Source organism: Vipera ursinii (assembly GCF_947247035.1).
Source record: "Vipera ursinii genome assembly, chromosome: 3".
NCBI lineage: Eukaryota > Metazoa > Chordata > Lepidosauria > Squamata > Viperidae > Vipera > Vipera ursinii.
In genome coordinates, this window is record NC_139516.1 from 180625227 (window position 1) to 180697315 (window position 72089).

The following is a 72089-nucleotide window of genomic DNA, read 5'->3' on the forward strand; positions in this document are numbered from 1 at the left end:
TATAGCTATAATAACATTCTTGGCAACTCTTATATTTTCATTTAAAATATATTTATATGATTGTTATCCTCATATCATAGCCAAAGAATTGGGGCTAAGGATGAATGTTTGCCTAAGGACATTAATGAAATTACCTCTAAGAGTATATTTGTACTGGTGACTTCCCAAGTCACGATTCATTTATAGTACATGCATTGTATGAAGTCACAATTCATATACCTGAAGGCTCTTCTGCTAGTCTCCCATGTGAAACTGGAAATGAAGCTGGCTTTAAAAAAACCGTTTCTAGATTTCAATCCTTTACTTCATTTTGACTATAATAACGGCCCAGGATTGTGTCTGGAGCACCATACATACTTCCATAATAATAATAATAATAATAATAATAATAATAATAATAATAATAATAATAATAATAATAATAATAATAATAATAATAATAATAATAATAATAATTTTATTTATATAAAATTCCCCTGCATTTTTCTGACTCATCTGTATCTGCCAGTCAAACCACTTGCTGCTTTTTCTTCTCTAGGGTGAGTCTTCTATTATATATATAAAACTTATTATGAAAAACATAATGCTGTTCACAATGTTAGACCATTAAAATACTCACGTGCATTCTTAGCTTTAGAAAAAAATACTGTTTGCGTTGCTCAAAAGTCGTCTTCCTGTTGCAGCTATACAGCTACAGAACTGTTTCAGTAATATTTTATTTTATTTATTTATTTTAATTCCATTTATATCCCGCCCTTCTCCGAAGACTCAGGGCGGCTTACAAACTTAGTTATTAAGTTTACTTCATGTGTGAAAGGTTGCCAGTTTAAAAAACACCTTTTTAATTGCTATTTTTCCCCTTGAGCTACCAACTTTCTTTCTTTGGTGTTGTTTTGACTGTTCACCAGTGGACCGTTTCATCACCCTTGCTGTCACTTCAGATAGAAGGGTTTGCTTCCAGCTGCCAAACTGCCCAAATAGATAACTGCTACCAAGAACTTATCACAGTATCTACCTGAGGCCAGATAAAAATTAAAGAAAACAAGCAGCAATATTTCAACCATCTCCCTGCAGATTTTTTTAAAAAAAGAAAGCCCAGTGGAAATGTGAATAGCTAGGAGAAATATTATTTGCTGTTTCTTCTTGGTTGTGAAAGACAAAAGAATATTTTATTTTGAAGCTGTTTTTGTGTGTGCATATGTGTGCGTTTAATAAACCAAAGCAAATCATTATTTTGACAATGAGGACCCACCACTATGAATATCAGGCTGTATTCATGCCCACAAATACCCAGGCCAGTTAAAGATCTAGCAGTTTATATACATTTGTCTTATTTGGGGAAGTTAGTGGTTCTATAGTTCAGTGAAACCCCCAAACCCTAAGAAGGTTCATTCTGAGCAGAACATTCAGTTCAGTGGCCTAACCTGAAAAAGGATGTGGAGCTAGAGAAGGATTAGTGGAGGGCAGTTAATATGATCAAGGGGCTAGATAAACCTTCCTTTTAAGAAAAGCTGTGACATTTGAGGGTTTTTTTTAAAAAAAAATCTAGAAAGAAAGAAATTGAAAGCAAAGATGACTGAGATATACAGAATTCTGCATGGTATGGAAAAAGTGGACAAGAAGAAGTTATTTTCCTTTCCAAAATGCTAGAACCATAGTTCAGCCAATGAAGTGGAATTCTGGAAGAATCATGGGGTACAAAGGAAATAATATTTATGCAACATGTAATTCTTTGGAATTCACTACCATGAAATATGATGCTGACCACCAGCTTGGCTGGCTTCAGAAAAAACCAATCCTCAGTCCTGGGTATCAATAGTTATTAGACTTGATGGCAGCATGACTGCCACTGAAGACCACCTACTAGGACACTAATGGCCTCCTTGTGCAGTTGGTTGGCCACTGTGAGAAAAGATTGCTGGGCTAAATGGGCAGAGATCTAATCCAGCAAAATATTGCTCGTGGTTGTACATTGAAATGGACATGGAGAACACTGCCTAGGGAATGGAGAAGGTTATCACTGCACATAACAGTATAGCCAATCACTGGAAGCATTTCACTAAAATTACGTGAAGTGCAGCAGAAAAAATAGCTATTCTTCTATTAGCAAGAGGAAAATGCTAGTTTTAAAACAATAAAAGTTGTAATGGGAGTAGGTGGCATTTGCTGCAGGATGTGTTAGGTTTGGGATGATATCACGCATTTCTGTCCTCCTAAAAGGCAAGGGGCTCATGCTCCCCATAGTTTCTTTAGCAAACTTTTCTTTCTCTCCAGTTCTCCCGAACTCAAACCAAGTGCTAATGTGTTTAACAGAACTGTTAATGTGTTTAATGGATCTGATTTCCACCCAGTTTTAAAGGTTTTTTTAACCTTTAACCAGTACAAAAAGACTATATTATTAACTTAACCCAGATTTCAATATCCAGCCAGTGTAAATAACCGCAACTCTTGCCCTGCTATTATGACATTTCTTTGTACAGTTGGGCTTCCTGTGTGGTTCAGGAATGCACTGCAGGGTTGTTCCTAAGAATGTCTCTAGGCATGCTACTAATTATACACAAATGGCCTGCATAGTACATATCTTCCAATTTCCTCCCCCCACTGTTTGTGCAATCAGTTGAAGGTCACAAAGGTGACTTACATGATATGATCTTCATCCAATTATGACTGAGACCATTAGCTAGCTCTGCATGGCCTACAGTGTATAGATCAGTATTTCTCATCTTGTAATGCATACACCAAAAGTGGGACTCTAGGTCTAGAGTAAATCTAGAGTATAAGTCACTGAAACCTGTAAATCTTTGAAATGCATAGTAAATTTTAAATATAATAACAGAATATCTGTCTTGCAATCATATAGATAAAAAAGTTCACTTTTTTCCTATCATGGAAGGACTCAGACAGAGGTAATTTAAGGGACTGAAGAATATGCAGCTGCACTGGGCCCCAGAAATGTGGTGACTGCTAAGCAAGTGCTGACTATCAGCTCCCAATTCCCCATATATTCATGAACCCTATCTGCTTCAGTCATCCTCTGCTTGCTGTCCCTGCCAATCTTCTGCACTGTTTTTGCACCTGCATCTACATCCTTTTTTGTAAAGCCTAAATGCATGAGATCAAGCAGGCAATGGAGGAGGAACACAGTAGCAATGTCACTTTTGTGGAGGACAGTGAAAGAAAAACATTCTGTTGTGGCATACGTCACTAAAGGAAGCACACTATCCTGCCAGCCTACTGTACTCTGTGTCCAAAATCCAAGTCAGTTTGTCCTAGTCAATGTCTACAACATCTCAGCTACCCAACCAGTGTCTGCCCACTGTTCAACTTTTCCAGCAGTATGCTGTCAACACTAAACTTATACAACAGTAACAGGCACTGCTGACTTCACTTTTATAAATCTTCTACTCCATCTTTGTTGTACATACAGTGAAGCACGGAATCCCTCCCAAATATTAATGGAAAGCATTTAAATAGGCGTACGTGAGAAATACTCACAACGAGTAGGAGTTAATTGAAAAGTGTAAGAACGTCTTGGTTTGCTACCTTTTTTTCCAATGTTTAAAGTTGTTTCAGTATATTCTTGCAGGTTTATTTATGAATCTGTTCAGCAAAGTAATCAACTTTTTGCTTACATATAATGCATTTAGTAATTTGAAGTAGCATGTTTTCAGTGTGGGAGTTCTCATGAGGAAAGTGAATGTTTTATGTATGCAGGTTTTGTGGTTGTGCCACTGTGGGACTGTGGTTTTGGTGGTGATTACTAGTTCTCTTCATTGCCTAACATGCCTCTTTTACCACTTAAACAAGCAAGCTGATGTTGTGGTGAGGCTAACAGCCAAAGGATAACGAGTCAAGTCCTATCAATATACAGAAAGCAATTCTGTATATATTTTTTTCTTACCATATCAAGCTATAAATAGTTAGTACTTTGGAGAAAGGAAACTTTGTCCAGACGTATGATTCTAGTGGAAAAGAATATGAAAATAAATAATCTTGATTAGCAGTAATAATGCTAAATGATAAAGGACATTTTTTTCTGTTTGTATTTTGTACAGTAAGTTAATTTATCCAATTTACTCTTAAAACTATTCAATTATATCAGAGGCATAAAATAATCTGTTTTTCTATCTTAAAGATGCTTACCACCATATATTAGAAACATAAATAGAAAAAATATACTACATTGAAAATTACTTTGCAAAAAGAATATTTAGAAAGAATATGCACAAAATATACATATTAGAAAAATGTGGCCACAAAATATTATAAGAACTTATAATTAAAATTCAATATGGAATTGAATGAATGTAAATCTTAACAAAATCAGATCTGATGATTTTGCTTATTTCTATAACTTCTGTTGTTCTCTGGTTGTTGAACTATGGTGCTGGAGAAGACTCCTGTGAGTCCCTTGGACTTCAAGGTGATTAAACCAGTCAGTGCTAGAGGAGATCAACCCTGACTGCTCTTTACAAGGCCAGATCCTGAAGTTGAAACTCAAATACTTTGGCCACCTAATGAGAAGTAAGGACTCACTGGAGAAGAGCCTAATGCTGGGGAAGATTGAGGGTAAGAGAAGAAGGGGATGACAGAGAATGAGGTGGCTGAATGAAGTCACTGAAGCAGTAGGCGGGAGCTTAAATGGACTCCAAAAGATGGTAGAGGACAGGAAGGCCTGGAGGAACGTTGTCCATGGGGTTCCGATGGGTCAGACACAACTTCGCAACTAACAACAACAGCATAAGTTCTGTTACTGTATCATAATAATTAAATTTATTTTTAGCACAATAGGGTGTTTTTGTTACTTTTTATTTCTTGATTATATATTTCCTTTTAAAAGTCATGAATAGTAACACCGAAGCACTGAGCTTCTAGTGGGGCCTAACTGTGATCTTACTGTCTCTCCAGGAATGGAAATAGCATCATGGTGGAGATCAGTGACCAGTGGGTCAAAGCTAGATCTTCAGGTAAAGGAGAGATTGTGTAATAACGTACTTGTTTTCCAGACAGTACTACCTGTAAATAAACCACAAGAAATGGAAATTTTGTGGTTCACTTGCAACTTCTCTGTCTGGGAAATGTGAAATTCCATCTATGTTCATATCCATGATGAAGCCTCTATGAACAATTACCCCAACTAAAACTAATTTCTTAGGCGTATTTGTGATCATTTTACAGGTTGAGACAGAGTCTCCTTTGTTGTAGATAGGATTTTTCTTGGCAAGTTTCTTTTTTCCCCCTAGATTACAAAATTAAAAGAGAATTTAAAAATTTAATAATATTTGCAAAAACCTTAACAAGTTATGATTCAAGAAAGCTTGAACTGGACAGGTATTTTTAAAATATGTTTTTTTCTACAAAAATCAGGGCTTTTTTTCTCATAGAATGCTCAGAACGGAGTTCCGGCACCTTTTTTGGATGGAACCTTGTAGGGTAGGCAAGGCGGGTTGTATGACATGTGTGAGTTCCGGCACCTTTTTCTTTTACAAAAAAAGCACTGACAAAAATTCATTGGAATATCTGTAACTGAATTAGGCAGTTGACTTTGACATTTCATGGGGAAGTTTTTTACTTATTACTTGTTGTGACTCAGGGCCAGCCTGTGGGTCCGGCAGCCGGCTCAGATGTCTCGGATGACTCAGATGAGGGGGAGGAGGAGGGTGTGGAAGACGAACTGGCTGATGATGGCTTGGAGGCTTTGCAGAGCCCCCAGCCGGGGCCCTCTTCTCAGCTGCGTGAGCCCGATAGTGCGGAGGATGATGACCCACAGCTGGCCCTGTTTAAGGATGCCCGACGCAGGAGGCAGTCGAGCAGGAACAAACAGAGAAAGGCTGTGGGACTCCTCGGGAGGAGGCAGAGGGAGACCACGCCCTGAACTCTAAATAAAAGGAGTGTTTGGGGAAGGGCTGGTTGCTGAAAGCAACCCTTCCGTTTGAGGATTCAAGTTCCAGTGTTTTGTTTCTTGTTCTGTTGCTTGTGTAATAAATCTTGGCAGACGCTTTTCAGCCTCAGACGCTCTCCAGTCTCTACTGTTTGAACAGGGGTTTGCCTTATTGCAAGGCCGGTAGCAGGCTGGTTCAGAACATTACTAAACAATGCAGACAATTGGAGAGTTGCAGACAGTTTGGTTTACAAAACAAAAATTACTAGTAACATGAGCAGACTGCATCTGACTGAAACCATAGAGATGTGGATGTGATTACAGCATTAAATGTGCAGGAGGATAAAAGAAGAAGTGGAAATGTGCCTTTCCTTTTTTTCTTTGAGACTTTCACTTTTGGATTGTAACATAATGGCTGTTTAAGACTGCAAACCCTGCTTGGTTCACACTCATGTGCTTCCCAAGGTATGCCACAGGGGGTGAGCTACTTCACACCAGAAAGAAAGACGAGTGGCTTTTCCACAGCATCATCCAGGGCCCTCTCCCTCCTCTGAGGGAGGGAAAGGCATTGCAATTGTGAGGTTCCAGTGCCAGCAAGATTCTAACTGTCCACACAAAGTACTGGCTCATCTCCCACTGAAGTGGTATCTATTTATCTGCTCGGATATAACATGCTTTCAAATTGTTAGGTGGGCAGAAGCTGAGGCAAGTGATGGGAACTCACCCCACTAGGTGGTGCTAGGACTTGACCACTTGAGCAAAGACCATCTCCAGCATCATTAAGCAACTGAGTCACTATGCCTCTTAATATAATGGTGACTCAAAAGGGAAAAAAGGATCATTAGAGTAGCCTATGGAGAAGGCTACCCTTGGATATCTTCAGAAAATGTTAATTAACTTGGCAGCAAATTGGCTCAGTCACTTGAGAATAAATTTTAGTTTTTGGGGAAAAAAATAGGTGAAAGAAATATAGAGATGAAAGAGGGAGGTGAAAGAACTTTAAAAAATGAAAAGCTCAGTAAAACAGATGTCTGAAGATATAAAACAAGTCAATGACAAAAGTGGGAATTTTGGAGAGTAAGAAATAAATTATAGCTAGAGAGCTAGAGAGAGAGTTGGGTAATTTAAATAAAACAGATTTAATATGTAAAAAGTAAAAATGGACAACAGATATGTTCATTTGTGATATTTTATTGAATTATGTAATACAGAACAGCTTATTCCCAATTATTCTAAATAATATGTTATACCTTTACTCTTTCTCAATCTATAGATTTCCAAAGCATTGTTGATTTCTCAAGTATGACTGATAAATTTTCAGTATCTTTAAACCTTTAAAATGTCCTGAATGTAATGTTGAGCTATTTACATGGAATTTGCTTGTTCCATAATGAAATTATATCCATGTAAACTTATTGGCATTCAAGGCATCACTAAAAAAGGAAAAGCTGCTATGCAACTGAGAATGTGGAGGTCATTTTACATAGGAAAGAAAAATATTTATTTTGCATGGCTTCTACCAGCACTGAGATGGCTAAATTCAGTTCCAAGCAAAGTCTGTAGCAGAATACCTCTATGTTGAATACAATGACAGGATTTGCTAGTTCTCACCTTTCTGTTCCTCCTCAGTGCTCACTTTCTGATCTTTACCTGCTTATCTATTGGATTCCCGTTTTGTCTGCATTCTGTTTATTCCTCTTGAATTCTCACTAATCTTGTCTAGTCTTTTTCTTTTGTGAAAGTATAAAGTGGTCTGGCAAAGATTTTAGTGTACCTGAAAGACTATTTGCAACAGAGAGATACTGTGGAGTAAATATGGGACTAAAAAGTATTATCCAGCATTTGAATAATTATTGATGTGATATTTATACTGTTTGGAGTTAATTTATATGAGTTAAAGTGTGATAGTTTTAATAGTTTATGATTGTTTGCATAAGGTAGATTATGATTGTTTGTATTCTTATACCCTGTACTTAGCTCTGGGAAGTCGGGGAGGGGGGAGGGGGAAGGGAGGGAGGGGTTGGGGAGGGTTGGAGAGTGGGAAGGGGGTGGGGTGGGGTTGTGTTTTGTTTGTTAAAAATAAAATGTATTGTAAAACTTTTTAAATAAAAAAGAAAGAAAGTATAAAGTGGTCATACTTTCCAAGCTTCATCAAAGCCCAGAAAAACTGATGAAAAAGTATGTATAACAAGTCTGTATTAGCTATATTCCAAGAAAGTAGTAAACAAGAATACACTCTGATAAGATAGTTCATTTCATTTAGTCCTCATGTTTCCTTTTCCTAAGCTACCTGTTCATTTACTTAACACAGTTTGTTCCCTGCACTTTTATCATGCTCCTGTCAAGTATACATTAAAAGAAATTGCTTTTCTAAATTAAAAAAGATAACATTATTAAACTTTGGAATTAATGCTTTGAATGACATTTTAAAATAATAAATCTTTATTGTCAAAGTACAACATGTGTACATTGAGATTAGCTGAGCCCTCCCCCCGTGCTCCTTCCCCCCAACACACAGTGACAACAAACCCGCCATCCTACCACACCAACTACACCACACTCTTTCACATATTGCTGAACACAAAAAGTTAAGATCTTTTATCCAGATTGCTAACAGGCCATTAAAAATATTATTGCCTATGTGATTAGGTTAGTGATCTCTTTAGCATCTGTAAGGGGGGGGGAGTAGAATTCTCTAATTTTACAGTATAAAGCTTCTGTGCATAGATAATATGGTAGCTTTTTATATGTATAACATTTGAGGATCTCAAAATGAACAGCATGGAAAAACTAAGCCAACATTAGAGACTTAACATTATTTTTAATGCAAATGTACAAACATAGCTGTACAGGGAGAGCCAATTCCATAAATATTGAGACCTGCCTTGTGACTAATTTCTGATTCCTGAGAAATACTTACGAGAACTAGAACTTTACAATTCTTTTACCTGTCATGATAAAATGCCTAAAAAGTATCTATACATTTTTGTGGCTTTTAAAAATCTGAATCAGATACAAGTTGCAGCAGTTACATCATTATAACAGGATAGTATATATCATATTTAATACCATTTGGAACATGATTTTAAGTTACTTTATTAATGTGCCCATCTTTTCCATCAGAAGAAATGAAACCTACAGACCAAGATTAAGGTGTTATGAAGCAAACCAAAGTAATGAAAATTAATGTAGGAATTTTCAGTTCATGGTACAAAACCTTTTGATTTGAGTAACTGCTTGCTCAGACCACTTGCCCAGTAATTCTTTCCTAGAACAATTCAATGGTTCCCTGCTACTTCCAATTTTTGATTAGTGATTCTGTCTAGTAAATGCAATATGGTTAAAACAAAATGGAAACAAAATAAAAAGCAAAAATAGGAAGATTAACAAATGCAACTATAGTGTCTGTGTGTGTGCGCGCGCATGTGTGTGTGTGTGTGTGTGTGAGAGAGAGAGAGAGAGAGAGAGAGAGAGAGAGAAATACAAGCAAGCTAAGGAATTTGTGGGAGGAATAATGAACAAGAAAGGTGACTAGGAAAAAAACTTGTAGAAATGAAATGTAAAATCATGAATGTAGATCTATAAATGGTTTGGTGATTCATAATTCTATTTCATATTTATATTACTTTAAGTATCTTTGACCACCATCATTATTGGATAGTAATGAAAATAGCTTTAAAAATCTGAGATAATTTTAATTGCATGACAAAATCTTAAGCAGTAATGGTTGAGAAATTCAATCCATTTTCAGAGACAACAAAACAATTGTTATGAATGATTCAAACTACTGTATAATTGAGTCTAAACAATATAGAATTAATACTTGTTCATAAACATTCAGTTCCAGATATTGCTCAGAGATAGCACCTTTCTGATATAGCAAGTCCATGACACACAGCTCTTGTTAGGTAGAAGCTATAGCCAAGGGGGTTTTGCCCTTCTACTTAGACAATTGCAACTCTTTTGGATTGGTAAGCCTGGGTGATAATGACTCATGCAGCTACCACATGTTTTGGCTACTGTAATATATTCTTTGTGGATCTGCTTTTGCAAATAACTCAGAAACTACAGCTGGTACAGAATGTAACAGCTTGTTTGCTGGGAAAAGAAGCTACTGCAGCTATTATACCATATACACTTGTTATTGTACTGGTTGCTAATAGCTTTCTTAACCCAATTCAAAGTGCTCATTTAAACCTATAAATAACCTCACAGCATGAGTTAACTTGGGAATCATTTCATCCCATTCTTCTCATCTTATGAACTCATCAAGAGAAGAGACTTAGGATGCCAGCTCCACAGAGTTGAAGAAACTGGACCTGATGACAGACCTTCTCTATGGTGATCCCAACATTTTGGAAATCCTTTGCTGTCAGAGATGAACGTGGCCCTTCACTATAGTGCTTCCACAAGGCACTTAAAATTATACATTGCTCAGGTGAGTTGTTGAATTTTTAGTAAAGATGTCAATCCTTGGGTTTGCTATTTTTGATCTGGGAGTGATAATACTGATAATATTGTTTGTGTGTTCTGTTTTTCATGGGATGTATTCTGTTATGTAAGTGGTAATGTATAAAATTTAATACATGATTCAGTGACATGATACTTATTAATCAATGAGTCATACTTACTAATTACTGTTTTTCACCATCCAATAAAACTATATTGCATTTGCTATAGGAACAATGTACATAGGAAAATATAACATTGTCATTTACCAAATTAGATGTCATATATTAAGGTAGACTTTAACCAAGGATTGTTATTATGTCATACTGTTTAAATGGGAGCCAGGGCAATTCATTACATTTTTATATTTAATTTTACTGTAAAGACAAATAATATAACAGAATCCTGTGAACATATCTTGAAGATCATTAGGTGGCTTTCAGTTAGTCGGTCTAACCTACCTGAGTGGTAGGTTGTTGTGAGTATAAGATGGGCGAGATGCATGTTCTGTAAAATCAGACTATACATGTAATCGATAATCAACACATGGGAAAGCAACAGTATCCATCAAGTGACCTTGGCTCCATTTCTGTGCCATAACATTTCGGTTGAAACCACTTCAAGATTCTCCACCATCCTTTCAGCCTGAATAATTGCCCATTGACCTGTCTCTGAGAGGATTCTGAGTGACATTGGACCAGCCTCTCACCGAACACCCTGGCGTGCGGGGGAGGGGGGAAATGAGGATGGTGGGTGGCTACGGACCATTCCCCGCCTGGGGTACTGGGGAGGAGTGAAGAGTCCGGGCGCGTCACGGTGGGTGGGCGCGCCTCGGAGCTTGGGATAAAGGGCTGGCAGCGAGAGGCGCTCCGCTCCCCAGCAGCCGGCTTCCCTAGAGGCGCGAAGTTCTCCCGTGCTGTCGAGGGAGAAGAAAGACTAAGAGACACCACGTAGTCAAAGCGCGGATAAAGGGGCTGCGGAGAACTCCCACTTGGGCACAAACGTGGGAGCGCACAAGGTGGCAGCAGGCGCTTACGGGCTCCTAGCAGAGCCGGAGGTAGCTCGTCCTTTTCTGCGACTTTGCTGCAAACTTCGACGACCTTCAAAACTGTGTAGCTCCACCGCCAGCCGCTCTCGAAAGAGGACCGAGGTAAGGCGCTTCCTTCTTTGCTGCAAACGTGCGCGTGCGCACACTGGCCAGAGTCCCACTTTCCAGCGCGATTCCTTTTCTGCCGGCTGTTTGCATCCCTGGGAAAAAGAAAGCAGTCCTTTGAACCGAGGGGCAAAACTGCCTGTGAATTTTTAGCTTCTCTCCTACCCGGTGGCCTCCCTGGAGTTCGGCGTCGTTCCCAGAAACAGGAAAGAAGAGTCATTGTCCCAGGCAGTAGGAACTCGTTGGCTCTTGCGAACAAGGATAAAAGAGAATTGAGGGGTGGTGGGGTGGTGGGGGTGGTGGTATGGAGGGACTTTGATCCTTCTATCAGAGTTGTTGAAACCTACCGATTTTTAAAAGTATCTTATAATAGGGATGTGATTATGGAAGGAAAGGGAAAAGGCATTAGTCAAAAGGCACATAAAACCTGCCTCTTTTATTTTTCACCGGTTTGTATGATTGTGCCCACTTTCCATTTATTAATGAAATGGTTGTAGGTTCCATTGATTTCTGAGAGAATTGTATCTTCCTTATTGCAGGTACACGAAACAATTCTTATTATTTTTCTACTACAGTTTAGAAAGAACTCTAAGTAACTGATCATTTTTTTGGTGGGGGGTAAGGAAGGGGTTTGCTTGTTTGCTTTGTCAAACCCCTTGAATGTGAATTGTGACTAAAGGTTTGAAAATATTCATGAATGTTGTTATACAGAAAATATTAATTCTAAAAATAGAAGGCTTTTGTTCAAGCTTACATAAAGTTGAGATTAGTGTTAAATACTTTTGTATCTCAATGAAACTCCCAAACCTTTTCCTTATTACCCAAAACCTGTTACCAGAAAGTCCTCTTTATTCAATGTAGATAAAAATTTAAGTCAATTTAAATGTCCCTGAGTAATGGGTTCATGTATCATTAAAGAAAACCAAATTTGGGATAATTTAACCAGATTTTGAAACCACTGAGTTAGAGAGTTTATCACAAGTTTAAACGTCTTCTGAATGACTGAAAGGTAGAAATACGACCTGTAATGTTTTGTAAATAAATATGTTTGGCTTGCAACATAAAATGATTATTTTTTTATAAAATTATTTTTCTGCAGACCTCCTTAGATAAGGTATTTTCCTTTTTTATGCTTTAAATTCATAGTACATTTTAAGTTACAAAACTTATTCAGAAGAGATCCTTGGAAGACAGTAGAACTGTCAGTTAATTATATAGTGTTTTTTTCTTTTTAAAGTGTTTTTGTAGGAAATATTAGTTTCTGTCAAATAGAGGCACAATTATGCATTTAAATGGTCCAACATAATGCTAGTGAATAGAGATGAAGAGGTTGCCATTCAGAATCAATGCAAATATGGTCTCTTTCCTCTTTGGTTATGACACTGAAACAGCTGTACTTCCACTGCCGCGAAATAGCTTAACTCTCTTTTGCCATTTTAGCCAAAAGACCTGAAAGAAGCCTTTGGTTTGGAATTAACCCAGAAGAGTTTTGACATCATTCATCATGAACAGTGAAGAATGGTTTAGAGTAACTGCTTTGCTTGTCATAACTCAAGCAGTTTCTACTATGGTGCTTCCCAACGCAACAGTATTTGAGGACATGCTGGAAAAATACATGGATGAAGATGGTGAATGGTGGATTGCAAAGCAAAGAGGAAAAAGAGCTATCACTGATAATGATATGCGAAGTATCTTGGATATTCATAATAAATTACGGGGTCAAGTTTATCCACAAGCTTCCAATATGGAATACATGGTAAGGGTGTATTGTTCTTCGTCTTCGGAAATTGTATGGAGGGAATGGGCACGGAGAAGAACAAAATGATAGAATGATTTCTACCTTTTGATAAACATAGAAATATTATCTACTTGATCTTATAATATGCTTTACAGTGTTTTCTATTTATCTTTCATGAAGTTATAAAAGCAAAGTAGCACTTCCTTTTCATATCAATTTCGTGGTTTCTTCCATGAAACGTTAAAATGTTTTCTAAAATTCACATTTTTAAAGTTATACTAGGCAATTGGGTCGTCCTTTCAGAGATACTTTTACTTATCTAAACACAGAATGACCATGGGTGGGCATAAAAGGCAGTGGGAGTAAGAGTGATTTTCATCTTCCTGTTGTCTTCCCCATTTACTTTAATTTGGGGAAGCTGGCAGGGAGGGTGGGAAATTATTTATTTATTTATTTTTATTTATTTTATTATATTTATATACCGCCCTTTCCCGAAGGACTCAGGGCGGTTTACAGGGTGATTAAAACAAAAAAATACAAAAGTTAAAAACAGATTTTAAAAAATTATATCCGTCCCTGAACAAATAGAACCCCAGTTAAAATTAAAATTAAGATTAAAATTCTCAGCCTGGGCCAGAGAGCTCGAAGAGCCAGGTCTTCAGGTCCCGGCGGAACGAACGGAGGTCGGGGGCGGTCCTAAGCTCCACTGGCAGCTGGTTCCAAAGGGCAGGCGCACCCACTGAGAAGGCCCTATCCCTGGGTGTTGTCCGCCGGCAGTCTCTTACCGGCGGTACCCTGAGAAGACCCTCCCTGTGCGAGCGCACTGGACGAAGGGAGCTTGATGCTGGCAGCAGGTGTTCCCTCAGATATCCCGGACCCAAGCCATTTAGGGCTTTATAGGTCATCACCAGCACCTTGAATCTCACCCAAAGGGCAACCGGGAGCCAATGCAGCTCGCGGAGTAGAGGTGTTACATGGGAGTATCGGGAAACCCCCATCACAACTCACGTGGCCGCATTCTGCACCAGCTGAAGCCTCCGAGTGGTCCTCAAGGGCAGCCCCATGTAGAGAGCGTTGCAGTATAAACATGACCATGGCTGACTGGTGCGCTGCAGTGGCCACAACTTTGTGCAACTATGAGGAAAAAGACAGTTGATAATTAGACCAAGAACAGGAAAAGGAGAGAATTAGTATATGTGGACAAGAAGGAAGGGAGGGAAGGAAAATGGGTAGAAAGGAATGAAAGAAATGAGGTGGAGAGAGATTGTTAGCATTTGTGACATAGTAAAATTTTTGAATAAAGGGTAAAAAGGATGAAGTATTGAATGGAATGAATGAAACTAAGGTGTGTTTCTAAGAGAAAGGAGAAGGATGTAATAGATTGAATAGGTTTGACCTTATAGAGTGGAACTGATGAACAAATTCATGGAAATGAAAGTGAAATATGCATAAGAGTTAAACTATATTCCAGGAAAAACCAATTGGTTATTATTTAGATGGTAGTATAGGAACCAGTAGGATTGAGTATGTTGGTGATAAGGTTGTATACATTAATCTATGCATGCATTACTCTATGCACAGAACAGACAGGTTTTCCCAGGTCCAAACTTTGTTATGTTCCTGTGTTGACCCAGAAATTCTGTTGATCTGGGAAGATCAGTAGCTGAGCTGGCAGGAAAAAGCATAAAGGAAAAAGGGAAACCAACTTAATTTCTGAGCCATAATATCTTTAAGAGCCATGGTGGTTCAGTGGTTAGAATGCAGTATTGCAGGCTAACTCATCTCAGTGCCAGGAGTTTGATTCTGATCTGCTCAAGGTAGACTCAGCCTTTCATTCTTCCTTGATTGGTAAAATGAGGATTCAGATTGTTGGGAGCAATATGCCGACTCTTTAAACCGCTTAGAGAAGGCTGTAAAGCACTATAAGTGTAAGTGCTATTACTATTGCTATTTAATATATGGAACAAAACATATTTACTGTTTTGTGCATACCTCTAAGTTGGTTATAATTGCATGTTGCACTCTACTGAATGGTGATAATAAATGGGTGAATCACAGGTTTTGGGAAAAATGGCTTAAGGAAAATATTCTGAAGGAAAAATAATTCAGTTAGATGACATAACCAGATATGTCAGACTGAAATGAGAGAGTATATAAAAATGATTGGAAATCCTAGAATGAATAAGAATGGTGACTGGTGAGTATTTATTTAAAATATTGTTTTTAATAGAAAATTTAACTTTGCATATTGTAAATAATTTAACATAAATCTAAAAGTGTTATTAATTTGCCTGTTTCCAATGAAACACCAAGAGAACCAATGAAGAATACAAAGGAGATGAGAGTTTCTAAATATGGGACAGACCATTATTTGGTAAAAGTGGATAGTAAACATATGTAAGAAAAGGAAAGTGAAAGAAATAAGTGGTAGAATGACTGTAGGAAAAGCAAGATAAGTCATGGTTATGAAGTTTTTGAAGATAGATAAATCTTCCAGTATAATGAACAGAAAATGCATAGAAGGAAAAAGTATATATATGGCAGCTGCATGAAAAGAATTACATTACCAAATGCCACAGAAGTGAGTGAAGTTTTGCAAACAAAATATTCTTTGTGAAGTTCCTTGTTAAACAAAGTTCTTTCAAGTTCTTGTGAAATTTACAAAGTTCTTTGTAAATTTATGTGTAAGAAGCTGGGATGAGAAAAATACATAAGAATTTGCTGCAGAAATGAAGATCGTATAATATGTAGGAATAGAAAAATACTGCTGGAAAGAATATTGTCAAAGAACAAGGAATGGGTAAGATTGAAAGAAGCAACAACAACAAAAAAGACAGTGTGATCTTCAGGGTCTTAAATAATTGCTTTGAAAATTAGTGAAGAGGGTTAAACAAGAGACCTCCAGCAGAGTGAATAGAATTAAAAATAAATGTGGTAAAATAATGTGGGATATAACTGAAGTAAGGAAAGGGTTATTTCATAGATACCTATGGGAAATTCAGTGATATGTTGAAAAGTGCAATTCAAACAAACCCCCAAAAAGAATTGATAAAAACAAAGTCATAAATGCTCTGAGAATGTTGAGAAATGGAAAGGCTGCATGTGTTGATGGTATAAGTGAGAAATGTTGAAATAAAGATGCATTTGGAGTTGCTATGAGACTTAATATATATGTGAAGATAGTGTTTGTTTCTCATGATTGGAAGAATGCTACTATTGTTCTATAGAAGTGACACTGAAAGTGTGATTCAAAAATCATTAGTAGTAGTTTGCAGATGTCTACAAGACATCCAATGCACTTTCCCCACATTCTTGGGCCAGACCCGGTTTCACTGACTCACCTGGTGAGTGCTCATTGCTGCATTGCTTTCTGGCTCCATAGGCCAACACTAGAATAAATTTGTGACTGGAAATTGTCACTGATGCATTAACATTATAGTACAGATAGCTGTGTGAATACATTCAGAAATCAGACAAGAGTGGATCAGTCAATAACAAGTACAATAGCAAGAACAATAACTGAATGACACAATCAACTCAAGAATAAAAGAATATCTAAAAATAGGCTTTATTGAACTGAAGATCCATTCATCCTTGATAGCTAAATAATCATATTTTGGAACAGGAAACATGTAGTCAGAATTATTGACTATATGGAATATATGAGTTAATATATATAGTTAATTTTGGTTTAAAGTTTTAGCACAAAATTTAATTTAAAAAAGCACTTAAAATGGCACAAAATTGGAAGGGCAATATAATAACCTGCCTGCTCTTAAAGATAAAAAAGGAGAAAATATTTTGGGGAATAGTCTCTTAATGTTATGCATTTTAGTTAGTCCACAATTGCATAAAATGTAAGATATTCTTTATACCAATCCCATTGATAGTTTAGAATATGTAGGCTGATGATGTGTCTTTTGTATGCAGAATAAGTTGTGGTGTTGACTGAAAGCACAAATTGTTTTCAGACAATTTTAGATAGACTGTTTCATGCAAGGAAAATGAATAGAAAGGAAATGTATCAAGGTAGTTGTGTTTGGAAGAAAAAAAACAGACTGAAGGCTTACATTTACATTTAAATATTAGAGCAAGCAAGTGAATTTCATTAGAAGAAACAACAATGATTGTGTATAAGCATTATTCTGTCTACTTGATCAAATGGAAATGAACGATGAGCATGTGAGGAGAAAGACAAAAATAGGTTGAATGTGGTGGGATTGTGTACTTGAAAAGTATTGAAATAAAAAATGTAGGGGTTCAAAAAAGAAGAGGAGATGAATGAATGTGCATAGTATACAAAAGTGAGTGACCAATATAGAGAAGAAATGTTGAGATGGCTTGGTGATATAGATGAAACAAATGGGTACTGAATCACAAAACAAATATAGGAGGATGAGTGGGTATGTTGAAAGAAAGTAGAATGGATCATAACATATGTAGGTACAGTGAATGGATTGAGAAGAAGTTACAGATAAAAAATCATGCTTGGATGTAATTGATGACATCCTCAAAAAAGTTATATGAGAAATTTAAAGAATGAACAGCACTCTCTGAAGCAGTATAAAGTCTTGACAGAAATGGACATTTTTGCAGGAATAGAAAGGTTTTACAGTAAATGGTGCTGCAGTAAACTAGAGATAGATTTTCCTTTCTTATATCATTTGCCTTCAGGATTAGCACCTATCATGAACATAGCAAGTATATGTTGCATATGACCCTGTACTATATATACAGCTGAACAGTCTCCTGTCTTACATATTCCTTTTCAGCCTTACATAATGTTGGTTTCATTCTTTGATAAAGCGACTAAATTAGTAGACCAGCAAAATGCTGTGGACATAGTATATTTAGATTTCAGTAAGGCATTTGACAAAGTAGACCACAACCTTCTGCTTAGTAAGCTAGAAAAAGGTGGGATAGTTAACAACACTATCAGATGAATTTGTAGCTGACTGACAAACCATACCCAGGGAGTAGTCCTCAAGCAGTGGAGTACCACAAGGCTCCGTTTTAGGCCCAGTACTCTTCAATATCTTCATTAATGATTTAGAAGAGGAAATAGAAGGCAAACTCATCAAATTTGCAGATGACACTAAACTGGCAGGAATAGCCAACACCCCAGAAGACAAGCTCAGGATCCAAAAAGATCTTGACAAACTTGAACAATGGGCCCTATCGAACAAAATGAATTTTGATGTGGAGAAAAGCAAAGTTTTACACTTAGGCAGGAAAAATCAAAGGTACAAGTTCAGATTAGGTGAGACCTAGCTTAAAAAAAAGTAACTGTGAGAGGGACCTTGGAGTCCTAGTGGACGATCACTTAAACCATGAACCAGCAGTGTGCAGCCGCCGCCAAAAAAGCTAATACAATCCTGGGTTGTATAAACAGATGCATAGAATCAAGATCACATGAAGTATTAGTACCGCTTTATAAAACCCTAGTACAGGGGTGTCAAACTCAATTTCATTGAGGGCCGCATCAGCATTGCGGTTGCCCTCAGGGGGCCGGGTGGGTATGGCCAGGGTGGGCGTGCCCTACTGGGTGGGTGTGGCTAGAGTGGGTGTGGCCTACTGGGTGGGTGTGGCCAGCTCTACATCGTTCGCATCAAGGGTGCCTATGGGGGCCTGGGCAGGAGTGGGACAGATCTGAGGGCCTCTGGGCCAGGGCCAAGGCAGTGGGGGCCCATTCCCTCACTGTTTCCAGGATGGCTTCGCGGGCCGCATGAAACCACTTCGCGGGCCGGATCTGGCCCCCGGGCCTTGTGTTTGACATGTCTGCCCTAGTAAGTCCACACCTGGAATACTGCAACCAATTTTGGTCACCATGCTAAAAAAAAGATGTTGAGATCTTGGAAAAAGTTCAGAGAAGAGCAACTAAGATGATCAAAGGAGACTAAAACATATGACGAATGGCTAGACTTGGGTTTGGCTAGTCTAAAGAAAAGAAGAAAGGAGACAACATGATAGCAGTGTTCCAGTAATTGAGGGGCTGCCACAAAGAAGAGGGGGGGTCATGTTATTCTCCAAAGCACCAGAGGGCAGGACAAGAAAGAATGGTTGGAAAATAAAAGAGAGAAGCAACCTAGAATTAAGGAGAAACTTCATAACAGTGAGGACAATTAACCAGTGGAACAGCTTGTCTCCAGAAATCGTGGGTGCTCCAGCACTAGAAGTTTTTAAGAAGAGACTAGACAGTCACTTGTCTGAAATAGTATAGGTTCTCCTGCTCGAGAAGGGGGCTGGACTAGAAGACCTCCAAGGTTCCTTCCAGATTCTATTCTATTCTATTCTATTCTATTCTATTCTATTCTATTCTATTCTATTCTATTCTATTCTATTCTATTCTATTCTATTCTATTCTATTCTATTCTATTCTATTCTATTCTATTCTAGTTTCTTCTCCAAATGGAAAAGAGTATCCATGCAGAGAAAATGAAGTTAGAATTGAGGAAGAATGACTGCAATTGACACAGTTATTGAAAACAAGAGTTTTATTGACAGTGTCATAACTCAGATAAGATTGAAGTATTGTTTATCAATAGAGTTGAAAATAAGCTATAGATACCAGTCCAGTTGATTTCTGCTCAGAAGCAGTGGTGGCACATGCTTCACTCAGACAAATTGTCTTGGGCTAGCCTTATGTCCTTCTTAGAATGATTTTGAAGTGTTTGCTTCATTTCATAATTGGATACTATATATTTTGACACAGCTATTAAGAAGCATATATGTCAACCATGTTTAATCATCATGAGCTGATTAACTTTCACTTTCACCCTACATTGGTTTAAGGGGGTGTGGTGGCCTAGCAGTTAAGATGCTGGGGTTCTCGGTCAGAAGGTCAGCAGTTCTGGACCCAAGCATCACGTGATGGCTTGAGCTTCTGTTCTTGTCCTAGCTCTTACCAACCTAGCAGTTTGAAAGCATGCAGATGCAAAGATAAATAGGTACCACTCCAGTACGAAGGTAACAGCATTCCATGCTCCTCGGCATGTAGTCATGCTGGCCAGATGGAAGGGTCTTTGGACAACTCTGGTTCCCATGGCTACGAATTGGAGATGAGTACCTATCCCCTAGAGTCAAACTCAATTAGACAGGGGAACCTTTACTTTTTAAATATTGGTTTACTTTCAGAACTTTCGGTGGATGTGTGTGAGTCAGAATAATAGCTATAATTACATAATTAAAGCCTCTTCCCTTTTTTGTCTGTATTATGGATGGTGCCTGCTTTGTGTTCTCTTCTATGTGTATAAAATGGTACAAATCATACTGAATACTGCTATTCCAAAACGTAACTGGTTGCATGGATTACACCAGTTGACATGCAAAAAATATGTTTTGTCTCTGAGGTAGTTTCTGTTTTGCTTCTTTATTTGTAACTCCATCACTGAAGAACCTGATATCTGGAAAAAATCGCTTTTCAAACAAGCTTCAAAATAGTTTCTTGTTTATCCCAGTTAAATCTGGATTAATGCAGCTGAACATTGTATCTCAAATAAATTATTTAGAGATATTGCCCTACATATTATGAAGCACTGACATAACATTTTGAGAAGTAAAGAATCTAAGAATTGGTGTTTTAGGGCATACTTTGCTATAATTTTCAATCTGGCTATTTCCTAAAGGATCACAAATCAAGGTAGTCCTTGATTTCCAACCATTTGTTTAGTGACCATTCAGATTTGCAAAAGCACTGAAAAAAGTGCTCCATCACTGGAGGCTTTTAAGAAGAGCCATATGTCTGGAATGGCATAGAACAGGGGTAAGCAACCTTGGCTCTTTTATGACTCGTGGACTTCAACTCCCAGAATTCCTGAGCCAATGGCTGGCTCAGGAATTCTGGGAGTTGAAGTCCACGAGTCATAAAAGAGCCAAGGTTGCCTACCCTGGCATAAAGTCTCCTGCTTGAGTTGGGGCTGGACTGGAAGACCTCCAAGGTCCTTTTCAGCTCTGTTATTCTGTGGTGTTGAGTGATTTCTCACATTTACGACTGTTGCAGAATCCACAGGGTCACATGATCAAAATTCAGATACTGGGCAATTGGCATATATTTATGATGGATGCAGTGTTTCGGGGTGATGTGATCACTTTTGCAACTTTCTGACAAACAAAGTTAATGGGGAAGCCAGATGTACTTAATAAGCATGTTGCTAACAACTGCAGTAGTTCACTTAACAACTGTGGCAAGAAAAGTAATAAATGGGACAAAACTCTCTTGACAACTGTCTACGCCAGGGGTAGGCAACCTCGGCTCTTTTATGACTCCTGGACTTCAACTCCCAGAATTCCTGAGTCAGCTATGCTGACTCAGGAATTCTGGGAGTTGAAGTCCAGGAGTCATAAAAGAGCCGAGGTTGCCTACCCCTGGTCTAGGCTCAATTGTGGTTGTAAGTTGAGGATTTGTGTAATAATATCCAGGGTAAGGTTTTTGTTCACAAAATCCTTAAACACAATTAAAATAAATGAAAACCCTTTATCAGAAGCAGTAGTACTGGGCAATCCAGAATAGTCAATATATACTAGAATACCATAATTTGTAACAGTGGATTTTTTTTTAGTTTGCTAAGCTTATTTTAATCATTTGTGGCAGGAATTTACCACAATCAGTATGAAGTATTAACTGTAGCATTTTGGTAACTTCCCAAGAGTTAGGATTAGGCATATGCACTGCAAATGAATACTGTAGACTCTTCTGTTCACCAGTGCAGCTGCTTTGTTTTTTTAAAACCAGGCAATCTATTACTTCGTATTTTTTCTTCAAAAAGCTATGTGGTCAAACACACTGCACAACTCCTATTATATGAAGTAAGATGACGCTTTTTGTATTCGGTAACTGCTTTACTGAAGATAGGCCTGATGTCAGCAAATCACATTTACATTTACTATACCTTCTTTAATTTTTATCGGAAAATGGTGCAAATTCACCGGCCAGTGCTCTCTTGTACCAGGATCCTGTTTTAGTTGTCATGAAATTGTTATTTGTAGCCAAAAATGATCACACAGGCATTAACATCAGTATCATCACTGTTTCTTTTTTTACAAAAAGCAATGCCTTTATCATAAAATTAGTGCAAACTTTAAAAAGAAAAAAAAGAAATGTGCTCATTTTAAGAAAACATGTAGTTTCCACAAAATAATGGATCAGTGGAATGACTTGCCTCCAGAAATTATGGGTGCTCCAACACTGGAAGTTTTTAAGAAGAGATTGGGCAATCATTTGTCTGAACTGGTATAGGGTTTGCTGCCTGAACAGGGGGTTGGACTAGAAGACCACCAAGGTCCCTCCCAACTCTGTTATTCTGCTAATGGCAGTGAGTAGGGACCATTGGTTCTCCAAAGTGACATGATAATCTAAAAAGATAAGTAAGAGTTGTTTATCAGTAGTGAATTCATTTATTCCTGCTTCCACCTGAATTATAAGAGCAACAAGTTATAATATTCCCCATCCATGACTGCTTTTTAATTTCTTAATAAGAAATTCATTCTAATTATTTATGCACAGCAAAGGAGAAAGATAAAAAGTGAGACATTAGATTGAGAGAAAGTACTAGTCAAGGAAGAACAGTGAAATTGATTGATGAGAGGGTAATTGGCACTGAGTTTTGCCAATTAGATTTTAATCTGTATTCAGTAGCATTTTGCTGGCCATATTTTTACTTTTTGGAAAACCTACTGACATCTGTATCCCAGATGAATTGAAAAAAAGGGGAAAAAAGGAGGGAAACATCTTAGGTAAGGGACACAATTTTTTAAACAAAAAAATGTAACATTATAAGAGACAGCTGAGAAGAGGCAAAAGAAACCCCAAAAAAGGAGGCGTCAAGCAACTGAGAAAATTTTTTAAAATCAACCCATAGTTGCTTAGGATCACTTATGGAGTCATCATCAATCCAAGGGAAGCATAGAAAGGATTGTGGTCTTATTTGAATATGAGAATACCAGGACATCACACACTGCAGACTGTAGCTGGAGTGCAGAGTAAAGGGGAGTGGGTGGAGAGAAATGACGAATCCAGTAAAAATGATATAAGAAACAGATCAGATAGGGAAATTCAGGAAAGCAGGGGACATAAATAACTATAGAGCAAAAGGAACACAACGCAAGAAAGGGAATAGGAGAATAATATATTTCTATTGATAGTTATATTATTAGAAGGATAAAATTACAGCTGAGGGGAATTCAGTATAGGACAGTGCTTGACTTAAGTAGATCAAACAGCTTTCTGTATACGCAGTGCTTTTTTTGTAAAAGAGCAAGGTGCCGGAACTCACACATGTCATACAACCCACCTTGCCTACCTACAAGGTTCCACCCAAAAAAGGTGCCGGAACTCCGTTCTGAGCGTTCTATGACAAAAAAAGCCCTGTGTATATGTATTTTACTGCATCAAAATCACTGGCGTTTCTTTTTTTCTATTCTCCCTCTCTTCCTTGCTGCAAATGCAGTTCCCATTTTTAATTACAAGATATCCTGACCTATGAAGTGACTGATTTTCATATGTGGCACATTTAACCAGAAACTATTTCAAAGTGAAAATTATTTTCCTCCTTGGCTTTCTTGTTTCCTTCTCAACTTCAAAGCTTAGTGGAAGTGAATGAGATACCATGCTTGAGTCTAGAAGCTATTGACCTAGTATCAAAGGGCTGAAAAATGTCAACTTCTGTTTTTATTCTTATCTTGAACTATTTCATCAGTATAGTCTTCTTTAGATGGGTGGCTAAGAAAGCAAACAGATACTCAGTCTTTGTTGTGATATCTAAGGATGCAGAGGCAGGAATGGTTTAGAGAATATAAATACAAGTCAGAAAAATGTCAAAGCAAAAACAGGACAGTGGACACAAGGAATTCACAAACATAATCATAATAGTTCCACAAGATAGAGATCATTCTTCATCAATTAGTGATAGTAATAAAGTTGGAGGGGATCTTGGAGGTCATCTAATCCAACCCCTTGCTCAGGCAGGAAACCCTATACCATTTCAGACAAATGGCTGTCCAGTCTTCTTAAAATCTTCCAGTGTTGGAGCATTCACAGCATCTGGAGGCAGGTTGTTCCACTGATTAATTGTTCTGTCAGTTTCCAGCACTTAATTCTGGTTTCCAACAAAAAATACCCGTTGGGAAAATTTATTCACTTAACAACAGGCATACAAAATATCAAAACATCAGGTCTGGTCATGCGCTGCCATGACTTACGGCTGCAATGACTTGTGATCGTCATTCCTGGCTCGATTATCATCGCTAGTTGACAAATATCTATGTGCCATAATCCATATTTTATTCAGATTTGGATATATTATATAGTCTTATGGTGCAGCAGAGACTTTTTGCAGATTGTGTTTAATTTACACAAATTAAAATATATATACGTATTTGTACTTTTTTTTAAAAAAAGCAATCTTTTCTTAAAACTGTTTTCCAAATAGCTGAGGTCCTAGTGTATTTAATGATTGATAAGCAGATTAATATTTTTCTAAACTTTTTAAACGTTTATTGACATTTGACTTGCATAACAGCAATATAATTTCTCTTTTTGATGGGAAACATTTTAATATAGTGAATGTAATACTGTATCAATGATATATCTCCATAATATAAATAAATCCATTGGTAGGTTCTTACACCCTCTTAGCTGGTATGCGTCCAATTTAAGCCTGTTTCAAATATAGAAAATTATATTCCTCAAGCCTGTTTCTGTACTTTAGATAAATGCATAATTAAAATTAGTACTGTGATATTTTAACTTTCTTTATATTTTAAACAAACAATAAAGAATATAGTGTGTTATTAAAGAGTAAATATCAGCCATACTGTACTGTACTGTACTCTGATATTTACTTTACCACTCTATTTCTTATATATAGAATGAATGCAACATTGAGGCCTTATATCATGCCACAGTAAATGTTTACTTCTGTTGGTGCCAACTGTGTGCCTTACTATTCTAACTATGAATCTTACCTTTTTATTATAGTTTGCACATTTTACATCTACCTCTGAAAGTGTTCTGTTTGTTCTATATTCCAAAGACTTCTTTGTCAGAAATACCTTACATATAGATTAAAAGTTACTGCACTCACATTTTACAAAACTACTCTGTATGGACATCGTCTTATTACTGCTATATAAATAACTGTGCAAATTATGTCATATGCAATATCATGTGTATGTATTCACAGGAACACTCATGACAGGCTGAGAATTCATCAAAATGACAAAATGTGTGCCATGATATCATAGTGTAATCTTCATCCCTTACATCTTTATGTGAGCATGAAAGGCATGGAATTTGTATCATACTATAACACACTTGTGTCATTTGCCTTTTCTTGACCTCTCCACAGATGTCCTACTCTATTTTGTAACAGTGCTTAAAAAGATTTGTTAGGTATGTCCCACTTCAGAGTGAAAATTGCGAACTTCGATAAATTAAACATAGCTTGGTATTTTAGGATCATGAGTAATTGTATTAACTTTTAGTACTTAGATTGGTAGCATTTTAAAGGTTTTTCTACATAGATACTAGAGAATTTATTTGAGTAAGGGTTGCCCTCTTTACATCAGATTTTTTTAGCTGAGTAAAATGGCAATAGAGTTTTGATATACATTTTATCTTTTACTAACTTGTAGCCATATTTGCCTGTATGACAAGACAGCCACCAATCTCAGTTAGGATGGCTATCCTGAGACTTATACTATCAGTGAACCTCTAACACATTGTTGGAAATAAAACAATCAAATTTTATAGATAAATAATACAAATAAAATGTAGCTTTTTCTCTCTGTGCTTTTGCTCTGCTTTTACTATTTCTAAAACTCCAAGGCTCTCCTTTCAGCCAGGATCTTCAGTACTTCCTTTCTTCCTCCTCTGTTCTTCCCAAATGCCAAGAACTGCAGGATTTTGATTTTAGCATCTTAACAGAACTTTCTTCTTATTGTTTTATCTTTTTAAAAAAAAATACCAGGAGAGTCATGAACTCACATATAAAAACTTGTATGTTTTTATGCATATATTTAAACAATGTGTTTTCCTCTAGAATAACAGAATAGCAGAGCTGGAAGAGATCTTGGATGTCTTCTAGTCCAACCCCTGCTCAAGCTATCCCATTTCAGAAAAATGGTTGTCCAATCTCTTCTTAAACACCTCCATTGTTGGAGATCCTACAGCTTCTGGAGGCAAATCGTTCCACTGATTTTTTGTTCTAACTGTCAGGAAATTTCTCCTTAGTTCTAGATTGGTTCTCTCCTTGATTACCATCCATTGGCTCTTGTTCTGCCTTTGGAGAATAGGTTGACCTCCCCCCCTCTTCTTCATGGCAGTCCCTTAGGTATTGGAATGCTGCTATCATGTCACCTCTAGTCCTTTTCATTAAACTAGACATACCCAATCCCTGCAACTGTTCTTCAATATATTTTAGTCTTCAAGTCCCCTATTCTTCTTTGTTGCTCTTTTCTGCCTTCCTGCCTTTGGTTTATGATTTTAGTACTCTTACCTACATTTATTTAGCATATTTCAAATGATCAAATTTTAGCATCATAAAACAACTCAGTAGTGCAAGCCTGGTGACAGAGATCCATCCTGTTATTCCATGCAATAGATGAAAAACTGTCTGATTTACATAGTTATTTGAAAGGCAGATGTCTGGAAAAAAAATTATAAGTAAGTTCACAGCCTTGCTTATTAGTCATTGTGCTGAACCATCCCTTCATCTCAGAGCTCGCATTAGCAGATCTTTCTTAATGAAATAAAACTAAATCAGTGTTATAGAATGTTTTGCTCAAATAGAAAAATAATTGGTTTGAGGTTGCTTAAATGAAACTGCTCCTAAAATCAGCTTCAAAGTTCTGTAGATTCTGTGTGGGTAAATATCATCTGAGTCATGACTGTGAATTCTGATTTTTATAAGAGAGTGAGTTTGTTATAAAACCTAATAGTTTAAAAACAGCATCAATTTTAAAGAAACATTGTTCCAGAAACTGCCTACTGTCATGACTCAGAGAAAATTTGTGAGAAGTTATAGGTAGCAGGAAAAGAAACAAAGAGAAAGACATAATCAAGAGTCAGAATGCTTCCATTATTTTCTCAGTCTCCTCACAATCTTTTACTGGATATTAAACTTCACGTCTCTTATACTGACCATGGATGAATAAGCCTAGTTTCAGGCCAGGTAATATTCAGTGAACCAAATCATTGGATAGAAGGTTCATTCATTCACCTTTGGACATCATTATTGTATACCACTCACCCATTGGCTAGCCTGCCATATCTTGGCAGCAAAAATCCAGATGAACATTATATGGACCCCAAAATATGTTTTTTTGCCTTCTATTGATAGTTCAGAGTTCGACAGCTGAAATACAGTAGGCCTATTCACTAGAAGGAAATCTTCATGGATCATCTATATCTATTATCGTGCAACTCAGGGGGATCCTGATGTGGTCTCTTAATCCAATACCAATAGCATTTCAAACAAACTTGCAAAAAAATTGAGCATGTCTACTGAGTCTTAATTGGGGTATGCACGACAGCTTGTGATTAGGCTTTCTGTTTTTGCCTTTCTGTTGCAACAGACGAAACTCACAAAAGGCAACAATGTCCATGAGGGAAGGGCATTGTGGAACTGTGACATAAGTCCTACCCTTTTTTAATATGTGACATATAAATGATATCTGATCATAAGGTGAATTATTAATGCTGGAAATATTTTCTTACTTTCTATTAAAAAATTGTCTAGGATGACCATGATGCATCATTTGGGTTATATGATGCACAGTGCGGATTGCATAGATATATTGGTAGAAAGCTTTTTTGGAAGAAACAAGTTAGACTTGATGGATACTTTTCTGTAATATTATACTTATAACACAATATATTTTAATAAAGATTTTTCTTAAATTAAAAAAGTATTTTAGGGATGAGTAAAATACTAATAATGTTAACATATATTTAAATCACCTCATGTTTATCTTTTCTCTTAATCCTTAAAATGTAGACATGGGATACAGAGTTGGAAAGATCTGCTAAGTCCTGGGCTGAGACATGTCTTTGGGAACATGGACCTGCAAATCTTCTTCCATCCATTGGTCAGAATTTGGGAGCACATTGGGGAAGGTAAAAAAAATACATTATGCTACTCTTTCTTTAAAAGTGAAAAAAACATTTTTTCTTTTGATAATAGATACTCGAATGATTTGGCATTTTTTTCGTTTATTCATTATAGGTATAGACCTCTAACATTTCATGTCCAATCATGGTATGATGAAGTGAGAGACTTTTCTTATCCATATCCTCAAGAATGCAATCCTTATTGTCCCTATAGATGTTCTGGTCCTGTATGTACTCATTATACTCAGGTGAGCGAATAAGAATAGAATAGAGCTGGAAGGGACCTTGGAGGTCTTCTAGTCCAGCCTCCTGCTCAAGTTGGAGAACGTATACCATTTTAGACAAGTGACTGTCTAGTCTCTTTTAAAAACCTTCAGTGATGGAGCACCCATGATTTCTGAAGCAAGCTGTCCCACTGGTTAATTGTCCTTACTGTTAGGAAGTTTCTCCTTAATTCCAGGTTGCTTCTCTCTTTTTTAGTTTCCAACCATTGTTGGAATGTGCTTTTTAAAAATGAGTAATAGGTTTCAATTCATCAGTTTCTGTTGGAATGATAGAAATCAAGAGATAAATTATAGCAAAATATTTAAGTCACATGGAAGTTGTATCTGTGTTTAAAAATATTTTCCATTTTTTAAAAAATAGCTTGCAGCAATGTATTATCTATTTTTTATTTCTATATGTTACCATTGCAAATATTTTTAAGAACACATTTTGATATGAATTTCTTGGAATATATCAGGATATCTATAGCAGTCTATATAATAGTAATTTGGTTGATGAATGAACTGATTAACTTACAGACTGGGTTATTTTCTGAAAAGAATTAATTCTTTGGTAAAGCTTACATGTTCATTTGTGGGCTTGGAGCAAAATACATGTTTAACAATTTTTCTATAGAAAACTGGCTTGGTTCTAAAGTTATTCACACAATACATATTTCTTATTCCTAAATCTGATTAACAATTTAATATTGCATTAATTCCATATTTACCAAAAGTAATAATAATTTAAGCTGGAATTAATATAATTAAAATATGTATTTTAAGTAAAATTATTTTTCAAATTTATAATTCCTTCTATTTTAATAATAAAAGTTCTCATTTAGCAACTGCCTTAGTTAGTAACTGTTCACAATTATAAGAGTGATGAAAAATTAACTTTAATCCTCACATTTATATTTGGTGCTGGATTATGTCAATGGATTTTAATGGAGATCCTTACATTAAACTTGTTTTCTCTTTATGAAATAAGAACATAGGTATTACAACAATTATCTATTACATCCAATTTGAATCCTTTTTATATTTATTCCTCCATTTATATTTAAACAGATTCCCCCTTTCATCTCTTCAAATAGTAAAAGTCCAGTTCATATCAAAAAGCAATTATCAGAAATAGCCATCGTTCCCAGTCTCAATCAGAAAATAATCAAGCAAATCCAGAAATAGAAACTCATTATTTTAACCATGATCAAATAAAATTTATTTTGTATTCTTTCTTCTTTGCTCAATTATCTTTAAATTCCAAAAAAAGTTCTAATATCTGCTTTGTTATACTCTCATTGTCTATTCTGTCACAATTGTCATCCTTGTCAGGCCCCTTTTGTAATTTTGCAATTTCAGCAAATCCTATTTGTAAATCGAATACAAAACATTTATCCACATCGCTTTTCTAATTTATTACTTGTATTTTTTTTAAAATTTTTAAAGCTTCATTTAATTTCATTTCTGAATCCATTATTTCATTTTCTTGGTTGCAGTCTATAATTTTTAAATTATGTAAATCAGTTTCAATTTTATTCAGTGATGCCTATTCCTATTCAACAATACCTGATTGTATTATAGATTTAAATGCTGGAAGACTTCCTATACCCAAACATTTCTTGTAAGGTAGCTATCTGGTGCTCTCTGAGGTGTGATCTTCAAACTTGTTTCAAAATATAAACAGAATTATTTTCCCATGAGAAATGATTTTTTTCAATTAGTTTCAAACATTTAAATCAAGTCCATCTGAGCCCTTAATCCATTTAAAGCTTTCTAAAGCCAACAATAGTCATACTTTTTCTGTATATTCCAAAACCTTTCATTATAAATATTTAAACTTGTAGTTAAATGTTTTTAAAGGATTTAAGGAAACTCACCCAATGTTTTCAATAATGCTTGCCAATCTGAAAGTGTAAGGGAATGCATAGATAACCTTAAGGAAAAGGAAGAGCCTAGGAAACAATCAGATAAGAGAGATAGAAGACGGTAATCATTTAATAGTCAGAGAAAGAAACTTAGGAAGGAACTGCCCTAATAAATGTAGCAGTTAAAAGTAGTAGGCGGAAAATTTGTACTTTCAGACTTATACATTATGGTAATGTAACCTTACAGTAAAGAAGATTTAGCTCATCTAGTTGTGTTTCCTGTCTGGTTTACTTGGGAAGGTCAACGTAAGCTTCTCAATTTTTTTAAACCAAACAGTAAAAGGAAAAAATAAATAAATTCAAAATGATTAAGAGGAGGTCCTTGAATGAAGTCCATGTAGGTGACATTAATGGCTATAACCACAGTGAAATCCATGTCTCCAGCCAATTTCCAGCTTACCACAAAAAATACAGTTTCTGCCATTAGGTGGCAAAACACAGTTGTGCATAGTTCATGTCGGTAATTTTGTTACTATGGACAGATTTCGGTAACATTTTTCAGGTGCAATATGTTCCTTTTTGCCAAAGGGGTATCAGTTCACTATGATGGCTCATCAAAACTCAAATTTGGATAAAGTTTTAAAACTTTTTCCTTTTTTCTTCCAGGTGGTATGGGCAACAAGTAACAGAATAGGCTGTGCAGTCAACCTGTGTCATAATATGAATGTGTGGGGACAGATATGGCCAAAAGCAATTTACTTAGTGTGCAATTATTCACCCAAGTAAGTATGATGGTACAGATGTTAACATAAAAGGCATATCTAACTCCTCACTACCACTGCTTAATAAAATTATGTAGGATTGTGTTTTGCTTTAGACTAGAATCATGATAGGAAATTAATGTTTTGCTTGGATCTGCACCAGAATTGGCCATAAAATATGTAATTATCTTGAAATATAAACTGTAAAAGATTTGAAATAATATTGGTGATGGGAAAAAAATCTGCTTTCTGCTTTTTGCAAAGTATCTTTTGGTCTTTCTAAAAGAGCTTTTAACACAGAGTAATGCTAAATATTTTGTATTTTCAGAATGCTAGCCAATATAAACCAGTATAAACCAAAGCACAAGTATTCATTGTAATCTGCAAAGCTAGCAGATAATAATAGAAGAGAATTGATTGGCCAGAGTTCATATAAATTTGGTCTTTACATTCCGTGACATACTGCTGGTTTTCAAATAGTATAGTCAAAACAATCCAATTTTTTTTATACCAGTACGAGCACACATAAGCCTGCATTGTATCAATGGAATTATACCTTGTGCCAGTTAACAACTGCCTCATTCAGTGACCATTCAGACTGACAATGTTGGTAACAAGTAGACTTACATCCAGTTCTCAGACTTAAAGCTATGCAGTCTCCAGGAGAAGCAGAGGAAGCACTAAATTGCAGAAGCAGCTTGCATTCACATTCAAGGGATGCCAGAATGAAAGCCTAAACTAAAAATGATGGGTAGTAGTTTATACTGTCATATAAACTTTTCAGTCATATGCTTCCCTTGTGTCCTTTTGCATGCTGCATTTATCTTAATGGGCAAGTCTTTCCAAATTGCATCTCAGCAAACTTTATTTATTTATTTATTTATTTTTTATTTTATTTATTTTTATTTTAATCCCATTTATATCCCACCCTTCTCCGAAGACTCAGGGAGGCTTACAAGCTTAGCAGTAGCCTTCATTCTATGTATATGCCTGCTTATTAGGGCTTTCATACACCCCCCAAGCGGCATTATTACAAAGTCAGCTTAATTGCCCCCAACAATCTGGGTCCTCATTTTACCTACCTCGGAAGGATGGAAGGCTGAGTCAACCTTGAGCCTGGTGGGATGCGAACCTGCACTAATTGCAGGCAGCTGGTGTTACTTAAGGAGGCATTAGCCCACTGCACCACCAAGGCTTTATCTTTATCTTTCATCATCCCACTTTTTCTTCCCTTGTAAACCGATTGCTGAAGATACCCTGGCAGAAGTCCCCTGCCAAGCCAGGCTAAGGATAAGTGAATGAGCGAGCTTGCCTTCCTCAAGGCTCTGTCTTGAGAATGACTGATATCAATTCATGCTAGTTGCATGAAGAAATTCCAGCCTTTATGAATATAGAAAAAATAAATGGGATACAATCTGAGATGATATTGTTTATATCATTCACTTAGGCTGTCCTTCTATGCCTCAGAAGCAGAGGCTTGACAAATCAGCAGAAATAGTGTTTCTCATGGGGATCAGGCACTCCATTTATTTCACTGTATCATTTTGTTTTTTTATTTTAGGGGCAATTGGTGGGGCCATGCCCCATACAAACATGGTCGCCCATGTTCTGAATGTCCCCCAAGTTTTGGGGGAAGCTGTAGAGAAAATCTTTGTTATAAAGGTATGTATTCAGAAAATTAATGTGTGTACTGACAAGTATGTAGTTCTGCTAATGCTTTAGGAGAGAAGCAGTTGTTTTCTGATTTCATAATGAAACCTATGTGCTATATAAGGGTTCTATAATGGTTCTTTTTTCATATGAAGAGGAGCTTTGGGCATGAAAATACAGTTAAATATGTTTTCACAAGCATGTATTTATTTATAAGATCTTGAATCACCAACACAGATGAGTTAAGTAATCAGCATATGAATTCTTCTAATACTAAAAATTACAGTACCTGTTAATCAAAATGCAAATATCCAGTTAAATCAGGGGTGTCAAACTGCCGGTCCGCGGGCCGGAGCATCACGGAGAAACCGCACCCATCCCATTTTCGGCAATGGGAAAAAGTTCCGATACATTGCGCGATGTCACGTGACATCGCAAGTTTGACATGTCTGAGTTAAATAGATTCCTGTTTTGTCAATGTGGCATGAATCTAGTAATTTAAACATAAATGCTTTGTAAACAATTTTGCAACATATATCTATAATTCCATCTTGTCAGAACCTCCGTGATGCATGTAAATTCATTAAGAAACCTCTTAGGATTTTCTTTCTGAATGCAACCAAAGTCCATTTCACAAATTAAGGATAATATAGTTTGTATATGAAATTCTGCCATTTGACCTATATATATTCATTAGAATTTCAATAGGTAACCCCCTTCTGAACCACTCAAATATTATAAATGATCTTATATATCTATATTTGTCATTATTTTGCAGCCTGTATAGTGTTGTTATATGGAACACTAAGAAAAGAACTGATATTTTTTGTTGGTTTTCTAGTACTGTACTTTGAACTCTGTATATTGTTTTTTTGTGTATATCAGTCACCTAGTGCAATGAATAGATAATCCCAGCTCATTAGCAATACATGGTAGTAAAACAATCACAAGCTAACCAGTATTAAAGCCCATTGATTTAAGTGGACTGTGGGATCAAGAAGCACTTAAGTCTGTAATCCTTTAAGTAAGTTCCTAGGAGTAAATTCCACTGAATACAGTAAAGTTTATTTCCAAAGAAATATGCACAGGATTACTTCCTGGCCTTATCATGTCTAGCAAACATTAAATATGTCATATTTATGCCATTCTTAATTATAACTATTGAATGAAGCCATTGTAAAAAAGCACTTATTCCTTTCAATTGCTTTACCAGAAGGTTCAGAAAGGTATTACTCTCCAGAGATAGAAACCAATGAAGTTGAACAACATCAGTTACATGTTCAGAATACATTACAAAATCAAGTGCAACCACAAGCATCTCCCCGTGATGACAGTGAAAGAAATGAAGTCATAAGCAAACAACAGATGTGTAAGGAAATTTCATTTGTAACATGATTTTTGTTGTTGTTAATTGATTCACCAAACCGTCCTATAACATTGCAGTAACATCACCTGCTTTCCCCTTCAGCTCAAATTGTTTCCTGTGAGCTACGGTTAAGGGACCAGTGCAAAGGAACAACATGTAATAGGTAAGGTATCCTTTCATTTTCATGCTTATCCATTAATTATGGAACATTATGGTGCATTCTATCTAAAAAAACCAAAATTTATTTGCTACTTTTCTCAACTTCTTTTTTTTTAATTCTTTAGGTATGAATGTCCTTCTGGATGTTTGGACAGCAGTGCCAAAGTTGTGGGAAGTGTCTATTATGACATGGTACAGATATTGTAATTCATAGCATTTTGTTTTATAATTTACTAAGAAATTTAACTAATGTGTTATCCTTGACAAAGTGTTCGCTCAGTAAAATGGCATTAAGTTACTAATTTTGGCAGGAATTTGAGGTTTCTCTTATATTGATTAGCTTTTACTCAATGTATTGGAAACATGGACAGCAAACATATAAAATAATCCATGCATAGAATCATACTAGTATACTGATTTTTACATAATTTGTTAACTAACTTTTCTCAGTATGAAACTAATGGTGAATTTTCCATAGTTCCAAATTTAATAAAACACAAAATATTATTTCTAATAAAAGTATGTATAAAAAATAATGATCTGGTTGAAATTAATTTCTGTTTCTGGGATTTTCTTTTCTTCCTAGCAATCAAGTATCTGCAGAGCGGCAATACATTACGGTATCCTAGACAATGATGGTGGCTGGGTTGATGTTACCAGGCTAGGAAGAAGAAATTACTTCATAAAGTCCTATAGAAATGGAGTCCAGTCAGTTGGGTAAATAAAAATGAAATATCCCCACACAAATTAGTTCTCAAGTTTTCAATATAATATAAACAAATTTAGGGAATTATTTATAAATAATTATAAAACATTTAATATTATATATCTTCAGAAGTTGTCATTAATGAGTGCTGTGTTGCATGATGATGTAGGAGCCATGAAAGCTTGTCTGAAGTCATCTCCACTGGTTCTCTATGGTCTCCTTTTTATTATCTGCATTATTTCTGTTAGTCTTTATAATCTGTTTGTGACTGGTCTGAATAAGGTGTTTTTAATTATATATTTTTGTTAGTTGACTGTGTTAGATACTGCTGCTCAATTATTCACAAAGTGTTGAGTCCATTTAGAAATATAAGAAAGACAAACTTAATTCATACTAAATAAATGCAACTCCATAAGATCCACTTTTGAAACCCTGAGAGCACACTAAGACTGTGCTCTCAGCAGTATAATTTTTGTCCCCCTATCTCTAGAAATTAAGGGAGCTAAGTCTTTATGCATGCTTCCGAATTTACAACCCCCTCCCAAAGAAGCAAACATTTCTGTTATCCTAGGCCAAAAGAAGTTACGCTTTCCTGATGTAGACTACAGATGACCAAAATATAATCCTCAGGTACATGGACCTAAGAACCTTTCCAATGGTTTTCATCGTTTTCTACCCAATTAATATGATGATCCAGACAGCACAATATGGATCACTGGCTTTCTTTCTGCAATTAAACCAAGCAGTGTGGTGTCTGTCATCCATCTGATTAACTGATGAGATTACTTGAAAGGACCAAGTCACTCTTTGATAATTGCAATTAGTTGTAGGAAAGCAGCAATCAACAGTAAATCAATTGAAGCAGCAGATTAAGTGATGGAGAGGGATGAAGTTTAAGTTTTCAAAATTATGTGTGTAGGAAAGAACGCATGTTTGACGCACAAATGCATGTTGATTGCACAATACAGCAATCTGTGTAGACCTTGGGGCTGAACACATTGCCCATTAATGTTTTAGGCTATGTTCTCATGATATAAATGCAGTTGATTGCAGATTATTTGTTATAATAGCTATTGTGTAATAGTAATAGTATAAATAAAAAGCTTTATGCTGAAAAAAATTATACTACACAAGATGGGCAATACATACATACATACATACATAGATCATAAATTAGTTCTCTTAGTTTTCTGTTCAAATTGTGTTATGAAGATTAATTGAATTTGAATAGTCCTATTAAATAATTCTTCTCACTTTTATATTTGTCAGAAATATTGTAGAGCATTGTAAGATAGTGGTATTACTGATAATAACAATAGATTCTGTTTTTCCTCTAGGAAATACCAATCGGCTAATTCATTCACTGTCTCTAAAGTAACAGGTGAGGATTTATTTTTATGATACATCATTCATATTGATGAATCTCTTTATAGCAAATATTTGTGTGTATTTTTTCTTGTTTAATTTCAGTACAAGCTATCACTTGTGAAACTACAGTAGAACAATTATGTCCATTTTATAGGCCAGCCACACACTGCCCAAGGTAAATCTTTTCGTTATTGTTCCCATCCTATGAAAAATGTTTGTAACTAATCACACAATAAAGCTAAGCATTCTATGTAATTATTGATTTTTCCAGAGACATACCATTTTTGTCATTTTTTGAATGTCAAACTGCTAAAATGTAAAGACTGCTACACTTTATGACTATAATACAAGTCATTAAACTGCCCAATCTCTATTTTACAATCAGGTTTTTCCATTAATTGCAAAGATCTACTGTAGTTATGGGCATCAGTGCATATACAGTACTAAACACTGGTGGTAAAGCAAGATTTGTTGAAAAAACTTCAAGCATCCCATGGTCTGCTCTAGTGAATTGATAATGACAGAACAACACTTTAACAAGCAATGCATTCTGTTTTAAATGTTTATACATTTGTCAATAGACCTGATTAGCCAGAGAGGTGATAGGATCCTTTTCATTGGAAGAGTTTGTATAAAAAATGGACAGCTTTCTGTTGGGGATATTTTAATATGAATAGTTCTTAGTAGAGTATTGGCCTTGATTGGACTTGATAGTAGAACTGACTTCTGTGGTTCTGTTATTCTATAATATTTCATTGTTTACATTCAGTACAATGATAATATTTGCCTTCATGTTATTATAGTATGCATATAGAGTCCTTAATCTTTGTCTTTCCCCTCAATTTTTAAAGAATCCACTGTCCTCACAACTGTATGCAGGCAAATCCACACTACGCCCGAGTGATTGGAACTATAATTTATTCTGATGTAAGTATGATAACTTATTTTCCTCTGGAATATGATTTAAAAAGCTTAAAATATATGGTCATATAATAATGATAATAATTATAATATGATGATAATAATTATAATATGATGATGATGATGATGATGATGATGATAATAATAATAATAATAATAATAATAATAATAATAATAATAATAATAATAATAATAATAATAATAATAATAATATAACAGCTAGTCCCATTCTCACCAGAAAATGGAAACCACATTAAAGTGAAAGAAACAGTATGGCATATATAATTTTTTTTGTAATTTAAGGAAAGATATAGCATTTTAAACATCAATATTTATATCAGAGATATATAGGTATTTATGCATTTTCGGGGAAGATGTATGAATATCAAAGGTATTGCATGAACATTTGTATAATTTTTCAGTTTCCTCAAAATCTTTCAACCACACTGAATAAGCTATCTTCTCATTGATGAGAGAATTTGTATTCAAAATGCTGACAGTTCTCAAATCTTTGGCTAGCTGAGATTGGATAACTTGGGGAAGATTCTTTTCCTTCTCAGCGAATTTTCTACTTGTGGAATCCATATATAGGGAGCCTTCAACTTACAGCCATTCGTTTAGTGACTGCTCAGAGTTACTGAAAAAGGTTACAATGGGTACTCCCACTTACAACTATCACAGGATCTCCATGGTCACATGATCAACATTCAGATGCTTGGCAATTGACATGATGGCTGCAGCATTCTGGGGTTTCATGAACGCCATTTGTGACCTTCCCAGCCAAGCTGTCCTACTGTCGCTTAATCTGAATCAACAAGGGGACATTAGGAAAAACAAGATACTGTATAAATTCAGTTAATAATTTGTAAGCCAACACTACTTTCTAATAGAGGAATTCTTCTTTTATGTATTTCCCTCAGATGTCTAGTATCTGCCGAACAGCAGTGCATGCTGGAGTAATTCGCAATGAAGGCGGCTTTGTTGATGTCATGCCAGTGGATAAGAGAAGAATGTACACTGCTTCGTTTCAAAATGGCATTTTTTCAGAAAGGTACAAAGCGTGCCTTTATAGTACACCTGGTACTTTTTATTGCATTACTGGAGAAGGCATTGCTTTATTATCTTTTTTTTTCTTTGATTCAATTGTGTATGATTCTTGGAGACTGCCTGGATCAAAGTTTTCAGAATTGCTTTCTATTGCCTTCTTTCTAAGTTGAGAGAAAGTGAGTGGCTGAAATTCACCTACTTAGCTTTGTGCCCAAGACAGGATTAGAACTCAGTTCTAGTCTCCCAGATTCTAGTCTGATGCCTTTATCACTACATCAAACTGGCTCTCACTCCATTCAATCTACAGTTAAGAATAATCATGTTAATTATCATCCCATCATCCTATGTTGCCAAATTAGCAAGTTCTACATGAAACCTTTCTATCATAAATTTGCCAATTGGATGATCCCGAAGAGCATCTAAATTGCAGAACAAGTAGGTTTCTTCCATATTATTCAAATGTTTATGAGTGTGTAACCCCAGATCACCCAGTTGAGAAGTAGTTCACTTTCCTAAGGAACCTTCTGTTTATTTGGAGGTGCCTCTTATCTCAGTCCCCGAGAAACATTGTGGCAGATGCCATCTGCTTCATTCACTAAAGAGTGCCTCCTTCAGCTGATAAGTCACATAAAAATGCTTTTATGCTGAATCCTAAAAAAGAAATAAAGCAGATGTATTCTTGTCCTTTTATTATTTAATATAGCATTTACAATAACGACATAATATTGGCCCTTGCAAAAAAAATGACATGCCATTCTCTAGTTTTCACCCATCTTTATAGATAATGTAGCTAACCTTTACCAAGTCAATCTGTGGGAGCGCTGGGATACTTATGCCTTAGAAAAAAATTAGAAATTAACTGCAATAAAATAAAGATATGATGTTTTAATTAGATAATTTACTAAATTACTCTTTTAAAATTAGCTAACTTAATTAAAACTTTTTGACTGGTTTCATAACTGAAAAAATAATTATAGTCAATCAAGTTAGTTAAGGACTTCAAGTATATAGCTATTTATGTTCCATCTATATTCAATAAATATACCTCTAGATTCAACAACTATTAACTCACAATACAATCATTATAAATACATATCTCCCTTATGCTTTTTATATTTGTAAGCCACAAAGGCAACTAATATGTATCTGCAGCAGTCAGACTATTTAAACAAGATTATAAATTTCTTAATGTGCAGCCCCCAAATTTGAAAATCTGCCTTGGAAATCATTCAATCTAAATTTCTGAAAGCCATCTGGTGTCTTTCAATCAACAATGAATGCAGTTTTCTGGGCAGAATGTGGTTTGTTCCTGCTAAGACCCTGCTGATTTAAATTCTAGCTAAAACAAATATTTGGTGGCAAGTCTTTGGTGGCCTTCACTTTTTTGACAATTACATTCAGAGATAGACACAAATACACCTGGACCTGTCCTATTGTGGGCTGCCTCCTTCAGGTATACTCTCGCTGAAAACTGTGATAGAGCTCAAATTGAAAATTGAGGCATCTAAACTTTATACTTCCATTATGGAATTCTTGTAAATGTTCCTTCATCACACCTAGATATTTTTATGGTATTGTCCATGTGCAAGAAGCACATTTAAATATGAATGAATCAATACCTTGCTTTCAGTGGTAATGTTGTGAAGATACTGTAATATTCCTTGGTAAGACTGTCTCTGAGTCTACTCAGAACTGAAGTTGTCTTTGTGACTTATATCAAACTTAGATCTTGAGCTCACTGCACTTCTTGTTAGTGTAGCAATTATAGATGGGCTTTTGTGAGATGAATGAAATTTTTAGAAAGGCCATAGCTGTTCTAGTTACTGATAGAAATAACTGTTGCTTTTGTCTTTAGTTATACAGTAAATTAAACATGCTATGGAACTTGACCATGCTGCTCAAATATTTATAGGTCATCCTTCTGGTAATGACATATATAAGTATATAAATTTAATAGAGAGGTTCATATGTAAAATGAGAGTACATGATAAGATTAAGTTCCTTTAAGCAATTGGTTCTTTATTTTTCTGTTACAGTTTACAGAATCCTCCAGGAGGCAAAGCATTCAGAATATTTGCAGTGGTTTGAAGATAAGAAAACGGCTTCTATAATATCAAATGCAAATTTTTAGAAGAATTTCATTTTGATGTGCTTTAAGTTTGTATAATAGTGTATTATGGTTGTACAGAAGATATATACTATTTGGTGACTTAAAAAGTGTTTAACTGCATGAGAATCTTAATGAAGAACAATTTAAAATGTTAAACATTGGAAATTGAATTTGAGAAGTGATGATGATAGGAAAGTATATTAATTCTGTGTTAAATATTGCTATATTTTCTTAGCATTTATTTCTATGCAGTGCATTCAAACTCATAAATGTTCCACATTTTTTTTAAAAACAGACTACATTATTAGTATGGTTAAGTTTTATATATGCCACTAACATTAACTGGAAAAGTATATTTATGATAAAACCTATAACTCTTGTATATAGAATATTCCATTGTTTAAAACTAAAAAAAAGTCCCTGAAGCAAGGTAAAAAATTCTAAAAAGATGAGGAAATGTTGTCAGTTTTACATAATTTTTCCACTGCCTTACAAGTAAGTCTTTTTACAAAAGAATTTAATTATCTTTGAATATACAAGCACACACAGTAGTAGATTCATTATTATAGCAAATTTTAAAATTGCATTTTGGTAAATGAACATTGTTTAAAAAATAGGGAAACGTTGTTGGATCCCACTAATGTCATTACAGCATTACATCATAAAGTGCAAGCATACTCATGAATTGATTTTAATTTTATCCATGTACAGACATCAGTAGGAATAACATTTGAATACAGGTAATCCTCAAGTTATGAATGTAATAGAGCTTGCCCATTACATTCATAACCCAAGGATTCATTGATTGGATCACATTAAATGAATGCGATCCCTCCCTGCTTTCCCAATGCATTTGCTAATCTAATCCTCAGAATGAGATGAGTGTCCCATCTCAAGGTGGGAAAGACCATAGGGGGGGCTAGTGTTGGAACAGGTCACCTCTTCTGACCACCCAAGGCCTCCCCACACCCACTGAGATATCTCATGCTCTCTTATATTGATACCCATAATTGCTTCCCTCCCAGTATCCTGCCCTGCCGGTCTCCACAAGGCCAGTGGACCAGGATGGGGGGTGGAATAAGCTATGGGCATTTTGCAATGTTTCTGTGGTTGGTCATAAGAGCAAGTGACTGCTGTGGTGCTGCAACATATGTAACTTCGGGACTGGATCATAAATACTTTTTTGGGGGGAGGGGATTGTAATTTTGAATTGTCGCTAAGTGAACTGTCGTAACTCAAGGAATATCTATATATCTTTAGAAGTGAGTTAAATTAATTAGATTTCTTTTTAGGTCCCCTAGTCATTCTTTAAAATGTCTTGCATAACCTTGCAAGTAGTATTGAGTAGATACTAATTAGGTCATACAATATTGATGAATTGTAAGAATGTATGATATTGTGCATAAGTACTCTTTCTTCATCTGGCACACATTCCTGCAGGGCAGGACATAATGCCAAGGATTATAATCCCAGTATTATATTTTTCTATCAATGAATTTAATTTCTTTCTAACAACAGGCGCTATGCATTAAATAAATCAGATTGTGATATATTCAGAGTATATTCTAAGGCTGCCCAGAATCACTGCTGAGTTGAACAGTCTTAGAAATCTAAATTATAAATAAATAAAGCTGGTGACAGTATCAAATTTTGTAAGAAAATTGTGTTATGAAACACTGTAAAATTAATAAAAACTTATGTTTTGTTTTTGTAACTTTATAATTTGTTATTTTTTCCCCAAGATATTTTCAGAATTGCTGTTCTTCATACATGCTTCTTAAGACTGCCTTTTTTGGTAATTTTTCCTATAGATATTTCAGTATTTGTTTCACTACATATAGTACCTCTTGTAGTTAGGTAAGTATTTGTAAAATTTTTGTACACATCCCAGAGTTGGTAAGGGATATACCTCTGGGGCAGGAAAGAGTTCTGTAAAGTGGGGCAGTTCCCAAGAAGGCCAGCCATCTCATCCACATACAAGTTACAAAGAATGGAAACTCTGAGGTTATCTTTTGATCACCAGACTTGTGAGATAATTCTATTCTGGCAAGGCAGTAACATGATATTCTGATATTGCTCCATGTATGGGATAATGTTTCAACTCCTGAGTTATATGAACAACTGAGCAATTTTACACCTTTAAGGTAGTCATCCTCATAGGCTGCCAGGAAAAAGAATAATTCAATACAAACTTTACACTTAAAACCATATACTCTGTAAAAATTACCACACAAATACCTCTGTTACCTCTTTTCAGCAGTTGCAATTTCCAGAGCAATCTTGATTTGCTAGTACATAAATTACTGTACATGGTTATTCTTATCCACAAATGGCCATAATGGAAGTGTAATTATAGCTGCTGAGTCAGCTTGAACTGGGCAGAGACTTTTGGAGATGGAGGCCATTTATGGTATAACAGTTTTGCCTTCAAAAGAACCACCATGAGGTTAATGTGTCTCTTCAGGGGCAGAACAATTCCATCCAGTTATAGGACACTCTTTGCAAATTCCTGGATAAAGGAGTTGCCTATTCATAGTGATTCTACTTTCTTAGGATTTAGCCTCAGCTCAATAATCTCATAATTAATTCAGTGCAAGTACCATCTGACTCTACACACTCTGTGTGGCTTAAAAAATAATAGACCATAAAAACAAAACAAGATGGATCTATACAAAAACAGGCAAAAACCACATCAACAAGGACCTCCATACATCAACCCAAAGTCCAAGAGTATATCATGACCACACATGGTTTAAAAGCTAGGAAGCAGCTTTTAAATATAAAAATATGAAGAGCAACTTTCTTGAAGTGATTCAGGGCTGTCTTAGGTGAGAAGGGCTTTCAAGTGTAGCTCACACAGTCTATTTCAACACACCATTTGGAAGAACCAACTCTTTTCAAAGGAAAACTAATAAATAAAGCAACCTGAGAAACAGAATGGCCAGTTTCACTAAATAAAACTTGCATTTTAAACTGTAAAGTCTTTCTTTGTTATTTGTTAAAAGCCATCTGTTTCTTGTTTTATTTTCATTTATTTTGGAAGTGTTAGGCTTCTGAATAAGCAGTTGTATTACTGTTCTATGGTAGATCCAAATCCTTTTGGTTAGAAAGTAGTATTAAACACAGAAACAAAAAGTATTGTCTTTCTTTTTTCACAGAAAAAGCTTAGTTTCCTATTCCAAAACTATGTGAGTACATAAAATATTTTTGTAGAGATTGATTTAATATGTTTGCATTGGAGATCATAAACCTACTTTGACATAGCTATATCTGATCTAGGAGCTAAAGAAATAGCATATTAAAATATTCTGCTCTCCTCTCACTCATCTAGCATGAATTGTGGATTTAATTAAATTCTTGTGTCTCTATATTTTGTGAGCATAGGTTTATGAGATTTAATAACAAAATGGTCACAAGTCTTTGACTTCAAGACTATTATATTCCAGGGTATTTCATGTTTGAAATATAACACAGAAGGTGTTTTATATGAAATCACATAATTTACATGTCACACTAAATCATGGATAGTTTAACTATCATTTATTGAACAAAGGATAATTGGCCAGTTTCACAGAACATGGAAAATCAAAACCAAAATAATGTTTTAGTTTAGTGAGAGGAATAAACCAAGCCATTTTAATATTTAGTGGATAATCCTGTTTTTCATATTCTTTGGCCATGTCTTTCTACAGTATCATGTATTTTATTTCTTGGTCATGATTTGTTTAAATAATGTCATCCAGGACCAGGCCTGGGACATTTTGCAAAATATGCATTGAGCTACAGTAATAGTGTAGCTAATGATTATGTATTGACTATGGAAGCTAGGCTTAATGATAGGACATAACTAATAACTGATTTGTATCTTATAAACTGCACCTGGCATTATCAAGATGTTGGAATAATATTTAAGCATTTTGGGAACTTAATTACAATTTACGTTACAGCAGAAGACCAATTCCTGTCAGATAATATCACTTTCAGAATTGTCAAGCAGTTAAAATATTAAATCACCCATAGCTTTTTTAGTTTTCACTGAGACTCAGTGAACATTACTACAAGGCTTATCATACATCACTCTAAACTTGGAAAAAAGAGACAACTGGACAATTCACAAATAAATATGTCAGCCAACAGATGATTATACTTCAAGAAGAGTTATGTGTGTATTCTACAAATGAATTAAAATATAGAAGCTAGTATTCTTTGGAATTAGGGAAGATAATACATTTTATAAACAAATAACAATATGCCCCTATGCATAAATCACTGTATATAATAATTGTGAAATAAAAATCCCAATAAGCAGCATACAATAGAAAATATATAAAAATGGTTCTAACAGTCTAGGCTCTAATATCTCTAAATAATATTTACTTGAGAAAAATATAAGCATCAAACCTCCAAACGGTAGAGTCCATAGAGTGCTATAAGTAAAGAGATTCCCTATTTTGCAACACTCCATGTAATTTTATTAATTATATTTTTATTGCCCAAAGACAAGTCTTTGAGGATGACCAAAAGAGATTAGGTTTATATCTGCCAGCACAGAAATACCTAATTTTTAATGTTTTCTGCCATACCATTTTGAAAACCCAATGCAATAACCTTTTCCCACAGAACTGGAACAGGTATCATGGAACTAATGAAGCACTGGAATATCATAAGTATAATCATATCTATAAATCCTAGTTAGTAACATTGCTATGCTGTTACTAAGTTTGTAGACCATTTTCAAAAATACTCTTTCACAAAGCATTTTTGCAGTGTGGAAGAATTTGAATTAGGCTAGTCACCAAGCCTATCATTTTTAATAAAAACATTCTGTCATACAAGTGCTATCAAATCAATAGGCAACTTTAAACCCCAGTATTCCATCCATCACTCTTGTCTATGGTTTTTTGTACATTCAGTGTCTTTTTAGAGTTGTTAGATATATAAGGACCAAAGACACAATATTGTGCTCCCTCTGAAATAGTTTTGAGATTTCTTTAATTTTCATTCACAAACTACTCCTTGCTTCTGTCTAAAAACTGGTATCTTTTCTGGAATTGAAATAAGATTCTTTAAACTGATTTCAACTCATTATTGGTAAAAATGGGGAAATAACACATTTATTATAGAAGTGAATCTTGGCATGTGGATCTAGTAGTCTGTTATGAATAGATGGAAGGGAATTGTTTCTTTTTCCCACCATGCAGTCATTTTAGGGAACAAATATTTGTAAGGTAATAATGACCAACAAGGTTGTAAAAAAAAGATTTGGTGTGATAATAAATGAGCATCCCAAAGGTGCTTTTTAAGAGACAATTGCACTTACTTTTTTTTGTTTGAAGACATTTTGCTTCTCTTTCAAGAAGCTTTTTCAGCTCTAATTGGATGGTAGGTAACAGAAGGATTTATATTCCTTGCAGACATCATCATCATCATCATCATCATCATCATCATCATCATCATCATCATCAAGTTGGAAGGGACCTTGGAGGTCATCTAGTCCAACCCCCTGCTCAGGCAGGAAACCCTATGCCATTTCAGACAAATGCCTGTCCAGTCTCTTCTTAAAAACTTCCAGTGTTGGAGCATTCACAGCTTCTGGAGGCAGGTTTTTGCACTGATTAATTGTTCTAAATGTCAGGAAATTTCTCCTTAGTTATAGGTTGCTTCTCTCTGGTTAGTTTCCACCCGTTGCTTCTTGTCCTGCCTTCACAAGCTTTGGAGAATAGCTTGACTCCCTCTTCTTTATGGCAGCCCCTGAGATATTGGAACACTGGTATCATGTCACCCTTCGTCCTTCTGTTCATGAAACTAGTTCCTTATATGTTTTAGCCTCCAGTCCCCTAATCATCTTTGTTGCTCTTCTCTGTACTCTTTTTAGAGTCTCAACATCTTTTTTACATTGTGGTGACCAAAACTGGATGCAGTATTCCAGGTGTGGCCTTACCAAGGCATTGTAAAGTGGTATTAACATTTCACATGATCTTGATTCTATCCCTCTGTTAATGCAGCCTAGCACTGTGTTGGCTTTTTTTGGCATCTGCAGCACACTGCTGGCTCATATTGAAGTGATTGTCCACTAGGACTCTGAGATCCCTCTCACAGTTACTATTATTGAGCAAGATACCACCTATACTATACCTGTGCATTTGGTTTTTCTTGCCTAAATATAGAACCTTACTTTTTTCACAATTGAATTTCATTTTGTTAGATAGCTGGTCATTTGCATTCTTTTAGAGAATCATTGAGGCCACTTGGAGGCTTATCTGTGTCCTCAGGGTCACCTGAGTAGTGCAAATGGATGTGGAGCCTTTTTGGAACTGCTGGAAGGACTGTGTTGTAGACTGGAGATACATGATGTAGTATCCCTCCCCCTCCGATTAGAGATGGCTGTTGAATGTTGACATGGATGGCCTCTTTGACCCCTCTTTGACCCCTCTGAAAGAGACTATGCCAAAATTGAACAGCCCTCTTTCAACAGAGATAGATGATGTCATATCTCTCCCCCTCTGTTGAGAGAGGGCTGTTCAATTTTTACATAGATGGCTTCTTTGACCCCTGTTTGACTTCTTAGCTTCTTGGATGAGAAGCAAAATGTCTTTAAAGAAAAACAACCATGACGATCGTCATCTTCTTCTTCTTCTTCTTCTTCTTCTTCTTCTTCTTCTTCTTCTTCTTCTTCTTCTTCTTCTTCTTCTTCTTCTTCTTCTTCTTCTTCTTCTTCTCCTCCTCCTCCTCCTCCTCCTCCTCCTCCTCCTTCTCCTCCTCCTCCTCCTTTTCCTCCTTCTCCTTCTCCTCCTCCTCCTCCATTTTTTTTTCTCTCTTACACTTCTTGTGACCTCAACCATTGTTATTTGATGCTGCTGTAGCATGTCTTTGAGGTTGTCTTTCCATCTTTTTCTGGGTTTGCCTCATCCTCTTTGACCTTCTCCTCTATTTATGTATGCCTTATGTGATATGGAAAACCCAGACATTCTCTCCAGATGGGCAAACCACTTTATTTTCTGTCTTTATATGTAGTTTAATATTGGTTCTGTTCCAATTCTTTCCCTTATAATTTCATTCCTGATTTTATCCCTTCTAATTATTCCAGCAGCTTTCCTCAAGCAGCTCTCAACCTCTCAAAGTTCAACTGTATGTCCACATCATGAGAGATAGTAACAGGATTGTAACAGGAATATTAACAACAGGGATTGTTAATATTGGGCAAAGTATGATGTAGCATCGTGCCACAGGACCACTATGACAGCCATGAAGGTCTCAGTCACCCTGAAACAGCCTGACAAAAGGAATGTTGAAGTTATGACAGGCCCAGCAAGCTGGCAATGGATATTATATAGCTATACATATCCAAACGTGATACAATCAAACAAGAAACAATTGTAGCAATGTCAAAGGATCAAGATGTAGAATATTTCACCTTTATCTAGAAAATATTCCACTAATTATTATCTGCTTTTATTAGTGTTAATTTCTGTATTCTAAACGTTGGCTGCCAAAGCTGAACTGTCCTCAGAAAAAGCATCCATGGCCTAAATTGTACAAATAAATAAATTCATAAGGATGCAAATAATATTTGCACAATATTTATAAAGAAAATGTTGCTTCTCTTGAAAAAGCAAAAAAGAGTATCAAAAAAGAATATATTTTTTCAGGAAGGGACAAATGTTTTTTTTTAAATTGAAAGAACTTGCTATGCTCTTGAACTCATTCTCTCTGCCCAATTCACCTCACAGAACTGTTGTGGGGAAAATAGGAGCAGAGAGCATTACACATGGACACTCTGAAGGTGTGATATAAATCAAACAATGAATAATGGTTAGATGATAGGCAGACAGACAGACGATTGATTGATTGATTTCATTCTTGGGAACAATTACTTATTTTTTGAGCATTGACATCCTAAATGCCTTGAGCATACTGGTTAGTGAATTCTGGGAATTGAAGTTCACACATGTTCAAGTTTCCAAGGTTGAGAAACATTGGCTTTAAGCCTAATGGTCCCTTAAAATAAATTAATCCCCGAAAGCTTTACCTTCCTTTTGAGAGAAGCATTCAGTGAAGATGTTTTAAGCAATTTCATTTATCCTCAATATTAGTCCTCTGGCAATCTGAGGGAAAAAAGTCTCTAACTACACACTTTATATAAACAGCAAAAATAACCTTCTTAATGTGTGTAGCAAAAGTAAATAACTGTCGTCCAATATAAGCAAACCAGTTTGCCAGCCAGCCAGATAGTTCCTAATAAGGTTTCTTGAAGGAAAAAGAGGGAAAAAGATTTTCTTTATAATGAATACTATAAAAACTGAATTCTTTTGCAGAATTTAAAAATAAATCTGATGTTACAGTAAAAACAGTTCAGTTTGTTGTTAGAATTAAAATGTCCTGTGTAAGCAAAAAATAAAAAATACCATAGATGTCCTGATTTTAGTTCTTATTAAAGTATAAAATATTAGCACATTCATGAGAAGTAGTTTCATAAAACCATATTACATTGTCTTGTCATAAATCAACTGCTCAAAGCATCTGTTGCAAAAATATACTGTTCCTGATCTTAGAAAATAAAAATGGGGCCTAAGAAATAACATGAAGGATTTCATAAGACCCAGCTCATTTATATTCCTTACAATCTTACAATCTATGTTCACCCTTAAGATTAAAAAATGTATAACTTTTGAAAATGGGTGTCCCAATTTGCAACATTACCTCAGATTGCTATTTGTTTTCTCTCTCATTTCTACATATTGGAATTATCCAGTGAATTAATGCATATTCTAGATGATTATGTTCAAGCAAAATTATTGCTTCTTAACACATGGCTAATTAATAGATTTCAATTCCTTTCAGTCTGTTTTAAAGAAAAAGAAACAAATACAATCATATATTACAAGTAATCCTCTACTTCTGACATGTCAAACTTGCAATGGTGTGGGCATGGTTTTATTGTGGTGTGTGCAGCCCACGGGCCAGCAGTTTGACACCCCTGCTCTACTTGCAACCATTTACTTTTGCACAATTAATGACCCCTTCCTATTTTTACACAACTATTTTGTGTATCAGCTGAGGTTACTCTTCTCCAGCATCACAGAGAAAGCAAATACCTGTGTTATTGCCATCACAGTTATCATTAAGAAACTGATGGATTCTGCCTTATTCCTAGCCTAACACTCTTTTGAAATGTTTATTTATCCTCTACTCTCTTTGCCATTTGAAAAAAAAACTAAGATATAATTATTGTACTATATTTCAATTGCTATAAATTTTAATATTACTTTTAAGTTGTTTTAAAGGAGTTATTTTTTCATTTATTTTTTGTTAACTATCATGAATATGATATGGACTTCTGTTTATATCCATATGTTGAATCTGTACGTTCCATAGAATTTTGGACATAAAAAGAAACACTGCAATCCTTAAAAAGATTTTGACTATACCTGCCAATGTTATAAGGGACTAAGATACTTTTTTCCCCTCGATTTTGACCCGAGTTGAACACTAGAAAGGAAATGACATGCTTCACTGTTTATAAAGCTAACTTGTTAAGAAAAGGGTCTTCTACATTAATACTCTCTTTTTTTGAAACAAAATAGAACAGAATAGTCATTGTGTTACTCACAACGAAATTAAGTGCTGTCCACAGTGCAAAGTAAAGGTAAAGGTAAAGTTTCCCCCACACATGCGTGCTAGTCGTTTCCGACTCTAGGGGCCGGTGCTCATCTCTGTTTCAAAGCCGAAGAGCCAGCGCTTGTCCAAGGACGTCTCCGTGGTCATGTGGCCAGCATGACTAGACGCCAAAGGCGCATGGAACGCTGTTACCTTCCCACCGCAGTGGTCCCTATTTTTCTACTTGCATTTTTACGTGCTTTCGAACTGCTAGGTTGGCAGAAGCTGGGACGAGTAACAGGCGCTCACTCTGCTACGCGGCACTCGGGATTCGACCCGCCAGACTGCCGACCTTCTGATCGACAAGCTCAGCGTCCTAACCCACTGAGCCACCGCGTCCCTACAGTGCAAAGTACACACTAGTAAAAACCACAAATAAGAACATTCATTATATACACACATCCTTCACATTCTATTCACCATTGCGCTGTCTCTAATATTGCACTTCAGTGTTGCACTGTACTGTGGTATTTAATATGGTTACAGGTCTGGGATATAAACTATTTTTCAGCCTATTTGTTGTTGTTATTATCCTGTATCATCTGCCAGATAGTAATAGGTCAAAAAAAATAATGTCTGAGATGAAATGAGTCTTTAAGAATATTTTGAACTTTCCTAAGACAACAAGAACTGTACAGTTTGTCCAGGGAGGGGAGGAGAGGACAGCCAATAATCCTATGGGTGATGGAGCGCTTTCTGGAGCACTTTCTGGAACGCTTTCCTATCTGCTACTGTGCAGCAAGCAAACCACACACAAATGCAGTAGGTTAGAATACTCTCTATGGAACAACAGTAGAAGGTCACCAGCAGTTTTTCATTCAGTTGTTGTTTCCTGAGAAGTCTCAAGGAATATAATCAGTGTTGGGCCTTCTTAACCAATGCTATAACATGAGCACTCCAGGTCAGCTTGCCACCCTCTCCACCTCATCTCCTCTGATGATCAGGGGCTGAATGTCTGATCTATTCCTCCAGTAATCCACTACAAGCTCCTTGGTCCTAGTTGTGTTGAGAACCAAATTATTGTCTCTGCACCACAAGAGAGGTCGGAAATGAAAAATAGAAAAAAAAATGTTTGAGTAGAGTGACCAAATCTTATTTCAACACTGGAGTCAGCTTCACGTCTTACAGTAAACGTGAGCTCAAAGTCTGAAGCACAGACAACATGGCACAGACTTTTCTGTTGCTTCTGGTTCCACGAACCTTTTCAAGAAGGCATGGAGCTTTCTAAATAAATGAATAAAAGAGCTAAATTAAGTCACATTTATAAATCACCAGCCTAGTTAAGGGTAAAAAAAAGGGTTCCACCATAATAGGAGCCATTTACAACATTTCTCTAAACTTTCACCACAGTTAACTATTTCTAGCATTTAATATTATAGCTTGAAAAAAAATCTCTTTCAGCCCTTTCATACAAAGGTGAAGGCATAATAAATAGGATTTCAACTATGAGAGAACATAACGCTAAACAAGATTAGAGGTCTTTATTTTTTAATGAATGCATGAACCCTGGAGATGATCCAGCTTTACTTTCCAACTGGTAACATTGTCCCTTGTCTCTGACCTGTACAGAAATGGGATCAAGGTGTAGGAATGCTGAGTTGTGTTTACATTCCAGTGAACTAAAGAGACCCAGACTGAGACAGCACTAACTCTCTCTAAATATGTTAAACATTTTACTCAATTGACTGGTGTTAGTGATGGAGAATTATTATAAGTAATCTGATTTTCAAACATCTTGCAGGAAGAAAAAAGAACAAATATACCTGATAGTGGGGAATTCATCTGAATGGATAGATACAAATGGGCATATATTCTCAGAAATTAACTCTCACCCTAGTCAATATTTTAAATTATATTTTTTCTTTTGACACATATAGTAATTATTGGAAGAGTTCATATAATGCTTGAAGGAGGGCATTTTTCAAATTTTAAAGCCTTAAATAGTTAAGATAAAGTCTCCAAAGTGGCTAAAGATCAGGAAATTCATAATGACACCTTGATAACTGTCTATACAGTACTAAAACTCTTATTGTCATACCTTTAATTGGGTGAAATGGTCCGTTATACCTCAGGTGATCTAACGTGTATGTATTCAAAATCTGGGACCGATGTCTCCTGAGGAAATAAAATTTGGGGAAATTGTGGCTGCTTCACTGCTACTGACTGTTGTGATCACATGATCCTCATTTTTAACATTCTGTGACAGTTTCCAAGCCAGTCTCATAATCTCTTGATGCCTCCAACCCCATAGGAGCCACTTATCTGGCTGCAAGAAACAGAAGGGAAGGGGGAAAAAAGAAAGCAAGAAGAAAGGGATGAGCTGGAAGGAAAGAATCCCTTATGCTGACCCATGCCACCTCCTTATGCTGTCCCTCACCTGCACAGTACCTCTTGCTTACTTCCAAGCACCCTCAGGCACACTTCCTAATCATACTATCTGACTGACATGTCATCCCTGACCAGTATGGCACCTCTCACACATCCCTGTGACCCCATGTATACTTATTGATTTGTATCCCCCCCTTTGTTCACCATACTCCCAGATGACTTTGAGCAGCTAAGAATTGAATCGAGAAAAAGGCAATTAGAAAAGAAAAAGCACTCATATGCCCAGATAAAATTACATATTTTATTATAAAAGAAAACTGTCAAGAAAATAAACAAATTAACCATAAGTCTGGCAGAAAATCATGTTTTTAAAATTTGCAGAACTTTTGTTCAGGTTCTGTTAATCTTTCATTTTAATATACTACACTAGTTGTGTAGATGAAGTAATTGTCCTGCAATGAATTCTATTCCAAATTGTTCTTTTTAATATTTCTGAACACTTTAAAGTAGTGATACAATCATTTCAGAATTTATTAAAGTTGCTGCTTATTCATCTGGTTTGTAGATGAAGTGAAGAAGCACATATTTCTCCAAGCCTTAATTTGGTAAAAAAAATAATAATAACAATAATTTAAACTTTAGGTGTTTTATGAAAGCCAGGTCCTACAAATATTCAGTGACTATTTCGATTTAAAGTTTCCAGAGCATAGTGTAGATCTTTACAGTTATGGATGGAAAATATTTTTTTCTCTAGGTTCCTCAATTCAAATTTACAACTTTCTATTTAAATATTTGGAAAATAAATAGTGTTATATGGAAAATGGCTTGAGAAACTGGAAAAATGAGAGAAAGGTTATGGAGATTGTTTTTAACAAAATCATCCAAGTCTAGTGGCTCCAGGCAACACTGCAGCAGTTCCAATAAAACATTTCTCTGCTCCAAGAGAAAATGGTAAGCTCTAGACTGTGCAAAGCATTCAAAGGAGGTGTTTTCACTAAATGTAATGGCACGAATGAACAACCTCTTTCTGAGGATTCAGAACAGCCACATGCATTGCAAGGCTGGTGCAGCAGCTTCATCTCCAGTTGTTTTGCACATATGTGCATACATGGTGATGTCAATTCACTGGCAATATCAGTGGAAGTTTTGCATAGAGGCAATTTTGCATTTATGATTAATTTAGTGATGGTTTTATCTACTGAGACCTAAGATGTCAAAATACAGGAGCATTTAAGTCAGTTGAATTTGTGAGCTGAATTGAATTTGTGAGCTGAACATATATACCTATGCCTATACCTATGTCTACGCCTATACCTATACCTACAGCTACACATATACACATACACATACACATACATGAGCTTATTTGGGAAGAAGACATTAAACCCAGTGAAACTTTCCTCTGTACTGCTATATTTTTGTATGTTATATCTGCCAAGTTAACTTTACTGGAAAGTGAGAAAAAACAAAAATATGCTGATAAGTTGTTTATGCCTGACCATTCCCTGCAATCATATCTTTCAGCCCTGAGCAATAGCTTATGCCTATAAGCATCCACATTGAGACATAAAAAACCCTATGTTGCCTAATACTATGTCTTACTAATATAAAGTGACCTTCCTGAATAACATAAATAGAAGGACATGTCACCACATGCTGCGTCACTGTGGCACATAGGAACAAATGTGCCGTTCAGTACACTGTTGAATATACTTAAAATGTGTGATTATGACAATATTTATTTTTCCAGTGTAGAATGATTTTCTATCCACATAAAAAGTGTAGACTAGTTGAAGATCAGGCTGTTCCACTGAAAGTCTTCACAAGTTTAATAATACTGATGCATTGGCATTAAACGATATTATTTAATTTAGATTTTGTTTATGTGATATGAAAAAAATTGTAATGTTTGACACCATAATGAATGAAAAACTTTTGTAAATCAGTGGCAAGCCTGCAGTTAGCTGAAACTTTTAATTCTGGATCACTGTAGAGATTTGGATTTTTTTAAACAACAACAACAACAACAAACAACAACAACAATAATAATGTATCACTATAATTCTGAAAAATCCCCTGTTTTGTTCTCTTTTGGTTCTGTTGAGAACATTTAGTTATTAATCAAAATCAGATGTTAAATGTGTGTGTGGGGGGGAGGAGGAAACAATGTATTGTAGACATAGAACTGTATGCAGTATTAGAACTGTACAGAAAGGAATGTGTAGTTTTCACAGAGTTAATATAAACATCCTAATACATAGGTCTAGCATCCTAAAGTCACCCAAAATCATAAATTTGGGGAACTCAATCACCAGCCCCGAGAGGATATCGATAAACTCAGGCAAGGCTGCTGCTGCGCAACTAGGCGAAAGGTACACCAGCAGCAAGCCCAACTGAGCCCTAGGGCCACATCTCAGGAGGAGGGATTCACACCCAGCTATTTGGACAACGGTGGCCATATATATATAACATACTTCAAGGAATCCTGTTGTTGATATTTCTATATTGTCAAATTGAAATATATGTTGAGCTGTAATAATCTTAATCCTCTGGATGATTACAGAAACCAGCCTATAATGACAGAGGAAATGTTATATCTCTGAGTTAAAATGATTCTGAACATTTTTTATTAATTTGGTGCTCATATATGTTCTCCTATAATCCCTATCAACACCAACATGGCCATGCCATATTGATTATGGATAATAAGAGTTGTAATCCAGTATATCTAAAAATACAGGTCAGGGGAGGTTGATTCAAAGGCAGTTCAGTTTTTTAAAATCCCTTTGCAGGTGGGTGCACAACCCTGTTCAGATGAAATCCACCCTGGACTTTTTTTTAAAAAAATATATTTTATTGTTTTTCCAATTTTACATATAAGTATTTAGAAGGCAATGTGGTAATTGGGTTGAACAATAGTTCAGTAACACAATCTTTGATAAGTATCTCAGGTTACGTCATCAAATATTTCCTCTCTGTTTCCCTTAACATTTGCTATTTCATATTTAAGCTAACAAATTTCTAATTGTATCAAAACTTAGTATAAACTTCATTATCACAGTTATAAATACATTTTTGCTTATACATATCATAATAAATCTCAACGAACAATAAATATCCTGTTATTAAATTTTAGCTAATTTTAATTTTTAATTACATATTTCCAGTTTGATCTTTAATATCTGTAGTATTTAACTTTCAGGTAACCCAAATTTCCTTTATCTCATTTCATGAAAATTATAATATCTAAATAACACATATAGTTACTTAACTACCGTATTTTCCGGCGTATAAGACGACTGGGCTTATAAGACGACCCCCTACATTTCCTGTTAAATTATAGGGTTTGGGCTCTTCCAACGCACACCAAATAAAAATTAAAAAACATCAGATTTGATTTTAATATGGTAATTTTAATTCAAATGCTTATGACATGCAGGTGCTTAGTAGGAAAACTGTCACTTATAAACATAAGGCTGTTTGTCATCAAACATGTAAACATAAAACAGTGCAAGTGGATTAAAATAATAATAATAATAATAATAATAATAATAATAATAATAATAATAATAATAATAAGAAGAAGAAGAAGAAGAAGAAGAAGAAGAAGAAGAAGAAGAAGAAGAAGAAGTTGTTGGAGGGGACCTTGGAGGTCATCTAGTCCAACCCCCTGCTAAGGCAGGAAATCCTATAACATTTCAGACAAATGGCTGTCCAGTCTCTTCTTAAAAACTTCCAGTGTTGGAGCATTCACCACTTCTGGAGGCAGGTTGTTCCACTGGTTAATTGTTCTAACTGTCAGGAAGTTTCTCCTTAGTTCTAGGTTGCTTCTCTACTTGACTAGTTTCCATCCATTGCTTCTTGTCCTGCTTTCAGGTGCTTTGGAGAATAGCTTGGCTCCCTCTGCTTTGTGGCAGCCCCTGAGATATTGGATCACTGCTATCATGTCACCCCTCAACCTTCTCTTCGTTAAGCTACACATACCCAATTCCAGCAACCGTTCCCTATTTTCCTAATTCACGTTTTCACTTTTCCTAATTCACTTTAAAGCTTTCCCTGCGCAGAGCCTTAAATAACACCAGCTGCCTGCAATTAGTGCAGGTTCTCATCCCACCAGGCTCAAGGTTGACTCAGCTTTCCATCCTTCCAAGGTAGGTAAAATGAGGACCCAGATTGTTGGGGGCAATAAGCTGACTTTGTAATAATGCTGCTTGGGGGTGTGTGTGAAAGCCCTATTAAACAGGCATATACACAGAATGAAGGCTATTGCTAAGCACATTGATTTGTGCTTTAAATTGTAAGCCACCCTGAGTCTTCGGAGAAGGGCAGGATATAAATGGGATTTAAAAAAAAAAGACCAAATGGGAGATCCGCTCCAGGTTTTCTAGCCAGCCCGCCCAGTTCCTGAGTCAAATGTGTCCTTAGAGCTAAGCCGCTGCTCTGGCTGCTGCCTTCCCCACCTGCCTTTCAAGTTGGGATATACTACAGCTGCTCTTCAACTTTAGAAGGAAAGACGCCCAGACCCCAGCCTGTAAAAAATCACAGACTGCAGCTTCTTCTCCAATTGGTCCCGCTTTCCTTGTGCAGACTAAATGGGAGATCCGCTCCAGGTTTTCCAGCCAGCCCTGTCCCTAAATTTTCAGCACCTGGCATATAAGACGACCCCTGACTTTTGAGAAGATTTTCATGGGTTAAAAAGTAGTCTTATACGCCGGAAACTACGGTATATTCTTATTCTATTCCATAAACATTTTCTACTTCCCACCTTAATACATCACCACCTTGATTATATTCTCTGGGCTAGTCAATAATTCAAATCTATTTTCTAGTAGATAGTTTACATTTCCCTTGTACACCTAAATCTTCAATATTAAGCAGATTAATCCCTTATTTTTTGCTATTTTCTATTTTAAATCTAGTAATCAAATTTCCCTTTGTCTCAAAATCTCCCTTTAGCCCACTAGCTGACAGTTTAGTGTCCTCTCTAATAAATCAAAAGGCCCCAGTTTTTCAGCCTAATTCTAGCTTTCTTCTTTTGCCAACCAGGCTTCCATACCAGTGTTTTTAAATCATCAAATAGATCTTCCTTCATTCTTGTATGTATTATTTGAATTAAGGGAGACCATCTCATTGCCAATTTTCTGAAAAATCTGGCTCATTTATAATCATTAGGCTGTCGCCCTGATATCCCAGGTCCCTGTGTTTGTTCTGATGTAGTTGTCTTCATTTTAATCTGGTCTTTTTCCCCCCTCAAATTTCTTCTGGTTTGCATAGAAGATCATTTCCAGTTTTGGAATTATTGTTTTGTTGTCTGGATTTTCAGTAGACTGTGCTTGTTGTTCTGTTAAACCCTCTGTCTTAGTATTTACTTGTTCCACTCTGTTGTTTTTTGAGTTAATCATTTTCTAGCTGCAATCAGGATTTCACTTTCTGGAGGTAGGCTGGCACCTTTGTCTTTCAAATTAGCTTTATGTTTTTCAGTGTTTGCCAAGATGATTTCAAGTATAAGTTTTAGCATATCCGAGATCTTTTGTTGATCCTCCTCCATTTCTGACATAGTTAGAGGCGGTCTTTCTAGTGAAGGCTATATATTAAATGAAAGTCAGTAAGTATTCACCTCCACCGTTCCTACCAATTGCATTATCCAGCTGCTCTCTCAAAATTAAGTCTCTCATAGATAATACCAAGGTCAAATCTGGGCAGTGAACAAGTGTCTTTGTCAGAGCTAATAAAACTGCTGTACCAAGCTTTACCACAAGATGTCCCTGGTAGCATTTAGAGTCTTTTTCAGATCCCAGGCTAGATTCTTATCTGGTTTAAGTTCTTTTTGCAAATAAAGCAAAATAGCAGATTCCAGTGAGAATAGGAACTTTTTGGGTCCCCAGATTCCAAACAGAAGACAGATATGCAATTGTGGTAAGTTAAGCTTTTCAAAGCTTTATTTCTCCTGAGTAAACAGGAGCGACCATTTTAGAGGGTGGGGTAATGGAGTTCCCTTCCCTCTCTCCTCAGAAGGGGATAGATTTTCAAAATGCATTTAGCAGGAAAGTTACTTAGGGTAGAGAGAAGATAAAATCTCAACCAATTTTCCATGTTGCTTTCAAGGTGCTTGGTAGTAAGTTTGGCCTCGGCTGTCAGCGGCTTGATGATGGGCCATAAATGGCTGATCTTTTCCCTGTCAGTTTGAAGAGCTGCCTGGATCAAACAGGAGGGCTGCCACCCTTCTGCGATCACTCAGGGGTCCTCTTCATGCTCATTGCCCCTACAAGGCAACTTCCAACCTTCTTCAGGGTCCCCTGGCGGGAGAAACTGGACAGTGGAGGGAGCGATCTTCTCACACGTTAACCAGCACTGCGATTGCAAACCGGAAACCAAAGCCACCCTGTGCTCCAACAAGAGAACAGAGTAGGGACAAATGCAGAAACAAGGCAGTGTAACAGGATAATTAGGGTTAGGAACAAAATTTGGATAATTTTAGAGAGTGTCTAATCTATACCCAAGGCTTTGTGAGAATATGTGGACTGTGACAACATATCTAGTAAAGTAAATATAATTTCTCTCCAAGGAAGGAAGCAGGGAGGAAAATATCTGTAGAGTTTTAAAAGGGACAAATATCACAAATGGAAGACTATCCTGGTAAATGGGCCAATGTGACAATATGGTTTTTCTGGGTTGAAGTGAGAAAGAAGCAACTGGCTATGTTGCATATACTGCTGTGCTGTCTATATCCTTACCTGACTTAACAAAGAAAAAATACTTGTTGAAAAGTTGGCTCAGATAAAAATTAGGTCTTGTCCATGGATGTTGAAGCTTAAGACAAGCACTTTCAGTTATACCGGAAAGAGAGGATAATGTAGACTTGATACAGTACAGTTTAAGTGTCAAAACTCTGTCATTGTACAGGATGCCATGATCTATATACCAACAGAGGTTTCCAAATCTACTTCAAAGGCAGATGCAGCTCTGCATATGTGTAATCGCAATAGTCTAACTTGCATGTAACAGTAAAAAAAAAGCAACCTAGTTTTCATCACAGCTTTTGTTGTATTTGCTGTATCAGCCTAAGCCTGCAAATAATATCCAAGCTTCTGCCTTCAGCTGTGCTTCCACCATTACTGCTGAGTCTCAATTTCCCACCAAAATTATTGTTAATTGCTTCCTTTGAGGAGAGAATGGAATGAAAAGCTAAGCAAACTGCAGCTAAAAGCTGATGGATTTGGCCAAAGTATCATATACATGAAAAAATAACCAGTAAAATGAGTATAATTATTGCCATTTAGCTCCTCTTTGAAATATAACTATATTGTTCCTATTGCATTGTACCTTTCACAAGCAGTATTAAAACATTGTTTTTATATATTGTTTCTGTTCAATAAATGATTAACTGTTAAGTGGTTTTTCTGAAATATAAAGTCTATCATAAAAGTATTTTTCTACTGCCTCTTCCCAATTCCATAGAGCTATTAAAAACACTTTTTAAAAATAAATAAATTGTAATAGTACGTAGGAATGACCTTGGGAAACAGAAGGAAGAGCTGCGGACTGAACAACAAGCATGGAAAAGGTATCCCAGTAAATAGAAGGAGAGAGAATGTAGGAAGTATTTCAGAAGTGACATATCCTAGATTTCTAGGCAGGAGTCCAGAGAAGAAACACAATATAAAATATTAGCAATATCTTGATTGTAAAGTTACAATAGCAGAATCTTGCAACTCTGAAAATATTTCTCCCTGCCTCTCCTTTTAGTCTCTAAAAAACTAGGAAAGGTACTATATATTAATAGCAAAATCTAATTGTGTAGTGGATAACTACTGAGTATTTCATTTATATAGAACCTTATATTTATTGAGAAAGCACTCAGTCTTTAATTTTTCTCTCTACATATTCTTTACATTGGGCACTGAATGAATGACTTAATCATACATCATATTGCAAGACTTCATTCCAGACCTAATACTGGATCCTTTGGAAGAAGAAAAAGACAGAGAAAACTTTGTAGAAGGTGGATTAAGTTTTGAAGACAGTGTGCTATATATGATATAAACTTCTTAATGAATGGTCTGGAAACATATAATAATTTGCTTCTATCCTGGACTATTTGTACTGTGGGTCATTAATGTATCTTCCTAGTGTCCTGTTTGTCCTGGTGACTAATACAGAAACCACATGTTTTAAAAGAGAAAGATGTGGTTTGAACCTTTGCTTTACTTCGGTTGAAAACTTGTTTCACAATGGGAGGATTTATGGGAAGAATTTACTTAATTATTTAAGTATTAGGAAAGGGAACATTGACTGGCTGATAATGCCAGAGATGGGATGTCTAGTAATCACGATGTCATAATCCTGAATTGAATAGAAGGTTGCAGTAGAAGATTGCTATTTCGTTTTCACCATTGTAGTCATGCATCTTAGTGTTGAAGGAAAATTTTCCAGCAGATGAACTTAAAACATTCCCTCCTCGTAACATTGGGCTGTTCTTAAGAATACAGAGAGAGAAAGGAAAAAGGGGGGAAAAAACCAAAACATTTTTCTTCACTCTGTTTGTTGACCAGACAAATAGAGTGAAGGTATTTTCCTTTTGGTGGCTTATTTTAACCAGAATTTCTAGCAGAAATTTAAAATTCTGTTTTCTTTGGATTAGAGACAGTTAACAGTCACATTTACCTCACACACAAAGACTTTGACAAACATATACACACAAAGACAAGAGAACAGCAAAGGAAACAGAAGTCTTAGTTTTACACATCCTAGTCATTCCCACCATAAATTTCAGTTAACTCAAATTAGGGAAGGCACAAATCTTAAACATACCACGTGGTTGCATAGAAGGAAAGAGAGAGAGAGAAAGAAAATCACTATTTCTATATTTTAATTTCCTTTTAAGTACCTTTATTTAACCAAATTGGTTTCCCAGCAAAGCCCTGAGCAAAGCCCCCCCTTTTTTTCAAATTTTCTGTGCTCGTTTTTTCCCCCATGCCATCCAGGACGGGTATCTGCCTCTCATCTCATGCCTCGAGCAAATCTCTAATAGGTGACCTAATTCCAACTCTCGAACTACAGCTACCTATGTTCCCCTTCTGATGTGGGGTTCAATTGGCTTAGTCGGGTCCCTAGTGGCACTTCCCAGCCACCCTTAGCGACACTATCCCTGCCACCCTGCCGTCGGTTTTTGGGCACACACACACAAAAAAAATGCCCAGGAGGACTTTGTTTCCCTAATAAAGTACTGAAACCTCCTACCTAGGGAACTCTGCCGCCTGCGCTTTTCTGACCAAAAAGGGGTCTGGGGAGGACCTTCTGCCCTTGGCTCAGACAGGTACTGGTGCCTTCAGACAGGTACTCACCGCCTTCAGTTTTCAGGCTCAGGAGGAGTCTGGGAGGACCTGTGCTTTGTGCCTTAGTATGAGCCCCTCCTACAGATGAGCTTTGCTTCAAAGCTGGTTGCCCAAATCCATTTCTCTCATTCACTCATTCCATTTTCACACAGCCTCTCCCTTTTCCCTAACAAAAGGCCCTGCACTCTGGCCAAACCCCCATGCTTTCCAGGGTCTGCCACTTGAACAGATCCTTTCTGCGGTTAGGAAAGACCAGAAGGAGCAAAATCCAACTCTAAGCTTCTAGCTGGGGGCGTCTAACCTTCCTGGATTATTTACATCTGCATTTCTACAGCTGGTTTCTGCTTGGGGGAGGGAGACTTGGGGTTATTAAGAAAAACTGGGAATGCTTTTCTGCCTCTTTTAAGATTTTTTTGAGGAAATATAATATTCTCCCTTTTTAATGTTTCCTTCCTGGGGGTGGGGGGGCTGACTTAGCTTAAAGAACATTTTTGTCTTTGCAAGTAGCTTTGTTAATTAATTCAAGTGTGATTTAAATATGAAAAGGGGAAAGAGCCATTTTGAAATGGTCTGTAAGCAATTTGCATCTGTACTACAACCACAGAAGCACATACATTACCTGATCACTGTCTTATGAAAGGGTTTTGTGCCTGGGTTTGTGCGTGTGCATATGCTTTCAAGTTAGTATTATCTCTTGTCAATTGTATGAACAACTCTCAGAAATTTTCTTGGCAAGATTGCACAAGTGGTTTGCCATTGTTTCCTTCCTAGGGCTGAGCCAGAGAGACTGGACCAAAGTAACCCAGTTGACTTTGTACTAAGGTGGCACTAGAACTCATGGTTTCCTGGTTCCACTTCTTACTTTATTTGTTACTTATTTTGTTGTTTAGTTTTAACAGAAGTATGAGACTGTAAAAGCACCTGAAATGCACATTTTTTTTGAGAGAGAGAGCTGGAATAAAAATAATTAAATAAAGTTAGAAAATTTATGTTTATAGAAAATTGAACTTTTTAATTGGGTACAGTTTAAACTATGATGACTGCCATGTGAGTCAATTGGATATGATGAGATTTCCATTTATAATGGTTGGAATTAATGAGAGTGATGAGTGTTCTACAGTGATTTTGATGGACCAGGTAATTTAGTTGTAAATTGCAAACACATTTCAGATTGTGTTCAGACAATCTGCCTAGTATCCTGTTTATCTTTGCTATTTGGGAAACTGTCAATAAACTGTCCAGAACATCCTCTCTATAGTCAGCTTTCAGTGGCAGCTCTCCTGGGCCCCAATTCAACCTGCTGTGAATAAATTTTATTTAGTTTTTCCTTAGCCTTCACAGACTGCAGACTCAGTAGTCAGGATCCAAATTTTATTTTCAGTTCTTTTCTAATACAAACAAAACCCAAAACAGATTCATATACTGTCTTTCCACTTTTAAATCCCTTCCTGTTAGTGGCCATCATCTTATTTGATGCTAATAAAATCTACACGTTAATTTTGTGCTGTATGGAAGTACTTTCTTGTGTTCTAAATCTTCACTGGATGTTCCCTCCTTTGTAGGAAATACAATTTTTATCTGCAGTTTCTCCGTTTTTTGCATGAATTATTGATCACATTTATGTGTTTAACTGCTTGTATTGGGTTTTTTTGTATTTTGCAAGCTATGTAGAGTATATTGGAAGGGTGACTATAACAAATTTAAAACAATGATTTCTACAAAATTAATTTTCACTACAAAAAAATCAAGGGGATAGTGGATAAAGATAAAACCTGGCAATGGCTTACAACTGAGACATTAAAAAAAAAATCGAAGGGTTGATTTTGGCTGATTAAGAACAAGCTATTCAAGCTAATACAATCAAGGTCAGAATTTAAAAATTATCAAATGACCCAAAGTGCAGATTGTGCAAAGAAGCAGGAGAAACAATAGATCATACACTCAGCTCATGCAAGAAGACCACACAAACTGATTATAAACAACAGCATAACAGATTGGTTATAATTTACTGCATCATATGTATTCACTGCACCATATGTAAAAATTATCATTTGCCAGTAATGAAAAATTGGTGAGAACATATAGTTGAAAAAGTAGTAAAATGTGGTATTCTTGTACTTTATTCGTTGCGGCCCAGTGTCTTCAATCGAGCATCATAAAGGAATTTCTTTTACTGGGCAATATGAATAGTTAAGGAGGCTTAAGATTGATGGAAATTTGTTTAAGAGAAAACTTCAACACTAGCATTTTCTTGCACTTCCCAAAAAAATCTTAAAAACCTAAAAAAAAAAGCTCCACGTGAAAAATGTAGAAGTACTAACTTTGAGAATATGTTAAAGAAAAAGCAGAAGTTTCCTTCTTTGAAAATGAACAAGTCAGGCAAATTTCTGCATAGCATTAATAATGCCATTTATATTTTTTTATTCTGTTCTTTCCATGAAGACCTGCTTTTTAAACCTACCATTGAATATATTAAAGGTCCAATTTCAGTCCAGTGAATTAGCCATCAGTGACAGCATGCTAATATACATTGAGCAAAGGTAGTGTCTTGGTTATATGACTAATATAATAGATGTAAAGGGATAGGTAAATATAGAATTTTACAGTAGTACTCATGTACTTCTGAGGAAAATCTGTACTTTAATTAAAAATTCCAATATGTAAAAAAAATCTTGGATCTCAACAGGTTAACAGAATACAGGTTCTTGTATCCCAAAGCCAAAAAAACAAATCCCTGCCAAACTGTAGCCACTTTGTAGCTCAAATGTAATATTCCTTGTATTTGGTGGAGAAATTGTTTATACATGGGCAGAAAGGACAGTGAGGAATCATATATAATATTGAATGGAAAGTTTGTAACAGCTTCAGCTGTATTCTTTGGCTTGTTGGTGTAGTTAGGTTTTATTTTTCCTTATTTTTGGCTCATCAAATGATTTGGCAAAATTGCCGACCAAACTTGGTATAATATTCGCTGTTTGCCTTCTTCCATTTTGTACTTTTTCACATCAGATTTTAATCATTTATAAATCAAATTTATTCTTATGATAAGATGCTATTAAGTTTTCAATATTATTTCATGTGTGACAATGGTGGAGTTCACTACTCTTAATATCAAATTAACTCAGAATTTTTTAAAAGATATTCTTGGAATATATGAAGTAGGAATGCTAAAAAAATCAAGGTATTTTTTTGAGCATTTTGTCTGGCAATCTTAGAATATTGTACAATAGAGCAGGACATTTTAAAAATAAAACTTATGAATACAGACATGAATACACACAACAATTGGGAAGTTGAAACAAGAAGAGAAAAAAGTTATAGAAAAAAGTAACTTCCAACTTTCTTACATACAGACACAAGTATAAAATATAAGGACTCCATGAGTTAGAAAAAAACATAACAGGGTACTTTTATAATCATAAACAAATTTAATCATCAGATGCTACGATTAAGGTTTATTTCTTTCAGTTTCAAGCAAAACATCCAAAAGTGCTTACCAAATAGAAGCAAAGCTAGACAAAGTCTTTTCTTTAACCAAAGCCAATAATTTTGACTTCTCTGCCACCTCCATTAATTTCATCATCCATTCTTACAGTCTAGGTATTGGGGCTTCTTCCACCTCTGTACATAAATAAGTTGTCATATATAAGAACAAAGGACGTGGTGGCTCAGTGGGTTAGGACGCTGAGCTTGTCGATCAGAAGGTCGGCAGTTTGGTGGGTCGAATCCCGAGTGTCGTGTAACAGAGTGAGCGTGCCTGTTACTCATCCCAGCTTCTGCCAACCTAGCAGTTCGAAAGCACGTAAAAATGCAAGTAGAAAAATAGGAACCACTACGGTGGGAAGGTAACAGCGTTCTATGCTCCTTTGGAATGTAGTCATGCCAGCCACATGACCATGGAAACGTCCTCAGACAAGCGCTGGCTCTTCGGCTTTGAAACGGAGATGAGCACCAGCCCTTAGAGTCGGAAACGACTAGCACGCATGTGTGGGGGAACCTTTACCTTTTATATAAGAACAAAGTTCCATTTTTAATGATTCTTTATCTTTAAACATAATTTAGATTGCCTACCCTTTTAAATAAATTCAACTTTCAAATACTAACCATTTCCAGAAATTATAACCAATAATAAACATTTATTGGTTTAATCAAAAGTAATCCTACCTTTAATCCAGAATTTCATTAAAAAAGCTATATGGATTTTGATGTTGACTTTCTTTAATAGACACCTTTAGAGCCAAATCTCTAGGGCCAATCTGGAGAAACTAGGTCTTTGCAACTGGTATTGCAAACATTATCTTAAAAGCATTCATATTTAATTAGCCTTAGAATATTGAAACATGTTAATAAATAGAGTAACCTGGTATGTCAACTTGACTATATTGCAAATATGGAACTGAATTGGTAAGAAAAGAGGCTTGCCTTAGGGACATGAGAAGCAGATGCAAAATTTGAGCTGGGCTGTTTTGGTTTACAACTCAGACTTGGGACTAATTTATGTTAGTTTCCATGTGGTTCAGAGTATCACTCAGCACATAAACTTTTTTCAAGTTCATGTGCTGAGAAACTGGAAGCAGATTTCTCTGAATACTCCAGAGTTTCTCAAACTTGGGATCAGAAGTGACTACAATGATAAATGACTTCAAAAAAGCAGGTATGTCCAACTGATCAAAGCTCTGTGCTTTTTATATCCATGCAATCATTCAATATGCATTAAAAAGAAATAAGGTTTTGCTCTCCCATTCATAGCTGTTATTATAAAGCCAGTGACCACCATTGCAGATGCCCATGGTATGGAACTCTTGTGAGAGAAGAAATCTTTCATAATGTCTTTGTTATTTATTTGAAACATTAAAAAACACTAAGGAAACTACACACAATGGCTAGATAATTGTACAATATCCCATGAAAGGCTAGTCTTATGTGCCGCTTCCTTAGCACTTTGTTGAAGACTGAGTGCAAAAACTCCGTATACTGTATCGTACACTAGAATCTTTCCTTTGAAATAATTTCTGAAGCAAACTATTTCTTAAAACTGAATGGAACTAGTACAGAAAATGCAGGGAAATTTACTGGGCAGCACTATATAAAGTCTGTCATTTCTCAATGAATCAAATAATAAAAGCAGTGGTGTACTTGGATTCTGTTGGATATTTGGGGTGCATCCAAAACAAACAGGGTTGCCATTTTGAGATATTAAGTGCTTCCCTGCTTAATTTGGGAAACTTTTTGCCTATTAACTGTGAAGTGCTTTGGACTTCTGTCCCCCAAATTCTAGCTTGGACTTCACCATTGTATGACATAAATATTTAGATGATAATTTTCGATGAGGAAAGACTGTCAAATAGCTCTTTATACATATTACAGAGCATCTGTGTGAAAGCTGAGCCATTGGCAACTGTCAGAGGTGAGTCATGGAACTGAACTAAAAAGTCAAATTCAAGGAAAAAAACAAGAAATTCATCTCAGCCAGGAAGGTTTAATTGCTCAGATAAAAACCCAGTGCAGAAAGGAAGGATTGTATTGGCTTCCTGTCTAGATAATCAAGAACGTGAGAATAACTACAAACTGTGGAAAAAAAACTCACAAACTTTTGATTTGACAAATTCCCATGCAGGTTAGCTGTACAGAGATCCAAGCGCTAACTTTTACTGGTTATTTCTTAATAACCATTGGCTTCATCAAGGAATGGTTTTCCTTTATTATCAAATAAACTGTATAAACAGTGAACCTCGGAACCCAGTCTTCTAAAGGAGGGATCATAGGTCATTCAGGTGTTTCCAGTTTCTAGAATTCCTTAATATTATGTTGTGAAATTCAGTGGTAAAAATTACTTTCAGTGATATAATTTCTTGCTCTTTTTAACTGAGCAATCAACAAAATCAGTTAAGTTCAACATGCCCCTTGCCACAGTTTTGTCGGTAAAATTTTTTGTCTCCTTGGAGCAGATAATAATATTACTTTATGTCTTGGTAATCTTTGAGGATCTTGTGCTATACTTATTGGTCTGAAATTCTGTAATATAATCCCAAATCACAATTCTTCATACTGTTCCGATTATCTTACAGAACCTAATTATATTCAGCCAAGGACTTTCTGGAGCAAGAAAAACATGCCTCTTTATTCAACACCATTTGAACATAACAGCAGCCATTTTACTTATTGGGGAAACCATCAATTTTGCAGAATCAAGTGTAGTAATGGATTCCTATTTGCTACAATACCATAGATTGCTTTTTGCAGTCTGCAGCCAATCCATAACATGAAATTGGTATATGATTAAAAAAGAAAGAAAGAAACAAGAAAAGAACAAGCATCTGGTTGAAATTTAAAGAGAGAGGGAAAGAGACTGACTTTGCTTAGAGAGAGGGGGGTGAGGGAGGGAGAGAGGAAGAAAGAAAGAAACATCAGTAACAGTACAGAGAATTACAATATATGTGATTTGGTTACTGATGTTTCTTGATTCAGGAAATTTTTTTAAAGAGGTTAGTGCGTATGTCATAACCTAAGATAGAAGGATTTGTTGGCATTAGGATATTAAAAAACATATTTAAAAACACATTACTCATTAATTTGATAGCAAAAGGCCATTTGGAGTTAATGAGATGATAGAGGATGATGATGATGAATATAGAAAGATAGATAGATAGATGGATAGATAGATAGATAGATAGATAGATAGATAGATAGATAGATAGATAGATAGATAGATGATAGATAGATAGATAGATAAGATAGATAGATAGATAGTAAAAGGGGCGGAAGACACTATATCTTGGTAGATAATTGCTAAAAAAATGAATATATTCTTTGAAACCGATTATGCTATGCTAACCTCAACCATTTCCTTAAAATATTCATTTCCTAAGGGAATTCATTGTATTTTATATGAACAAATTTTACTGACCTTTTGGTGGCAGACTTAATAACTTTTTTCTGGTCTTAAAAACCTTCTTGACTTCTACTATTATTCCATAAAAAGTTATACCTAGTGTAGCACATATTTTTGAATTGAAGGAAATGATCACTTCCTTTTCAAGTAGCATAACTGCCATTATTGTTAAAAATCAAATTTTCAATGAGCCGCAAAATGCCAAACGCATATTCTTTTCATCTATAGGGCCTCATTGGGTAGAGAGTGTGTAGGAGCAAGTTGTTTTGTTCTCTATATAAGAAAGGTTGCTACAAATCAGTAATTACAATTAATAATCTAAACAGCTAATTTCCATTGTTATACATTTGCTTTACTGTAGTCAGATTCTCTTGCTGATTGAATGGAATTGTGTATTCATTCCCAAATAAAAAAGATTCAAACACAAAAGCATGTTTGAATTATAATTCCAGTCATGTGCCTTATTTTTTAGCACTCCCTCTTATGGAAAAAAATCTTGCAACTGCATTTCACCATAAAGAAAAGGCTCTTCAGTGCTATATGTTCTCCAAATACAAATAATTGTGTTGTTTTCTTCATCATAAGGCAAACATATCCAACCCTTTGTCGGAATGTGCACATCTCTTAATTCTTAATCAAGAATAGGATTAAAGATAAAGTTTTATTTTTTATTTATTTTGCTTGTTTATTAGATTTATGTGTCACCTCACAAAAGTAATCATAGATGGTTTACAAAACCAAGAATAATGCAATCTTAAAAAAACCTTTAATATCTCACAGCTCACAAGGGGAAGAACAAATCAAAACAAATCAAAATCAAAGTATACCATGATAGATGGTGTCAAAAGCTGCTGAAAGACTGAGCAACATTAGGAGAATTGTATCACTCCACTCTTATTCTGTTCTTGCCTCAAGCTATCCACAAGCATGATGAAAATTATCTTATTGCTGTGCCCCAGACTGAAACCTGACTTAAAAGAGTACTGATAACCTGCTGCCTCCTCACTCTCCAGAATCCCAGCTTCACCACATTATCTACAAACTTCCTTGGAATGGCAACTTTGGAGACAGATAAAAAAAGAGTTCAATACTAACAGACAGGAGAAACCTTCACCTTTACCTTTAATGGTTCAAGTGAGGGCTTTTGGGGGAAGGAACGATACTCACCATCGGCCTCCTTCAAGGCTGGTGACTCACAGATGCATTTACTATCACTTGTACCTAACCTCTGTTCACTTCCTCAAGATCTTGAAGAAATTTGAAGAAATCAAATTTCATGTTTTCAAGTACGATGACTAGCAGGAAATTTACTGCTAAGAAATGTAAGTATTGTTTCACCTAACACATTTAATACTGGGATAGTCATTACTACAAGCAATGGAAGTTTAGACAGCTTTTTTTTCTTTAAAAAAAACACTGTTTTTAAAGACAAAGCATATTAGCATTTAGTGACAGTTTCCGGGTCATTAGCTTTGCCAGGATATTGGACTGGCCAAGACAGAATCTTATACATATATGAAAGGATTGTTGTAGTAAGTTCTCCAAATCAAAATCTTTTAAGAGCTAATACAGTTTTCCCCCTTCTGCCATAATGAAAATGGCTTCAGTTTACATATCTGTGGCATGATACCCATGCTGAATATGTTAATCAACACTAGATGAATTATATTTTCTTTCCCCTATGTTGGAATCAAAGTCTTATAATAATAATGTTCTTCAACCACATTTTAAAAGGTTGAAAATCACATCAGCATTTACAAAAAAAATATATATTCTGGTGGATGGTAATCAGATTTCTGAACTTTTCCAGATTGTAAGTTCCACAGTCTGCAGTTTTAGCAAAAACAAAGCAATATTTTAGTCTATTCTTTTACAAATGTACTGCTGAAATATTGTCTCCACATCTGTTCTTATTTTTTAAAACATCTGTTTTGGGATTAATATTTCTTTTACTTGCAGAGACAATCTTCCTTTCCAAAACTGTCTACTCATTAACAAGTCAGGTCACCATGAAAAATCTGGTATTGGTTACCATGCTTTTATAATAGTCTCTTATAATTTTTGAAAAAAAATTATCAATTTTTGTGAGGCCCTCAGTTTTTCATTTTAACTTTTTAGATTCAGAAAGAGCAATAGAGACACAAAATCTGGATTCTCCCTATACATTAATTTTGGATTACAGTATTGGCTATGTTTTCTATATTTTTTCCATGCAGAAATACAGTCTTTAATCAAGGTGATCCATTTGCATGTGTCGTTATTAAGCATGCTGAGTAGTGTCCTTATAAAAGTATGTTTGGCCACTACAACAGTGCAAACATATACGGTAATCACACCTCACCATGGGATTATCCAATGGCCATCATTGTGGGAATATCCTGTGGCCACCATTCTCAAGGTCATTAAATCAACATTCTACCTCTAAACAATCCTACCTTAACAACACTTTGATTATAGTACATTTTGATGCTCCAAACCTATTATTACATATACACATAACATAATTTTGATATAAGAAATTGGTAAAAAAATCAGTGCATGATCAAAAAGGAAGGCATGTCAAACTCACGGCATCACATGATGTCATGCGATGTATTATGACTTTTTCCCCATTGCCGGCATTGGGGTGGATGCAGTTTTGGCATGATGCATCCAGCCCATGGGCCGGCAGTTTGACATGCCTGTCTTAAGTCATGTGTCTGGTACAAGTACATTTAAAATAAATTTAACCCTGGACATTTTGCAAATCCTAAAAAATAGAATACAAACTTTTTTCTTTGAAAATGTTGTGATTTTAGTAAAATTAACCTGTAAATTATCTTTAGTAACAAAGTTTAATGCTATAGTAAAAATTAACTGTTTTCCTTTCCACTTATTCATAATTAGTGTTTTACTTTGGTGAAAGTAATGAAATAAATAATAAAGAAGCAAGTGTTTGAAACATGAGTTTTAAAAACAATTTCCTATTTCAGTTGACACAGGTATTTTTTTAAATACCAGTCTAGTTTATTCTAGCATACAGACAATTTTAATAACTTTAGACGACTACTGTATATCACATTTTCTTAAAGGAAATGATCTTATTATTTTAATCTTTCTATCACTGTAAGAATGTAGATTGATTGATTGATTGATCACATTTTTGAACTACCCATCTCCCTCAAAGAAGGGGCCATTGAATGTCACACTTAATTCCTCCATTTTTAATACCAGTTTAAAAAAAACTTTATATTTCCATATCATAAAAGACTTAACCAGCTGAGTATTGCTTCTGGGACTAATCAAAGAAGAATAGCAGAGAGTTACGGTTTCTTGTGTCCTCAGGACTTGG

General features: G+C 35.8%; 1 protein-coding gene across 1 annotated transcript; it reads left to right on the top strand.

Annotated features, from left to right (window-relative positions):
- Positions 1–12987: 12987 nt before the first annotated feature.
- CRISPLD1 (cysteine rich secretory protein LCCL domain containing 1) lies at positions 12988–40524 on the top strand (the record flags this gene model as incomplete). The annotated part of the gene is made up of 14 exons (XM_083359521.1): positions 12988–13239; positions 28215–28333; positions 28443–28575; positions 31125–31240; positions 32781–32881; positions 34083–34238; positions 34338–34398; positions 34520–34586; positions 34981–35111; positions 36438–36481; positions 36571–36643; positions 37320–37395; positions 38310–38440; positions 40473–40524. The coding sequence occupies 14 exons, from the start codon at positions 12988–12990 to the stop codon at positions 40522–40524; spliced, it is 1512 nt and encodes a 503-aa protein (XP_083215647.1).
- Between the last annotated feature and the right edge of the window lie 31565 nt (positions 40525–72089).